The sequence below is a fragment of the Rosa rugosa genome, chromosome 6, assembly GCF_958449725.1.
Source record: "Rosa rugosa chromosome 6, drRosRugo1.1, whole genome shotgun sequence".
NCBI classification, from domain to species: Eukaryota; Viridiplantae; Streptophyta; class Magnoliopsida; order Rosales; family Rosaceae; genus Rosa; species Rosa rugosa.
In genome coordinates this window covers 52245892-52298933 of record NC_084825.1, presented here as the reverse complement: position 1 = coordinate 52298933, position 53042 = coordinate 52245892, and the positions used below count along the sequence as shown (strand labels likewise).

Sequence of the window (53042 nt, the reverse complement as noted above, 5' to 3'; positions counted from 1 at the left end):
CTGCCGCTCCACAGTGTCCCTTTCCTGATGCTTATGTTGGAAATGCACTTGAGACAGGCCTATTTGACTATGTTTGGGTTCAATTTTACAACAACCCTCCTTGTCAGTACACTTCTGGTGATGTCACCAATCTCGAAAACGCTTGGAAGCAATGGACTTCAGCCATTCCTGCACAAAAGATCTTTTTAGGACTCCCTGCTGCACCTCAAGCTGCTGGTAGTGGATTCATTCCTGCTGCTGCTCTCACTTCAAAAGTCCTTCCGGGTATCAAAAATTCGGCTAAATATGGTGGTGTCATGCTTTGGTCCAAGTATTATGATGATCTTGATGGATACAGCTCCTCCATCAAGAATCATGTCTAGACTCTAGGATGTAAATTGAAAAGGATCCTTGTGTATGTAATTAAAAATCCTATATGCACTATATATATATATATATATATATAAAGAATGAACTTTGATGAGCTCTATTTGTGGAAGATGTACATCTGTTTTGACTATCTAGGGGACATTGTGGAATAACTGCATGTAGCTTGAGATGAATGGTGGGTGTTGATGGTGAATGAGCTGAAGTGGTTGTTGAACTCTCTCCTCATGGCTCTGTACACATGATCTAAGCCTTCATCAATTAACTCCAAAACTGTCTGGGGCATTGGTGGCATGTTGATTTCGACCGATCCTTCCAGCATCCTCACCACTTCCCCCATTGTAGGTCTCATGAAAACCTCATCTTGTATGCACCAAAATGCGGTTTGCAAGGCTCTTATGAGTTCTTCTTCTTCCACTGCTCCTTCTAGTCTCCTATCTGCAACTTTCAGTGGCTCTCCACTTGTCATCTCCTACAAGCATGATCAAATTCATTAGACATAACTCTCAGATTTTTCATAAGATCATTTGAAAGTAAATAGAATTAATTTCTCTGTTACCTTAAAAGCCCATCCAGGATAGAAGAAGTCATCAACATCAAAAGACATGTCAAGGTTTCTTCGACCACCAACGATCTCTAGGAGAAGCATGCCATAGCTATAAACATCAGCCTTGACAGTTATAGGCCGGTTACTCACCCACTCTGGAGCCAAATAGCCTCTAGTTCCTCTGACCATGGTAACAACCTGTGAGTGCTCTCTTCTCATCAACTTAGCTAGTCCAAAGTCAGACACTTTAGGACAGAAATTTTCATCTATAAGAATATTTTCCGGCTTGATGTCACAGTGTATTACTCGATCTCGACATTGCTCATGAAAATATGCAATCCCTTGTGCAGTTCCCACTGCTATGTTAAAGCGAGTTTCCCAGTCCAGCAACCTATGTCCAGAATATTTTGAGGGAAATATCCATTTGTCCAATGACCCATTTTTCATGAATTCATAAACCAAAAGCCTGCCATGTCAGCACAAGAAATTATGCTCATGAGATTCTAATGATGCTATACATTATGCAATTCTTAATGTAGTTATAAATGAGAGCATAAAAATGAAATCCAAGAATTACTGCTTACCGTTGTGAAGCTTCGGAGCAGTAGCCACATAGCCGAACCAAGTTCATGTGATGCATAGAGCCAATGGTGTTGACTTCAGTTATAAACTCCTTCTCCCCATGGGGCAAAACCCTTTCAAGTTTTTTAACTGCAACCAAAGTACCATCTGCAAGGCTTCCCTTGTACACACTCCCAAAGCCCCCTGAAAAAGTAGCATATATACATCTTACTATATACCATATATATACAACCAAAATAACAATACACAAAAATTGAATTAGCATTGTAGTCCATACTTACCAGTTCCAAGAAGCTGTGAAAAATTCCAGGTACGAACTTGTAAATCACGGTAACTAAAATTCATTGGAGCACCAGACAAGATTAAAGACTTCTCCATGGCTCTCTTGAAGGATCTCCTCTTATGCACATTGTAATATAGTAAGAGACATAGGAGGGCTATAAGAACAGTCATGCTCAGAACAATAGGTATAACCAAAACCTTTTCTCTGTTACTACTAGACCCATCTGATGAATCCCCGGATCCTCTTGTATCTCCCTCTGGTACCACCGAGCCATTGGACCTAATTTTGACAAACAAGGTTGAGCCAGGGTCCTGAAAGCCACCAAACTCCATGCTCCTCAAAACCCAACAGTAAGCATTTTCATCATCAAGCCCGTAAACTGAAGCAACACATTCACAATCAGCTAAGCAAACATCTCCACATTTTGATACATTTTCAATGTCACTATAATTTGCTATGACTGAAAATTTTGGCAAATAGTAATTGGTTTGCTGCACCGTGGACATTCTAAACTGTGAAGGTTGATAATCCTGCTTCGAATCACATCTTCCAATCAATGATGAGTTCTCTGAACACTGACCTCCACTATTCACCTTATAAGTCCCTGGCAGACATGAGCAAGAAGCATTGGCCTTGGTCCTATCTAAAGTACAAATCCCATTACCACAAATTCCAGAAATGTCACATGGTGTTGAAACTGCAGCCCACTCTGACACCCATTGCCTTGACCCATTGACATCATCATCCCAACGATACAAACGCAAATTTCCATTAGTTTCGAGTGTCAATCTCCGAAGAACTGACAATCTGTTTGATTTGTTTGAGGCTGCTGATAGTCCTCCATCATCACCATCATTCTTGTACACATATACAGCTCCATCTGAAGACTCACCGTACACAATTCCAAAGCTTCCTGCTTCATCCAAAACCGCTATGACATCTCCTGTCACATTTGATATCTCCGGTCCAGTCCAGTAAGAGTTGTTATAGTAAGATTCTGGTGAGGTATTGTAAGTACTTTCTGGCATATTATAAGTCAATGCAAGGCTTAACGAAGTGCGCTGTTGAAGCATTTTGAGAGCATAATAGCCACCATGAGAGGGTGACTTAGCTGTTGTGAGCTCTAAAGAGACCGAAAGAGGCTGGTTTGGGAGGAGAGTATCAGATGGATGTGAGAAACTCTGCCACATAGGGCGGTTGGCTTCATTGTATAAGATGAAGTTTCCAGATTCTAATAGGGATGCAAATTCAACGCCGGTGCCTGAAGTGTTGGAGGTCCAAATAGTAGCATCACCATCCATGAGAACAAGGTTTCCGGTGGTCTCTAGCTCCAGGATTGCATTGTTGGTGACAGCAGAATTTCTAAAAAATGAAATTTGTTGGCTTAAGTGATGATGATCATATTTGACCTGCAAGAGGTGTTGTAAAGACTAGAGATGGAGAATTGATTGTGATATTTTTCTTTTAGAAAGTCAAAGACTCAAAAACCAGTAACCATCCAAGAGTTTGCTAATCAACTATGTAAAACAAACTATATATGAGTAATCAACTTTCATAAAGACTGAAAATAAATCTGATTTATGCAAGAGTCATCTGATAATCAATTCTGTAAGCAAACTACTAATTTTAGTTACCAATGATTTTCTTACTTAGATGCGAATAGTTTGCACTAAACGTGCTAAAGCTTGGAACGACTAAAGGTACTTACCAATGTTTTGCACTAATGGCACGTTTACTTACTTGGAATGAAAAATAATCATGAATCGGAGACAAGTGGAATGGGAGAAGAAATGAATCGGTATTGATTCCGGAGGAATGATTCCTAAACCCATCTCCCCCCTTCGTAATCGAATTCCTGAGTATTCAGGAATCGATTCCTGATAAATAGGTGGGACCTACACCGATTCCCATTCCTTCATGTGGTAGTAAACACAGGAATTCTTTTACCTGGAATCATTCCGATTCCTTTATGTGTTAGTAAACACAGGGATATTTACTCCGTAATCATTCCATTACATTCCATTCCATTCCAAGTAAGTAAACGTGCCCTAAAAGTATCTAATATATAGAACTCGTACATACGAACGTACATGATAAACTTATAGTCATTTGCCCCATCCACTAGGTGATGCATTTGTAGAACTTACCCAAATTTAGATATACCAAGAGAAACTGAAATCTGCTAGCTTAAGTAGTAAATAGTGATGATGATCACATTAACTTCAAAAAGCTAGCTTTGTAAATACTAAATACTAGAGATTGGGAGTTGGTTTGTGATCTTAAGTTAAGAGACTCAAAAACCAGTAACAATCCAACAGTACTGTTCTGATCAACTAACAAAGCAGACTGTGTATAATCAAATATCCAAGAGTGTGATACTCAACTATATAAAAGTAACTAAACGATATAGTTTTGTAAAATTACCTATTAGCAGACCATACTATGGTTCTGTCTCCAGGAAGCTCTGCAAACCAAATTGCCAGTTGATATCTGTTATCTTCATCCATTGGACTGAACCCAAGTGCAAACGTACCATTATCAGAAACCACCGTCTGGTTCTCTTTAGACATCAACCTCGAACCCAAACTAATCTGGCTAGCCATGCAGGCACCAAACCCAGCTAGAACCAAGAAGAAGAACAACACCAAGTAACTACTAGAGGCCATTGTTTGGAGCTATGAATTGCTAGCCAGTGTAGTAGTAGTTTTGCTAAAGAGCAAAGCCAGCGAAAGAAAAAGTTGGCTAGATGTGCCATATTTAAGAAAATTGAAGGAGCACAAAATTGAAAGAACATAGGGACAGGTGTATGGAGAGGTTGGTGAGCTAAATTTTGACAAAGAGTTGGATCAAATGGGTAGGCTGAGAGGTCCCAGTTGGATATTGGGCAACGTGTTTATTGCACTGTGGTCTTGGATTTGGACTGTGAGTTCGTGACCAACCGAAAGGCATAAGATCTACGCGCGTGTCCATATTGCAATTATTTGCATGAGAATTCTGGCTTTCACATTGTAGCTAGTAGTGATCATCTGGTTTCAGCATACTGAGGATTTGATGGTGACTTCTGAATATCCATCGGTTGAAAGTGGATTTGGTAAAAAAAATAAAAACGACTTACATTCCGTCGAGGTAGACTCCGTCTACATCTAGTTTACTTATTTAGTTTCTTTTCTATTAATTTTCTTTGAAGAAATTCGTCGAACACCTTATAACGTATTATATGTTTTGTAATGTCTAAATCTATTTCAATAATTTCAGCATGACCAAACAAAAACACATAAATCACTACTTATTGTAATAAACGCATAAAGATATTGGAGGGAAGGTGGTTACCTACATTAGCACTCTCTCTTGGATCCGTCCATAAGTCAATGCTTAGCTTGTTCATACAAGATCAATATCGGATGCTCAAGTCACATGTATTTGGCAATTTGAATGAAATCCGTTAAAGCGGTGCTAAAAGTCCGATGGGAAAGGCATCATCAATTTGACATTGAAGTCTAAAGTGCAACTGATCTCCCATTTCAGCACCTTATCCTCTTTGTGATCGAGCTGCAATTATTTGGACATTATATTCATGTTTCATGGACCAGGGAAGTAATTCTCCTGTTGAAATTATTTGAGGAATTATGATTTTTGGGGCTGGGGGACCTTGTACATTTAAGATAAGGGTTTATTAACTCCAGATTTTGACATATTATAGCAGAAAAATCCCACCTTCTAATTGTGTCCAACTGCCCCATACCCAAAGTCAAACAATAATCACAAAAAAAAAAACCAACAAAGAATTATGCAGTAGCATCCAAAAAAATAATAATAATGCATATCTCCCAATTATTATTTTTTCATATTCTTAAAATAAATAAAAAAAAATAAAAAACAAACTTTAGTGGGCCTCTTGGGCTCCCGCCAAAATAAGTTTGCAAGTAAACTTGGGCCGAAAGCCGAGATCGTTCAAGACATTCGCATAGAAAAATGGCCTGCCATTTTGGCGCTCTTTTCCGCGAACGATTTAAAGACGTGAACGACGTCGTTTCAATACTCACCACTGACCACCCCCAATTTCAAGGCTTTTCTGAAACCCTCTTTCATCCCCAAACAAAAGAGCAAAAAGGAACCTCCTTTCACCCAATTATCGATTCCATGTCATCTCTCTCCCCCCAGAAAATCAATCTTCTATTACAATACATATACATAATTAATACCCTGAATTATTTTTCTTCATTTTTTTTTGGTTTTTTTGTAGAGATGGAGAATTTGAATCTGAAATTGGTCACTCCAAAACCCTAAACCTGAAATATTGGGTTTTGGGTATTATGCTATGAGCAAAAGAGGTAGACTTTCTTACTCCATAGAATTGGAGCAAGTTGCTTTTTTTTTGTTTGTTAAATTGAAGCAAGCCATTTTGTTTATTGCTTATGGCATGGGTCCTCAAATTCAATGATAATGCATTTTATAATGAATTTTTGATTGATCAAGAACATTCTTTACGGAATTAAACTGCATTATGAATGTTTGGAATCTCTTTGCATTTGCTTATTGTCTCAGAGAGGGGACATTAGGGGGGACCAATTGGTTTCAAGTCACTCTCCTTTTCTGGGCTTTGTCACTAAAACCTCGGTTCATGTCAATCTCTTTCTCCGACACCTCCGGGACCAATGTCTGCTATTTTCTGCTGTTCTTTTTAATTTTTTATAGAATTAACGATGTTTATAATTTGCTCAATTTTGAATGAAAAGGATGTGACTCTTTCTAACATGTAACTTGAGATTGAGGAGATAGTGGATGAAAAAGCTTGAGATTTCCTTACCAAGAAAACTTTCGGATATTATTGTTATTCCTGGATTTGGATAGTTTTAACCGATGCGCAGACAGATATAGAGCTACCTATGACGATGAACAACACTTGAATTTATCCATTTGTGGTTTTGAACTGCTCGAATTTATGTTCATTGTCCTCTATTATGTTTGTTCTGATGTTGTATTGCATTGGAGGACCATGAGAATCATTGCCTGGAGGAAACTTCAGTTTCTGTTTCCTTCTGCAGGGTTAGAGTAATTTGGTTTTTTACGTGTCATGCATAAAATCCAAATGGTTAAACACTCGGGTTAAAAGTAGCAATAGAATATAGAAGGTGTTGTAAAAAGTATGAATCTGTAGAGAACAAAACCATATTGTTAAGTGTCAAGGCAATGATGATGTTTAAATTTTCATTTCCTTTTTCTTTTGTGTTCTTTACTTTTCCTTTATACTAGCTCGGTGTGGGATGTTGAACCTAACAAAGGAAACACACCAAGTTATGGTTTCTCTTTCTCCATGCTCATGGTCCAAGGTTCCTATCTATTCTTAGGCTTGCAGGACTATGAGTCTTTAACATGTTAGTAATAATCCAATACACTAGCTAATAGTCAAAAGCCATTTTAAGGCCTGCAATAGCTCTGTAACTTTTTTCCTTATTTCTGCTGATTTATGATTCATATAGCAACTAGGTAATTGTTTAGTTACATTCATAGTTTGATACTGATTTTTCTGAAAGAGGGTAAGGCCAGCTTAAAGCCCAAGTGACTCTAAAGCATAATGACATCCACCATTCCTAATCACTGGTTCAACCTCTAGAACTTGCAGCTTTGCAACATTCATTATTAATTATAGTGCAGAAATACTATTTTTGTAATTAGAACACCGCTAATTGCATACAGCATATGATGATTGTGACATAGTAGAAGAATATAATATGTGCATTTAGGTTGAGCATTGTGCTAAGATTGTTAGGAAGTGACCATCACATAGTGAAATCATCCTTTCAAACTGGTCTAACCTCTCCTAAATTTTTTGATAAATACAAAATAACATCAAAAGACAATGACAAAGAGTAGCCAAGCTAAGCAATATCAACTCCTTTTTCCAGAACATATATAATAAAGGTTATGACTTGTGAGAGAATATTTTGAAGTGTTAGGACTACACTTGCCCCTATTTACTTTGGCTGAGTTTGTTGGATACACAATGGAGAATGCATGAATCTGCTTTTCTTAGAACCAGTTTCTAAATGTTACCTTCTATTTATGGAATGTTCTTAAGAAGTTCAAATGCATATGACTCTTCTTTTATCCTCATTTTAATCAAGTTTCTAAAGCCTGGCTTGCAATTAAACTAATGGAACATGCATGAACCTGTTTATATTCTCTGTTTGTTATATTTAACAGAAATTGCTTATGTAAAAAGAAACCAATCTTATTTGTGAACTTTAAGAAGAAAAATGATTAAAACGAAATGTGGGGTTAGCTAGTGATGCAACAGTACATTATGGATGCTTGTGGGGGCTCACATTTCTCTGTTTCTTTTCTGCTTTTCTCTTTTCCAATTATCAAAATTCAGTGTCTCTTGCCAGACAACCACATACCCAATTGTTGGAGAGAGAGACTGAGAAGATATTAAGGTATATATATGTAGTAGAGATATGTTCCACATGCAAGAGGGCCTCTTCTGCTAGCAATTACCAATAGCAATTTCCCCACTTTGTATAATTGTATTCCTTTCTCAGTTTTCCTTGTTGTCTAAACACTAATTCATAACAAGGTGGAGGCCATGGAAACATCTCAGCAACCTCTCTCCATTGAAAGCTTTTCATACAGTTGGTTAGTGAATCTCAAGCCTCCTTCTTTTGAAAGCCTTGACAACTCCCTTAGGACTTCACTAGATGCATCCGATGAAGCCTCCTTCATCGAGATGGACCCAACAATGCCACCCTCTCAGAGATTCTTTAGGAATTCCCAGCAGGATTTCAAATTTGATTCACAATCTCCTCTCTCTACTCTTGTTCATGCTGATGAGCTCATTTCCAATGGTTATCTTTTGCCACTTTCGGTTGATGACCCATTGAAGAATATGGAGTCATATGATGATTATTATGATCAAGCCTCGAATTCCAGTACTGCAAACCTTCCAGTCTCTTCATCAAAAGAAGCTGCTCCAACAGAAAATTCTTCTTCAGATTGCTCTAATTCCTTGAGAAGGTGCAGAAGATTATCAAAAAGAATATTTGAGAAGTACTTGGATTTTCTCAGACCGTTGTACAAAAGGATTAGAGGAGGTCATAAAGCAAATCCTAAAGTAGCTGGGAATCATGTTGATAAAAGGTTCCATTCATCGAAGAACAGCAGGGTGTATTCATCAGAAACTGCATCGCCGCGAATAAGCGTAGCCTATTCTGCTCCCGATGATTGGCGAAGGTCCTGTGATTCCGAGAGCTCAATATATGAGGCAGTTCTTCATTGCAAAAGGTCCATAGGTATGTTCTTTAACACTTGCATGATCATTGATCATTGATTATAGTTACTTGAGCCTCATCTCATGTTTGTTGAAACTCTGTTGATTTCAGGAAACTAAGTCAGTTGAGGACCAAGTGGTACAAAATTAAGCAGTGAAAAACTGAAAGTAGAGAAAGAAAGAGACAGAGAAGAAAGGGAAAGAATAAAGGAATACACATGGGAAGATCATCAGCCACTTGTTCTCAAATTTGTCATCTTCTTATATAGCTCTGTCTATATAATTCTTGGATGATATCTAAGATTCTCAGAACTTGTGTGGATGGTCTTCATGAAAATTAATTGCTGACCTTGTAGGGAGGAGAAAGTAGAAACATACTCTAAGTTTTTCCTCTTGTCTTTTTCTCTGTGTGGGAGGGAGAATCTCCCTTCTCTTCCTTGCTTATATTCCTGTAATATTAAACTAAATCGGGATTATTTTGTTCATGGAAAGCACAGTTCCTCATCTGTATTGTATATTCAAATTAAAGCTTTGGAAATATAAAAAAAAATGGGTGTAGCTAATATACAATCTGGTATGGCAAATCCATCTACCTCATTTCGATTATATGGTTTTAAATTTCTGAGTGTTGGTGTTGCTCTTTCAGTGCCTAGTCAGTTTTCGTTCTTCATCTCTCCACGTGCTACAGTTCACATATTTTTTGGATTAATCTAAACCCAACAATCTGCAGAATATTATCTTTAACAACAAGCCTGTCAATTGTATGATACTATAGCAAGAGAGTTTGATGTGAGAATAATTGATTGGCTAGCTATGACAACTGGTCCCCTACAGATATATGATCATATTTAGATTTATCATCATGATAAAATTGATTAATTTCCACTGAAAATATAAAGAAGTATATCTATCGGTTGGAAAAGCTGATGATTTTCTATTAGAAACCCTTGCTACATATAGGTTCGGGGTGAGTGAGGGATCGATATAGATCATATGCTTTCATATCGATCTTGTTAGATAGAACAGACAAGTAAACAAGAAGAAGAGAGAAGCGAGAGGAAGAAGGAAAACAGAAAAAATTGCAATCTGCTATATTACTTGTACCAACAGTTTCATATGAAACATTACCATTGCGCGTTATAAATATATACTGATAGTGATTATAAAATAGAATAGAGACGATGTACACCAAATTCTTAGATAGACAACCGATGTGCCCTAAAAACTTGAGTTGTTAAGCAATGAGCGTGCATTATATGCCAAACATCATATCTCTTGCAGGCGGAGAGATGCACATAATACATATATCACATATACAGAGAGAATGGATGAAAGATTAAATTCTAACACATGATCTCAACGATGTTATATGGCAATTGAAAGAAATGTGGCTTGCATGCTTCACTGACTCTATGGTTTATATGGCAGTTAAGCAATAAGGTCAAGTTTGACGGTGAAAATGTTGATGTGGGGAAAGCATGTAGGCTGATTTCAGGTCATATATGTTTTTCTAGTCACATTGCCACTGGTCACATGCATAATACCGCTCATGACCTATGTATTTTGAAGAGGTTTAATGCCCCTTGTAGGCAGCGGAAGACTCCTCACATCATTGAAGTTAATTGGCGTCCTCCGTTATTTGGTTGGATCAAGATAAACACAGATGGAGCATGGAAAAGTGACTTGGGGAAAGCAGGTTATGGTGGCTTGTTTCGGGATTAACCTTTATGTTTTGAGTGCTTTTTGCTCCAATTTGGATATGCCTAGTTCTGTTGCAGCGGAGGTCATGGCAGTTATTAAAGCAAAAGAATTAGCATGGGTCGACCGAGAATCCGAGATTGAAAATTCATATGGTTGGAAGTGGACTCTACAATTGTTCTAAATTTTCTACAATCTCCTCATCTTGTACCTTGGCAACTTCATATGGAATTGGGTAATTGTTTGCATCGTATTTCTCAAATGCAATTTTGTTCTACTCATATAATTCGTGAAGGGAATCAAGCCGCAGACGCACTAGCAAATTTTGAAACTACTTCCTCAGGTTTAGTTTGGTGGGATTTGGCTCCGCCTATCATTCATAGTTTTGTAACCGGGACCGAATGGGTCTTCCTAATTTCCATTTCTGTTAATGTTGTCGAGAGGTTTGGTATAGTTCTCCCTCTCTGTATTTATTTTTTATTCAATAAATTATCCTCGTTTCGTCAAGATTCATAAAAAAATAAAATAAAATAAAATAAAATACTCATTTACCCAATTTTAGCTTAAAATTTGCCTACTTACCCAATTAACAGTTTTTTAACCTCATTTACCCAAAACACTCTAAGAGATTATTTCCCCTTTACCCAATTAATTCTTTTTATTTATTTTTGGGACTTTTTTGCCCTCTTCTTCTTTCTCACTTAGAAAGAAAAGTCATCCTCCACCTTGTTGTGCTCCGGTGACCAGTGGCCGGCCGCGGACTCCGGTGACCAGTGGCTGGCCGCGGACTCCGGCGACCGGTCACCGGAATACGGCTACCGGACTGGTGTCGGAATTCCAGCGTCTGAATTTATTGCCCCCCCAATAATCATATTATTGTCCCCCAATAATCATATTATTGTCCCCTAAAAAAAATTTCTGTTTATTAAATAGTAGTAGTGTGTGAATAGGGGGTAAAATTGAGGGCTGTTGGTTGGTATACTGGGGGGCAATAGACAGATTATTGCTCCCCAATAATCTATTGACTCTATGTTATTATTTGTGGGAATTATGTTTTTGATAGTTGATACGTTTATTTGTGTTTATAGAGTGGAAATGTAGTGTACTATGTTGGTCTATTGGGGAGCAATAGACATATTATTGCCCCCTGGTAATGTGATTTCAAGGCCGACTCGCTCATGAAGTTTCTTCTTCCAGACCAAAAAAAAAAAAAAAAAAAAAAAGAGAGAACGCTCTTCACCGCCTCGGTTGCCGCGACTCACTGAGTCCACAACTCGTCGCCCGAGTCATCGATCCTTTCCTCCTGAACCACCACTCTCTCGCTCTCGTCTTCTTCAACTGGGCTTCTCAACAGCCCTCCTTCTCACACACCTCCACCACCTACCAATCAGTCCTCAAGTCTCTTTCTTTTTTCAGCCAATTTTCCGCCATTGATGCTCTGCTCAAGCAAGTCAGAGCCCAGAGAATCGGCCTCGATGCATCGGTCTATCGCTCCGTGATTGCTTCACTCATCATAGGAAAGAAAACCCACAATGCCTTTTTGGTGTTCGGCGAGGTTGGGATTGAAGATATTGGGCATGAGATTTGCAACTCACTCTTGGCTACTCTGGCTTCTGATGGGTATTTGGAGCATGCCCAGAAGGTGTTTGATGAAATGACTCTGAGAGCTGTGCCTGTGAGCACCGCTGGATTTGGTGTGTTTGGAGTCGGATTTCCGACGTAATTCCAGCGACGGTGGAGAGAGAGAGAGAGAGAGAGAGAGAGTCTGGGAGGTGAGAGGCTGAGGGGAGTCAAGTGAGAGAGAGAGAAGGGGAATGAGGGCAATTTTGTCAAACACTGTTAGATTGGGTAAATGGGGTTAAAAAACTCTTGGTGGAGTAAGTGGGCAATTTTTGGCCAAAAATTGAGTAAGTGGTCACAGCCCCAAAATAAAAACTATGTTTTTTTTTTTTGATCGGGTTAGTTGTTAGTAACTCACACACCCATGCAGTGGTATCCCAGCGCCAGGACACCTGCACCGACATTGCGGCGAAAGCCTGGCAAAGCCAGACTAATCCACTGCACCGCAGACGCACGAACTCAAATGGTCTCTCAAATCTGCTGGCCACGGGATGGAGCTGGGATTCGAACGCTAGACCTGGGGGTTCCAGACTAGGCCATTCGACCAACACACCACACCACGTGGTTAAAATAAAAACTATGTTATTTCAATTAACTTATATACGTTGGTAATTCATTTTTTAATTAATTAAGTTTTAAAGACAATGTGGTTGTATTTATCTAACAACGTTCAATATTCATTCCCGAGGGTAAGTATGTAAGCTTTGAAGACATACCAAACATCAAAGCCATCATCTTTCTCGATCTTCCTCTGTTATTTGGTGGAATTGAGCTACGGTAAACTGTATATAGTAACTGAGAACCGGGTAGCAGTTGCAAAGAGTTATAAGCAGAAAGAGATGGAGGGTAACATACAGTCTATATATCAAGAGACATATCACATTGATCGATTTGTATATATGGAATGTTAGGTCTGGCTTCATTTCGAGTCATGAATGGAATAGTATGCATGGTAGACCCCTACTCCCCTAGCTAGCTCCTCGTGTTCACACCAAACCCCAAAGGATATACATGCATACATGCTACGTTGTAAAACTGAAACACAATCATACCTATGGGCTCCGTTGGGCTCCGTTTGTAGCAAAATTGTAGCTTACATTTGGGTATTCTGCTCATATATCATAGTGCATGATATGTTCATGTAGGCTCTTAAACAGACCAAACCGCCTACTTTCATGCTTTAGTTCGATTGATTACATATTATTGTCTCACATTGGAGATCGTCATTTATACGTAGTTACAGATAAATACTATTTACCTATCTACATATGGACCCGAAAGGATATTTTATAGGCATGATCTCAAAGCATTCAAAATCTTGTCTTACACACACTTCTAGCTGTAGTCCTCTAGTTTCCCAGATTCACTGCTTAATTTGCTGATGAATTATTTGCTACAAATTTGTCCGAGAAAAACATTAGTGATGGAAAAGAGTGATGATTTTGTCATAGGGTTTAGGGTTTCGGGTTTACGGAGTTAGCTATAGTACAACAATGAACAAACTTTTCATTCTAGCTGATGGTCCCCAAAACGAAACGAGCTAGCCTTAGGCAAAGCACATGCAGAGCAGCAGATGCATGAATGCCCATTTCTTTCAGTCTTTTGATGATCATGAAGCAAGATCTACCTGTCTAGCTCCATTTTGTGAAGCTTGAGATTGAAAACAAAGCTAGCTCCATTTCTTCGATGTGGGTGGCCTAATATCGGTCACTACGTACCCGTCTGACATGTGAAGCTGAGGAGGATAGGGAGACATGGACAAACTGTGCTAGCATGAAATGCCAAAGCTGGATATGACATTGGATATATGTGTGTTTCTTTAATTCTACTTCTCGTTTTGTCTTCGGCTTTGGATTTTCTGTTTCGTGGCCAAGGAAGCACAACATAGAGAGTAGCCTTATCATTTTGTTTTGCCATTCCAGGCTTGTAATGGACTACTAATAGCTATGTATATCAGATTAAGCTGTGGGGGACCAGCAACTCTCAGACATGCTACTTGTCCCTCTGCTGCAATTGGTCTCTTTAGCGCCTAGCTAGCTAGAGGAAGCAATTGATCGAGTGCGGGCTAATCAAGCCAAGTCGTAATTAACCACGCAACCTAGCTTATCATTAACATGTGTTCCTTCATACTATCATATAAACAAAGAACAGCTAATGTTGGTCACTAGCTAACACCTAACACCCTTGCTTCGTCAATTGCAACTACATCCTATATGTAGACACGCAGAGATATATATAGGGATAGAAAATTATGGACGGAATAATCCACTTTGACCAATTGCGGATTCATAACTATTTATCCACAAGCGGAAAGACTATGATTAAGATGTGCATTCTCGTATAGTTGTAGATTTCTCTACTCTTTCTTATTGTAATCTATGGAGACATTTTTTCAAACATTTTATCCTCAAAACTTTACAAAACACGTAAAATGTGAAACAGTTTCATGACTTAGGTACTATAGATTCGCCTAGAAGCACTTAAGTACGCTCGTGACTCTTGAACCCACTCTTTCCCTAGCTAGACTTCCTAACGACAAGATTTTTACTACATGTTAGACAATCATTATCCCACCCAAAACAAATGGTGTAAATTAGTCAAAATATGTAAATCAAGGATATATGTGTTAACATATAGAAAAACAAAACTTATTTAGAGATCAAAGGGTTGGGTCTTAGTTAGGGACAAGCAATGGCAGTAGTCATCAAAACTTGAATTATTTCATTTCATGTTGTATCACGTGAGTAGTACTCAACTAGCTAGTAGCGCTAGAAGTAGATAGTAGGAATAATTATTTGAAAGTTAGTTAGGCACGACTGTACCTGTTTTGGATACTTGATGATCGCTCATAATGAACATAAACTCGACACAAACCAGGGTACAATAAACAAATTACACATGCACTATTTATTCCATGAATGCTGGGCCTGAATACTCTATCACAAGTTAATCCAACTCAAAATCAAACCCATTGAGATCTGACAACTAAGCCCAAGTTTTAAGCCCAGGTCACTGATGTTGATGCTTTTTTCAGTTGTCTTCTAAGTCCTGAGGTAGATAGGAATCATAGGATCGATGAGTGACAAAAATAGATAACTTCTTGAGGTCCTGAGGAGGTCTTCAATCCTCCACTCCTCCAAGTATTCCAACTTCTTAGGAATGGAACACACTATAACTCTATAAGTATATCCTTATCAATCAGCTGGGGTTCACCTAGTTGGTTTAGCATGTTATTATTTGCGTATTGAGTAAGACAATGAATTAAGCAAAATCATTAACCAGTTTATTCTTTTTTTCTGAGCGGTTCTGAAAAGCTAAACTAGCATACATCATACACAAAACTTACAGCACCAAAAATGCGTATGTTAGCTACTCTTTAGTCTTTAGTATATAGTCGGACCAAAATTCTCAAGCCCCAACTCCCTAACATTCTTCACCCTGCTGTAAAACACATGGGCTAGGTCAGAGTGGTTAGGACCAGTCCAGTCTTTGGATGCCATTGTTAAAGTACATAGTTACATACTGTAGTGCACTGCACGTCTGTTCGGGTCAAAGACCGGGTCATCTGATCGGTCAAAGTCGGCAATTATCTCATCTTGCAATGCACGGTTCCGAAAGAACCCTAATGATACTCAATCTCGTCATCTTTATTAATCTCCAGAGAAAGCAGGGATTCTTTGAGGTAGAGAGAACGTCAGTAACTGTTGTGGATCCAACTGCTGTATGTTCATATTTCGGGAAATATGGCAAGTCATTTTATTTGGGCTTCAACTGATTGAATATCTAAATATTCACTACCGTCTGATCGAGCTCCAAGAAGCCCACTACATATATAGATGTCCATATCGTCTCAAGATAACAGAATACACAGATATAAAACAAACTCAGACGATGCTGCGAAAGAGCTATCTAGGGTTTTCTTTCCAAGGTCGATGATGGCTGATGAAGAAGACAACAGAGTTAGAAGCCTGAGTGATTTACCCGATAATGTTCTTGGCCGCGTCTTATCCTTTCTACCAACACAAGAAGCCTCTAGAACGAGCATATTATCAAAAAGTTGGCGATACTTATGGTCATTGACTCCCAACCTTGACTTGGATGATCAAAGAGCCTATAACCCTAACAATTACTTAACACACTCGACAAATCTCCTCTTTCTCAATTATGTGGAAAGGTCCATCTCTCTTCGAAAATTCACCAAGAGCTTCCATCTCAAATTCAGCATTTATGATGATCGATCGAATCGACATGATGTCTCTTCCTTGGAGTCTTGGATCACTGGTCTGGTTAAGCGTAACGTTGAAGCTGTATCACTATCTCTACATATACACCGGCGAGTAATATCGATTGATTTTCCTGATTGCTTTTTGTCTTGCAAAACACTTGTGGATTTTGAAATCGAATCCACCAAGGCTGGAGCCCTGGTAATTTACATCCCCGAACCTCTTCGTCCCTCGATGTGTTTCTCAAGTCTCAAAACCTTGAGTTTCATAAACGTAACATTTACAAATGAAGACTCTACCAATCAACTATTTTCTAGCTGCCCGGTCCTTGAAGAGTTGACTTTGAATCAATGTCGGTGGTGGGATATCAAGGCTCTCAATGTTCTTGCGCCGAAGCTCCTGAGGTTAACTATAATCGAACCTGCCTACAATGCAAATGAACCAGAAGAATTTCGGAATTGCCGGATCGCAGTTCTTGGAACTAATCTCATGCATTTCAAGTATGAAGGTATCTTCAGGCACGAGTATTACTTATGCAATTCACCATCACTGGATAAGGCATGCATTGAGGGGTTTCCAAAGGTTTTGGAACACGGCTACTATCGATTGTATAGGATTCTTCGGTGTATCTCTAATCTAAAAGATTTAGAGATTCGGCTGGTATGCTATAGCTCCTGCAGCTAGCGTAGATTTGAATATTTATGGCTAAATAGTATGTTGTGTACGTCTAGATTTATTATATTAATTTGAAATATGTTTATACTAATTTGTTTTTTTTGTTATCAACCTTTTCTTTCTAGGTTCCAAAAGTTGAAGAACAAGACCTATATAATATGCCCATGTTCAAGAACGTAACCCGTTTGCATATATTATCGAGGGTTAAAGGGAATGGATTGATGAAGATCCTGCAGAACTCTCCTTCTCTTTCTGAAATTCTCATATTCTATGAGGTAATTACATGATATAAATATTCTAATGTAATCTCATACTCACTTATCTGATATGAATCTTGCTTATCATGTGCGTCTAATCTGTTTTCTAATGATCCACTCAGGGAATTTATCTACCCTTTGATATAGAATCTCTGCCTTTGTGTCTGTCACATTTGAAGAACATAGAGTTTCGTGTGTATGGAAATGAAATAATAACTTCGGAAAATGCATTCAAGTATTTGCTAGAAAATGCATTTGTTTTGAAGAAGATGATTATTTCATTCTATTGGACCGGTTCATTGACTTCATTCTCTGGAGACGAAGAAAACTTCAGAAAGTACATTTTGGAACTTCCCCGAAGATCAAAAGATTGTGAAGTATATGTTTCATTCTTTATATCGTGGTGAAGTAGTCGTTACATTTTTTTAATTGGCTTAGTGAGTTTTCAAAGCAATAATCTCTATGACTAAAAGCGTTTAAGATTAATTTGTATACTTTACAATGCTTTCGAATAGTATTCTGGTTGGAATTTGTATGTAGTGAGATATATATTTAAACTCTAGAACAATATAAACGCGCGACTTATGTAATTTCAATATAAGATATTATAACTTTGAAGGCATATCTAATTTTGTTAGAATTTGCATGCTGTGAGTGACATTTTCATACTCTTGAACTGAAAGAATGAGAAACCAATAGGCTGAATAGATGATTTCATTGATACAGAAACGTGTCTTTTGTACAAGTGTGATCACAATTAGTTCCTACAAGTCAGGAACCAGTTTACTACCTATATTACATAGAAGGAAAGCTACAGATATTGTACAGCTAACATCTAGGACAATCAGCTTTAATATAGAAGATATGACAGAAGATATGACAGATTAGTTTCCTTACACTCCCCCTCAAGTTGGAGAGCGCAGGACATCCACTCCCAACTTGCGAATCAAAGGAACAAAGATATCTTTCCCCAAAGGTTTAGTAAGAACATCGGCAAGCTGATAAGCAGAATTCACATACCTCGTGGCCACAGAACCATCTAGAATTTTGTCTCTAATGTAGTGGCAATCCATCTCGATGTGCCTAGTTCTCTCATGAAATACGGGATTGGCCGCAATGTGTAGTGCACCCTTGTTATCACAAAACAGCAAGGCTGGTTCACGAAGAGATAGGCCTAGATCTCTAAGTAGATAACGTAACCACGTCAACTCGCAACATGTTCCAGTCATAGCACGATATTCCGCCTCTGCTGAAGACAAATATACTGTTTTTTGAAGTTTTGATTTCCAAGAAATCAAAGAAGGTCCAAGAAAGACAAAGTATCCGGTGGTAGACCTTCTAGTGACAGGACACCCCGCCCAATCAGAATCACAATAAGCTTTCAACTTCATATCATTAATGGAAGAAAAGAACAGACCTTGCCCGGGAGCACCTTTTAGATAACGCACCACTCTCAATGCTGCCTCCCAATGCATCTTTCTAGGTTGATTCATAAATCTGCTTAGGACATGGACTGCATAAGTGATCTCAGGTCGAGAAACAGTGAGATATATAAGCCTGCCAATTAATCTTCTGTACTTTCCAGGGTCTTTAAGCAAATCACTGTGATCAGACAATTTTAAACCCTTCTCCATGGGAGTATCTACAGGTGCAGCCCCTAGTAACCCTACGTCTTCAATAATCTCCAGAGCATATTTACGTTGGCATATAAAAATTCCACGTTGAGAAGCCGAAACTTCAATACCAAGAAAATACTTCAAGTCTCCAAGATCTTTGAGACGAAATTGACTGTGTAAGAAAGTTTTAAGTGCAGTAATAGACTTCAAATCATTCCCGGTAATCAATATGTCATCCACATAAATCAAAAGTGCAGTAAATGAATCCCCATGCTTTCTAGTGAACAATGAATAATCTGCTTTAGATTGGAGGTACCCGGCTGACCGTACAGCATCAGAAAATTTCTCAAACCACTGCCGGGAAGCCTGCTTCAAACCATATAAAGACTTATGTAATCGGCATACCAGATGCTCCTCCCCCTGTCGCTGAAGACCAGGCGGAGGAGACATGTAAATTTCTTCCGTCAAATCACCATGGAGGAATGCATTGTTCACATCCAATTGATACAATGGCCAACCACGAGCTGCAGCCAAAGCTAATAAACAACGAACAGTAATGATTTTGGCAGTAGGGGAAAAAGTCTCTTGATAATCAACCCCTTCTAACTGAGTAAAACCTTTAGCAACCAGACAGGCTTTATACCTTTCAACGGAACCGTCGGCTTTGTGTTTCACCTTATAAACCCAACGACAACCAATGGGAACCTTACCGGCCGGAAGTGGAGTCAGTGTCCAAGTTCTGTTGGCTTGAAGAGCCTGTAATTCGGAAAGCATAGCAGCCTGCCATCCAGGATGGGCGGCAGCCTCAAAATAAGTGCGCGGCTCGGTAACATGGCTGAGCTTGGCCGTGAAAGCTCGGTGCTGCGGCAAATACCGATGATAGGAGACATAGTTGGCCAAGGGGTAGCGGGTACCATTGGTCGGACCAGGCAGCAAAGAGGACGAGGGGTCTGAGCAAACATGATAGGTGAGGCGGTCCGGTGGGCGAGTCTGGCGACCGGAGCGACGGAGAGGAGCCGGATCGAGATGGGGAATAGGGTCGGGGTCAACAGCGGGGGCAGGATCGGGTATGGTAGGGAGAAGGGATGGGGAAGAAAGCGTGGAGGGCAGCGACGGTGAGGGCAGTGGCGGCACAGAAGCAGAGGTAGGCGCCGGAGAAGAAGGAGAAACAGGCAAAGGAGAGCCAGATGGACCGAGAACAACGGTGTCGTTGTCAGAAGGGTTCATCAAACAACGGCGAGAGTAGGTAAGGAGAGGGGGAGGTGGTGGAGGCGGTGGGGGTGGCGAAGAGGACGGCGGAGAGGAGATGGGGAAAAGGGAGGGATTGGGTTATGGAGAGGAAATTGTACTAGTAGGAAAAGGTAATCGACTCTGCTTAGCCAAAGGACATATGTGGCAAGCATTATTAGATGAAACAGAAACATGCACAAAATTCTTAGCAATGAAACCTAAACATGAGGATGATACATGTCCTAAGCGGTTGTGCCATAGGTCAGTGGAGGTGATGGTAAGATGACAAGTTGGGCGTCTAGTGGGAAAGGAAGGACTGGTCATGGACTTCTCCGTCACTAATGCCACCAAATAATATAATCTGTTGCGTTGTTTACTCAAACCAATCGTCCTCCTCGTAGCCAGATCCTGTAAAATACACCAATATGGGAAGAAGGTCACTGAACAGTTTAATCCTCTCGTCAATCGACTAACCGACAATAAATCGACTTTAAATTTAGGCACAGATAACACATCATGAAGATAAAACATGGTACTCAGAGGTAATGAACCCTTAGCAGCAATATTAATTTTGTCTCCACTAGGCAATAGAACAGATGGTAATGTGCAATTATTATTTTGTGTAATAATTGCGTAGATGAAGTAATGTGATCGGTTGCTCCGCTGTCAATGATCCAATTGCGGGAAACGACCTTGGACAAACCTGGTTTTGTTACGGCGTTTGCTTTGGAACTCGAGCTGGTATTCGGATTGGGCTTCAAAGTCTGATTACTAAGAGCAGTCAGAAACTATTTAAACTGGGCCTCAGTGAGTGTCACCGTTGGCCCACTATCATCTTCAACAGCCTCGCTGACTTGATTTGCCGAAGGAGCTGCTCTTGATTGCTTCGAAAAACCTGTGCCTTGTCTCGCTTTAGGGTGACCTGGGGGATATCCAATTAATTGATAACAAGTCTGCACCCAATGGCCTGGATCTCCACAATAGGTACAGTGAGGTCTCCCCCTGCCGGAGCCTTGTCGCCGCTCAGTATCAAAACGGCGTCCTTCCTGGGACGCAAAATTGCGTTCTGGGGGTTGGGTCTTCTCAAAGCGTCCTCCTCGTCCTAAATTGAAATTGGGTCTTCCAGGAGTGCGCACTGCCATTGCAGCGCTTGAAGATGATTCCGCAGCGGGATGAGAGGCACCAAGGGAGCGTTGTTTCTCGTCCTGAGAGACCGCTGCATAGGCCTTACAGACTGTTGGTAAAGGACTCATCAGAAGAATCTGTCCACGAACAGAACTGTAAGTATCATTCAACCCCATTAGAAATTGCATGAGTCTTTGTTGTTCTGCCTGTGCTCCACGAGATGTCTCTGAATAGGTAGCTAATTCATCCCATAAGCCTTTCAATTTTGTATAATAAGCTGAGACTGACAGTTGCTCCTGTCGAAAACAAGCGATTTCTCGCTGAATTTCGAAGATGCGTGGAGCGTTACCTTGAGAGAATCGCTCACGAAGGTTTTCCCATACTTCGTGAGCAGTAGGATAGTAGATGACACTATCAGTGATTTCTGAATCAACGATGTTGATGATCCATGAATGAACCATATCATTACAACGCGACCAAGTCGCATAGCCTTCTGGGTCTGTCTCTTCTGAGGGAGCCTTTATTGTGCCGTTCACAAAACCAAGCTTGTTCTTAGAATTCAGAGCTAGGGTCATAGCCCTTTTCCATCCCGCATAATTGTCTCCATTCAGGGGCTTAGAGACTAGGACTAGACCTGGATGATCTGAATGATGTGTGAAAAAGGGATTAGAGAGGTCAGATTTTGACATCTCAGATGTAGGAGAATTGGAGGAATCGGCTTTTGATTTGCCGTGATCCTTGAGTGGCAGTGAGATGACATCGTCGTTGCCCATGTTGGCTTGAACGATGAGGGAATGAAGGGTAGGCTACACGAGATGTTAGAGTGCAGTAGATGAGAAGAGTCAGGATCTAGTCCTGCTCTGATACCATGAAAGAATGAGAAACCAATAGGCTGAATAGATGATTTAATTGATACAGAAACGTGTCCTTTATACAAGTGTGATCACAATTAGTTCCTACAAGTCAGGAACCAGTTTACTACCTATATTACATAGAAGGAAAGCTACAGATATTGTACAGCTAACATCTAGGACAATCAGCTTTAATACAGAAGATATGACAGATTAGTTTCCTTACATGAACAAAGTACGAATTCAGTTAGTTCCCATTATCCTCAGAATTCATATGAAAGTTGCGTTATATAAAATGTCTGGTTGTGATATGTTACGTTATATAAAATGTCTGGCTGTGATAAGGTTTGAAAAAGTCGTAAGTTCAGCAACGTTCTGTGTGAACGAAGTAGAGTCGAAAGGCACAAAGCCGCGTAGACCTAGTTGATAATTTCCTGGTAATTACTATGAATCTGAATCGAAATGAACTAAATTTTAATCTATAAACTGTCTAGTTCTATATATTGAAAAACTTCAAACCTAAACCCATTAAGTGTCGGTCTAGTTTGCTTCTTGCTTCCTAAGCTGGTGATCACTAGCAATATCGCTCCGGCGATCGAGCAGCTCATCATGAACTTAGAAGAGCTCAAGGAAAGCTTCAAGGAACTGAGAATCATTAGCGAAACGCAAGAAAAACGTGTATGGTACCACGAGACAAGAGCTCAGAACTTAATAATCGCTTATGTTCTGCTGCAAGGCTTGTTTTTCATAGGGATTGTACAAGCACAAGGCTCATCCTCATCGTCACCACCTTCCAGTACTCCCAGAAATCAATGGTGGGTTCCCTTCTCCATGATACTAGTTTCATCTGTAGTCTTCTTCATGGCTTTCCTAGATGCTGTGACTATGTTTTATAGGACCCAGTACCATCTAGATATGAACTATATGGAGCAGGACCTCATATTCAAGAAGATACATGAAGCCAAACATCCACCTGCAGCTAGTTATAAGCTCAGTCATTCCATCAAGATAGAAAAGTGCAGTGGTCATGAACAAGAAGTGCCTACAGAGCATGAAACTGTAAGACCTAATGTCTTTCAGCTCTTCAAACGCAAGGTTTATATTTACTTTACAGCTCTGGGTTTGTTCGCTTTCACTGTAATTCAGTTATACGCTTGCCGCTTGTTCTATATAAGGTGAAGGTTGCACAACAGATTTGAAACAAATATATTTATCATATTTGTATCTGCAAAAGGTGTAAACCACACTTTCCATAAGCAGAGGCATGTATGTAACAAAAAGAGAAGGGCTTTGGAAAGGTGTAAATATCTTGTCTACCATAGATATGTAGATCTTGGTCAATCTAAAGTCAAGATCATCAAGTGTTTGTGGAACTAAACTTCTTGCAAGAACAAATGAACTAGGTAGCAAAGAAGGAAAGAGATACCAATATGCATCTATAAACAGTAAGAAAATTTAAGGAAAAACCATCACGATAGTTACATAAAGAACCAGGCCTGTACATAAAAGATTCCAAAACTCTCTCTGTCCTGAAATGCTAAGCAAACTTACAACAAAACTACCACCAATTCATAAGCCTTCAGCATCTTAGGGGACAGTTGCTCTGAACATGCCCTGGCTCATTGCAATGGTAACACTTGATGTGTTTCTTCTTCGCTGATTGTGGTGGTTGAAAATCGGAGACATAAGTGCTGTTATCACGTTTCCTCCATCTTTTCTTCTTAGCTTGTTGTTTAACTGGCTTGGCGTCAAGACATGCAGCTTCCCGATCCACTATTAGGCTCTCCAGCTTCTGAAGTTGCAATTCAATGTCCTTGGATGGGTATTCAGACTCTAGGTTGTAATCTTTGATGCATCCAATCACATCTTTCAGGTCCTTTACTGCCTTTGAGCCATTCCTTATGGCACCCTTTGCACATTCTTTTAACAGTGGCACAGGGGGAAACATGTCAGTTAACTTGAGGGTGCAACTAAACACAACGGCCTGAAGCAGTTGCTGTAAGATCAAATATGGACATAACACATATCATCATAAAGTAATTGATGATTAGCTTAATATCAATCCTAGTTTAACATGGATACAAACAGTAAATCAATACTAGTGACTTAATGAAGTAGTGTATCAATTCATTAAGGATAGTAATCCATTGCTTAGTCTACAAGAAAGGCTACAAGTTATGATACATTAGGAATCTAACAGTGAAACCTAAACCGACAAGGAATGCTTTAATGGGAAGCTTCTTGAGGTTTAAGTCTCATATATATATACAGATGAATTGGTCCCTGATTACTACCACGACTATTGCATAAGTTTTGTCCATTGAGAAGCAAGTTGGTAAGTAACAGAAGACCACATTCAGTGATCGAGTTAAGCAGTTGCATAAGATGGAATCCATGACAGTAATTGTAGAAGGTAAGCCTTGATCCTTTTATGATTGTTGTGCATATGTTGTGAGCATGTAATTATGGTTTTACAATTGGTATCAAAGCGAGGTTACCCATGTGTGCATGCCTAACGGCCACACGGGCTCCACGTCACCCAAAGTTGTCCACGTGTATGACTTGAAAATTCGTCACACGTGCGGGGGCGTGTTGAGAATATATATATCCCACATGGGAAAAATGGGACATTGCTAGTGGGTTTATAAGAGTTTGGGCCACTCCATCCATTGTCAATTGGTTTTGGATGTGAACCCCAGATTACTTTATCATGATTTTGCAAATGGCAATGTAGAGCATAGGCTCACAAATATGAAAAATCGTTTTAGGGTTTTGCAAAACAAACATAAATTTTTTTAAGGGTTTTTGCTTTACGGGTCAAGTAACTGATCAGGTTACTGACCAAGTCACTGGTCATGTAACTGATCAGGTACCTGACCAAGTAAGTAACTGACCAAGTAACTGGTCAGGTACCTGATCAAGGTAAGTTACTTAAGTCGACTGCTGCATCTGGTTAATTATAAAATTCACGCTTCCGCTATGATTTTTTAGCAGCAAATTGGAGAAAAAGCAAAAACAGGTTTTTCTGTGAGATTGATTTCGATTCAAAGCATGATAATTGAATTTTTGATTGTGCTCAAGAACCCTAGTTGCATTCCCGGCGTGCGTTAGGCTAGAGTAGATGGTGACCGGATGAAATTTACAATTTCTTGATTGTTCTGTGGTTTCTTGGAATCGAATCAATTTTGGTTATGCTTGAATATGCATGTTGAATTGATTGATGATATGGTATTGTATCTGTGATTGTGTAAAATTGTATGAAGAACAAAAATCTCCCAGATTTTGTTTACACGTTGTTAAAGTTGGCAGATACAAGAGCTTAATTTTCTTACAAGGATAAATCTGGATAGAATGTAAAGTAAAAGAGCTCATATGTTTTGTGGTTTTCTGTTGGCATAAGTGATTATGATGCACAAAGCATCCTTCATTGATGTTGGCAGAAAACATTGATCAGGTACGTGTAACTGGTCAAGTAACTGACCAAGTAACTGTACCTGATCGAGTAACAAAACTGAAATTGTGTTTTGTGTTTTAAAACTATGCTTCAGTTTTATCTTCCAAAGAAGTGGTTAAGTATGGTTTTAGAATACAAAACAGCAGTATGCATGCTTGATGAAAATAAATACGGATACTTAGAAATTTTTCTTCTGTCTAAAGATGTGGATAAATTTCTTTGGATAACTTGTTTTCATTGAACATGGCATATTGATAAAGAACTCCAGGATGTTATGCTTCTGCTCCAAAGTGTTGCTTAACATTGTTTTTTGTTATGGACTGATATGAATGCAAGTATGGATTGTTTAGGTTTTCTATATGTTTTTGTTTTGGTTGCTTAAAGCTAAATAAAACACAGAAAACTTAAAATTAATTTTCTTTACAAAATTGAGAACTCACATGAATTTTGTTTTGCTCCTTAGGTAACTCTTACATGAACTTGAACAGTGTCTTGATGTTAACTGGAACAAATTATAGAGCTTGGCTAGACTCTGTGAAAAATTATATGGAAATGCATGAGAACATAGACTATTGCTTTACTGAGGATAAGCCTGAAGAGTTGAATGAAAAGAGCACCAAGAAAGATACTGACCTTTACAAGAAGTGGCATAGATCAAATAGAATGGCTAAGAACCTCATCCGAACATCTATGTCTAAGACTGTCAGGGGAAGTATAGAAGAGCCTGAGCTAGCATCAGATTTTCTGGAACACATAGATGCTAAGTTTAAAGAAAGTGAAAAAGTAGAAGCAGGTAGACTGACTAAAGAGTTTCATGATTTGAAGTACATGGGTTCAGGGGGAGTTAGAGAGCATATTATGAAGATGATCAATATAAATGGAAGACTTAGGGAACTCTTGATGGGGGTTAGGGATGAGCAGGTAGTGCATTATGCACTATATTCCTTGCCGAACAGTTTTAGTCATCTTAGGACCAGTTACAACTCTCAAAAGGGAAACTGGACTCTAGATGAACTTATATCCATCTGTGTGGATGAGGAATCTAGGATCAAGGAAGAAAAGGAACCTGCTACGACCATTAACCTTATTGAGAAGCCTAAAAGGAAAAAGCCCCAGAATAAGCTCAAGCCTATCAAAGCCATAACTAAGAGTTCAACAGCTGCAGTGGCCAAGGAAAACAGGTCATTCAGGTTCAAGTGCTACTTTTGCAAAAGAGTAGGACATATGAAAAAGGACTGCACTGGCTATAAAAATTGGTTAGCCAAAAAGGGTAAGATTTTTTCTAATACAGTTTTTTCCTTAGAAATTAATCTTATAAATGTTGAACCACAGTCTTGGTGGATAGATTCAGGCTCACCTATTCATATTACTAATTCTTTGCAGGGATTCATAAGGAGGAGAATCCCAAAAAGTGATGAAGTGAACCTGTGTGTAGGCAATGGCATGAGAGTGGCAGTCAAGGCTATTGGAACCTTAAAGCTCGATTTAGGATTAGGAAAATTGTTAGTTCTGGACAATGTTTTTTATGTACCTTCCATGGGAAACCTTCAGTTTCTCTTTTAGTAAAATCTGGTTGTAGACTTGTTATGGATAGTAATGGAATTCTTATTTCTAAAAATTCTGTTCAAATTGGTTCTGGTGTTATTATGAATGATTATTTACAGTTAAATTGTTCAATGGCTCAACAAGAAATTTTACTTGTTGAAAATAACACATTGAAAATAACACAAACAGTACTAGCACTTTAATAGGTGTTAAAAGAACCAAACTAAATGAAAAGTCTGCATTTTTATGGCATAGAAGACTCGGCCATGTTTCAAAAGAGAGACTGAAAATTTTGGTGAAAAACAACATCCTAAATGAACTTGATTTTTCTGATCTAACAGACTGTGTTGAATGCTTTAAGGGAAAAATAACTAATACTAGAAAGAAGACTGCATATAGAAGCCAAAATTTATTAGAACTCATACACACTGATATATGTGGACCATTTAGGCATCAGACTATCTGTGGGAATGTGTATTTTATCACATTCATTGATGACTTTTCTAGATACAGTTATATTTATCTACTTTCAGAAAAGGCACAAGCATTGAAAGCCTTTAAAATCTTTAAGTCTGAGGTAGAAAATCAACTAGAAAAGAAAATCAAAACAGTGAGATCAGATAGATGGGGTGAGTTCTATGGCAAGTACACTGAATCCGGCCAACAAAAGGGTCCATTTGCCTTGTTTTTGCAAGACAATGGAATTAAAGCTCAATATACAACACCCTATAACCCACAACAGAATGGTGTTGCAGAGAGAAAGAACAGGACTCTTTTGAACATGGTTAGATGTATGATGTGTACAACAGGTTTGCCTAAATTTCTGTGGGATGAGGCTTTAAAAACTGCAAATTATATTTGCAACAGAACACCTAGCAAAGCCATAGAAAAGACTGCTTTTGAGGTTTGGTGTGGCAGGAAACCTAGTCTTCATCACTGCCATGTTTGGGGATGTCATGCAGAAGCTAGGATTTATAATCCAAGCTTGAATAAACTTGATCCTAAGACAGTTAGTTGCTATTTTATAGGTTATCCAGATAAATCTAAAGGCTATAAATTATATTCTGCTTATCATTCACCTAGAATTTTTGAAACACATCAAGTAAAGTTTCTAAGTGAAAAAGTTCACAATACAAACCTTGAGGATTTATCCTCAGATTTTGAGGAAATTGTGTCGGATGAGAATATAAGTGTAGCATTGCCTTTAGAACAAGAAGTAACTGATCAAGTCACTGGTCGAGTAACTAACCAAGTAACTGATCACATACCTATAACTAGTCAAGCAACTGACCATGTCACTGACCAAGTAACTGGTCAAGTACCTGTCACTGGTCATGTCACTGACCAAGTAACTGTCACTGGTCAAGTAACCGACCACGTAACTGACAATCCTCAGCCTAGAAGATCACAGAGAGCAAGAAAACCAACTTATGGGGGGAAGATAGTGACTACATTGTTTATCTGCAAGAAGCAGAAATTGAAATGGACTGTGCAGAGGACAATGATCCAACCACATTTAACCAGGCTATTGAAAGTAATGAATCTCACCAATGGCAGCTAACAATGGAAGCAGAAATTGATTCCATGAGCCAAAATGCAGTTTGGGAATTAGTTGAACCTGACCCTAATCAGAAACCTATAGGTTGTAAATGAGTTTTCAAAACCAAAAGAGATGCAAATGGCAATGTAGAGAGACATAAAGCAAGATTAGTTGCCAAGGGTTTTACATAGAAAGAGGGCATTGATTTTACTAAGACTTTTTCTCCTGTTTCTACAAAAGACTCGTTTAGGATAATCATGGCTTTAGTGGCTCATTTTGATATGGAGTTTAATTACACGCATTTCCATGAGTGTAATTGTATCTTTAAACACTAGAATTATGCTAATCCTCAAACTAATTTTATGTAATTAATCCATTGTTATTTATTTGTAGGAAATAAGTGGAGTCACGGAAATCAAAAGCAAAATGGTGCGAAAATGGAGCAATTCAGAGTTTTTAGCAAAAAAACGAAATTGTGGAAAGCTTAATTAAACAGTTCAATTGATTAATTATGTAATTAAGCTTAATTGGTTAATTAAGCTTAATTGGTCAATTAAGCTCAAAGGAAACGTGCAGCTATTTTATTTAATTGCTTAATTGTTTAATTGCTTGTCACTTTGTGGTCTGTTGGCTTTGCTTTAATTGCAAAGACTAGGTCATAAGATGATAGCAACATGGCCTGCACGTGTCACCTTACCTCACCAGCTCTCTATCCCTTCATTTTCTTTTGGATTAAAGTCTGTTTAGTCCCTGTACTATGCCTCTCTCATCGTTTCAGTCCCTGACATTCCAATTTAATCTGAAAAGTCACTGAGGTCTCAATTTCCGTCTAATAGATCAATTCCGCGGGAAATTAGGAATTGGCCTTGGGTGAAATGTCTAATATACCCCTCAGTTATTTCTTTTTCTTTTTTTTTCCTTTTTAATTTATTCTTTTTTCTTTTTTCTTTTTAATTTGCATTTTTCCTTCTTTTTTTTTTTTTTTCCTTTTTCCATTTTTATTTCTTTTTCTTTCTTTTTTCTTTTTCCTTTTTAAATTTTTTTTTTCTTTTTTCTTTTTCCTTTTTAATTTCTTTTTTCCTTTTTAATTTTTTTTTTCTTTTTAATTTTTTTTTTTCCTTTTTAATTTCTTTTTTTCCTTTTTTCTTTTTTCTTTTTCATTTTTTTTTTCCTTTTTAATTTCTTTTTTTCCTTTTATCTTTTTTCTTTTTCATTTCTTTTTTGCTTTTTAATTTCTTTTTTTCCTTTTTAAGTTCTTTTTTCTTTTTCATTTTGCCTACTTTATACTTCCTCAACCCACCAATCTCATTCTGATCAAACTCATCTGTTTCCCAATCAGCTCGGAAATTCGCCGCTAAACCACTCCCCTCTTGTTTTCACAGCCTACTTCTCTCTCTCCCACTCAAATCCCACTTTCTCTCTCCACATCAAGCCTCAATTTGGAAAATTTTCACTGAAAATTACCATTTTTTAACTTTTCACTGAAAACTACCATTTTTTCAAACTCTGAGGTTTTGGGTTTGGTTGAAATGGTGGTTTTTGATGGCCAAGTTGACAAAAACCAGAAGTGAAGAAGAAGAATAGTGATGGAAAAGAAAAATGGTCGCTGGCGTGGAGAACAAGAATTGGAGTTTCGGGTCTATCTGGATTGGTTCGCCTACGTAGCGCTACTGATGCAGCAGAATACGATGGTCATTAAAAATGAAAAAAAAAAAAAAAAAAAAAAAAAGGAAAAAAGAAATTAAAAAGAAAAAAAAATTAAAATGGAAAAAGGAAAAAAAGAAAAATAAAAGGAAAAAGAAAAAAAAGAAATTAAAAAGGAAAAAGAAAAAAAAATTAAAATGGAAAAACGAAAAAAATAAAAATAAAAGGAAAAAGAAAAAAAAAGAAATTAAAAAGGAAAAAGAAAAAAGAAACAAGAAAAAAAAGAAATTAAAAATGAAAAAGAAAAAAGAAAAAAATAATAAATTAAAATGGAAAAAGGAAAAAAATAAAAATAAAAAAAGGAAAAATGAAATTAAAAAAGAAAAAGGAAAAAGAAAAAAGAAATTAAAAAGGAAAAAGGAAAAAAGAAAAAAGGAAAAAAATAAATTAAAAAGGAAAAAAAAGAAAAAAGAAATAACTGAGGGGTATATTGGACATTTCACCGAAGGCCAATTCCTAATTTCCCGCATAAAGGACCTATTAGACGGAAATTGAGACCTCAGAGACTTTTCAGATTAAATTGGAATGTCAGGGACTGAAACGATGAGAGAGACATAGTACAGGGACTAAACAGACTTTAGCCCTTTTCTTTTGTTTTCTTAGCCATAGATCTTCCTAGGATCCCTCGCACCCATTATAATTCAAGCGTCCATTTCTTAGCAGGAGGGAGATATATATACAACCATCTCTACAACGAGAACACACAACCTGCAGTAGCCGCACCAGCACAAACAGGGCAGCCCTTTGGGCTGCTCTCTTCTCCACCTTCCTCCTCCATTTTTCCTCTTTTCTTTATAATTTCTTTTGAGATTTAAAGAACTACTCACACAAACCTTCAAGGATCTATCAAGGAACTCAATCTCTACAAGATTCAATATTTGGGTATTTTGTGGAGTTGTAATTCAAGGCTAGTCATGCTAGCTCCATAGCTATTTGTGACTATCCTTGTTTTCTCCTACACTTCTCTACTCTTTGCTATTTGAACTTTGTAATTTTGATGTTCATGAATATGGGTTGTGAGTAGTTACTTTTGGGAGCTAGGGTTTCTAACTTTAGCTCAATTTTGATGTAATGAACATATTTTTTAAGTGATAAATAATGTATTTTCATATGGGTGCACTCTAATTACTATGTTAATTGATTCTTGATGCATAAATTTTAGGGAATTGACCATTCTCTTTGTTATGTTTTGAGATTTGTGATGTGTGATACAATTGGTGGTTCTTTTCACTACTAGAAAAAGGGCTTAAGGGGACTAATAATATGTGTGCCTTTTGATACCTATAGGGACAAATATGTGTCCCCATTGAGCTATAGAGACATATATCATATGTGTGCCTATTGCTAAATGGCACACATATCTCAAGCTCAAGTGTCCCCAAATAAAAGAGTAGCTCCCATGGGTCTCTACACTACAAATCTGGATTCTGTATCAAGTATTGTACGACACTTGTACAAATACATGGAAAATATACTCACTCTTGGGGACACTTAATCTGTGCCAATGACCTTTTTTTTTTTTTTTATCCCCGGTTCCCTGACCATAATAGATTCAAATCAATCCTAGACAATTCCAACAGTAAAGTACTCCAATATGCAGTAGAAACCATATCAAAGAATAAAAACAGTAATCGCAATCCGATTAATGAATAAGTATTTCAATGTTACAATAGAATAAGTTACCATATCCAACTAGGAAACTTCAATTCAGTGGATCATTAATACATGAAAAAGCTAAGTACTTCAGCAGCACTTGGTCCAACAGTCCGACCCGCTCCAATATGAAATCAACTACCTTTATACACATACTTCCTGAATAGAGATTGTAGCAGACCAGCAACCAGCAAACTGCACAAGTATGTGAATTATATGATCAAAGCAGCACATACTACTACTATTAACCCTACCATACTACTACACAATTCAGTCAAGGCATGTTTGGAATCATCGCTGCATCCTGAATGAAGCTAATTTGTACATGAATGTTTGATGATCAATATAACTCGTCTTTCACCAGACACAAGTGTACAAGCGTGCAACTTCTAAACAGGTCTAGCATAAATCATAGCATTGAACTAAACTAGCAGGACAAGAGTATGTGGCTTTTCAAGATCACAGATTAATAAAGAAGCATCAATTTTTATGCATGTTTCCATTAGCCATCTTAGTAACATGTGAAACCTCAAAAACAATATATATATATATATAATCAGAGGTCTCAATAGTGAAATGAAACTTACATTTGACAAAAACTAGAAAAAGCACCCGCGCTTTGCTGCGGGATTTGTTATTGTTAACCATTTTGTATGCAAGGTTTATTGATAAAATGTAATAAATTACGATATAAGTTTGGGAAAGAACAATTATAAATTCCAGCTTAACCAGACTAGCTATGACCGATTACTAAACAGAGAAAAAAAGGATTTCCGGTTATAAATGTTCAAATGTTGCTAAAGATTTCCAATTTGTGAACATTTTAGGTGTAAAAAGGAATCACAATCGTCAACAACATAACCCAAAAGGAGGTGATATTTGACCAAACTGATAAAACACTATGTATCACACATCAAACTAATAATATTTTATCACAAATAAAGAAATAAAACTAAATCTTCTAAAGTTCAAACACAGTAGCTAAATATGTGCAACTTTTTTAGCAAACTACCTTTAGTGCCAGCTCCATGCAGCCTGGGAAGATATTGAAGTCATGGATCTTTTGACTCTGAAATTTCTTAGTTTCTTCATCTTTTGTTTGCTCTAGTTTATCTATCTCTCCTTTTGATCTGCATGTTGCTTCATTTTGGTTAGTCATGGAAACATGCAGAGATAATCAAAATACATGAAATGAAATTTTTTTGTATAGGAGGTTGAGTTTACCTTGGTGAAATAACGCTCAGTATTGTCAAGGAGCGGACGTAGGGGAGCCTCTACTTTCCAATTGTGTAGTTCTAAGATCATTGGATTTAATTTCAAGTGGAGTGCTGCTGCTGTCCTCATTGTTTCTAACTTCTTTGTAGGGAATCCTTCAAACCTTGATAAAACCTGCACTTTGGAAAATGGCATATATGTAATGATAACGAAAATGAAGATTAACAAACAATAATTAACAAAAGTGGAAGATGATTTATACCAACCCTGTGTCTCATCAGTCAAGTGTTCAAGAATGGATTCTAATTTCTTGTGGAACTCTAACAACTCATTCATGTCTTTTGTTTGGAAAAAACTCATGGTAGTTCTCATATCCGTTAAAGACTTTGAATATTTCTGAACATCTTCAATTTGTTGAGAGTACGCTAATCTGAGACACAGAGCAAATGGTTTAAAAAAAATTCTTTCTACTTAGATTACTATAATTTTCAATGAAAGGGTCTATGGAAAACATAAATACCTTTTTCATATCTGCTAGAGCATCAACCATGCCCTTTCGACTTGCTGTGCTGCTCCCAGCTCCACCTACAGCAGCACAGAAGTGAGCTTTATTTTTTAGGTGAGAACTGAAAAGGCCAAACAAAACAACGATGAAATTCACCCATCATTAAGCTAGCTACGGATAGGTGTTCAATAATCAAAAACCAAGATATGAAAGCTCTTTTGGGCAAAAAATCTAATGAACCATAAAACTTACCCTTCCATAGACATTAATATTTACATGTCAATGATAATTAATATGACCTTGAAGCAAAGAAATTTTCAAATACAACATATATACATGGGTAAACTATACAGCACTGAAGGGAATCAAAGTCCAAGAATAGAAACACCGAATGAGTAGAGTTCAGTACACTTTTCTTGCTTGTTGGAACAAAACAAACAACTAAACCCACTATCAATATTCAACCAAACAAACAATAAGCTATTGAAAACAAACATAGAACGAAAATCAGATCAAGACCCAGATTCTGAAATGCAAAGAAGAATGAGAAAGGCACCTTCTTTTCCATAATATAAGCTTCGTTTAGTTTACTTCCTAGTTCTTAATATAAGCTTAAAAAGTAAGAGCTCCCCATTTGAAATTTGAAATTTGAAATTGAAAATGAATTTGACTACAATACCTCATCATAAGGAGAGCAGTGCTAGCCTTCTTGACAGCAGCTGGCTTCAATGGTAAGATGAAACCAACCACCACCGCCCAAGAACCCAACTGAAAAATCGAATCGAAGAACCGGACTGAAGAACACAAAAGAAAAATGGGTGAAGAAACTAATGGAACAACACAACCAAAGAACCCAGATTGAACAACCCTTAAACCCAGGCCAGATCCCCTTCAGTTTTCCCAAACCAACCCAGATCTTCAAGTTTCCCACCCCTAACTCATAAGCTACAAATCGAATAACCTAGCTAGAGGCAGAGATGGTTTTGGTCAGGGTTCATTTTTTAGAGATGGCTTCGATCGGGGTTTGTCAAAGAGAGATGTGGCACTGGGAACAGAAGTGGAGTCGCAATACACACCTCGTGAAAACAAACAAGAAGAAACGGGAGAGAGAGAGAGAGAGAATGGGAGATAAAATACGTATTTAAGTGTATAAGTGTTAGTTTTTATCAAATAGGGACACTTCGTCCGTCCCTTCTCCCCATTTTGGAGATAAAAATACATATTGGTAGTGTGTATGTGGTATTTTTATCAAATGGGGACACATATCTTCTCCTGTGCCTATTGATCACTTAAAGGCACACATGCTTCATCTGTCCCTATTCTATGTGTCCCCTTAGGCCCTTTTTCTAGTAGTGTTTGTTCACTAGCTTCATGTAATTAGTGTGGTGTGTCAAGTAGTTGCTTAATCGAGAATGAATGATTGCCTAATTTTCTATTTTCTTGTGCCCTTCGCCTTTAATCCTAGACGTTGTGGCCCTAACAAGGCATAATGATTAGGGTTAGAGAGTTCATTCTTGCCTTAACCGGAAGAATGGATACCAAATAAAAGAAATTGACTTAGTGGCGCGCCTTAACCGGCATTAGGTAGAGAACTAAGCAATCGTTAAATTTTAGGTTGTAACTATTGCATGCTTAAATCCCTAATTTCTAGAGCTCTAGGCCTTTAGTTCATGTTTTGGTAGCCCTACTAAGGTACTAACTCATGAATTAGAGAGTTCATATTTGTCCTAACCGAAAATGTGAATACCCTTAAGGAAATTCAGCTTAGTGACCTTGACCGGCATTAAGTACGGGATTTGGTTCTCATGAAGATATGTTTGTTTGCTTGAAATGTGTTCGTTGCATTGAAATTGCTAGAGAGTGATCCCTAGTACCCAAAAATCTATCTCTTTTTTATTTTTCGTCATTTTTAATTGTTGTTGTTAATTTAGTTTTCGACTTAGTCTTTTAGAAAATTACAATCATAATTTCTACCTCATTGTAAATAGCCATCACTAGGCTCTTAGTTTTGATTAGGCTTTGGTGCAAACCAAAGCCGAGCATTGCTAAGGCTTGGTGCCTTAGAATAGTATTTTTATTTTTTTTCTTTTTCTTTTGTTTGCTTAGTGACTTTAGTTCCGACTACCCAAGGATTGTGGGTTAGCCACTAATCCCCGTGGTACGATAAACTTTGGGCATAATATTTCCCTATCTTGACAATGATACGTACGCTTGCGTAATTGTGTATCAAGTCAGAGTTACACCAAATGGATGTTAAGACAGCTTTTTTGAATGGTGAACTAGATGAAGTGATCTATATGAAGCAGCCAGAAGGTTTTGTGCAAGCTGGAAGTGAAAACTTAGTATGCAGGTTAAGAAAATCAATTTATGGCCTTAAACAAGCTTCTAGACAGTGGTACAAGAAATTTGATTATGTGATTTCTACTTTTGGATTTACAGAAAATCTTGTTGATGAGTGTGTTTACTTGAAGACAGTTGAGAACAATTTTATTTTCCTAGTACTCTATGTCGATGATATACTTTTGGCTAGCAGTAACATTAAACTGCTTAAAGACACTAAGAGCTTTCTGTCAAATAATTTTGACATGAAAGACTTAGGAGAAGCATCCTATGTACTAGGTATTAAGGTTAAAAAAGATAGAGCACAGAGACTACTTGGTTTGTCTCAACATAATTATATTACCAAAGTTTTGAAGAGATTTGGTATGGAGAAGTGTGCAGCTGGAGAAGTCCCCATGTCCAAAGGAGATAAACTAACCAAGAAGCAAAGTTCCAAAAGTGATGTTGAGAAAGAAAATATGGAGTCAAAGCCTTATGCTAGACTTGTAGGAAGTCTCATGTATGCACTAGTCTGCACTAGGCCAGACTTGTCTTTTGCAGTAGGGATTTTATCGAGATTCCAATCTAATCCAGGCCATGAACATTGGGTAGCTGGGAAGAAAGTGTTGAGATACCTGCAGAAAACTAAAAGTCACATGCTAGTTTATAGGCAAGTGGAGGATCTGAAACTCGTTGGATTTTCAGATTCTGATTTCGCAGGGAACTATCCAGACTCCAAGAAGTCAACTTGTGGATATGTGTACATGCTAGCAGGAGGTGCAGTTGCTTGGAAAACCATGAAGCAAACTCTAGTTTCAACCTCCACCATGCAAGCTGAATTTATTGCAGTATATGAAACTGTGTGTGAAGGACTTTGGATCAGGAATTTCTTGATGCAGACCAAAGTGTTAAGTCACATTGTGGCAGGCACACTTGTGATTTATTGTGATAATGAAGCAGCTGTTTTCTTCAGTAAGAACAGTAAAAGGTCAAATAATTCTAAACACATTGATCTAAAGTATTACAGTGTTAGAGAAAGGGTTAAGCATGGTGAGATAGCTGTTTTGAGCATTGACACGAATTCACAGCTAGCAGACCCCTTCACCAAGGCCTTGTTGATTACACGCATTTCTATGCATGTAATTGTATCTAAAACACTATAAATAAGTTAATCCTCAAGTCAATTAATATGTAATTAATCCATTTTATTTATTTTGTAGGAAATAAACGGAGTCACGGATATCAAAAGAATATGGCGCGAAATCGGAGCAAATAATGAAGAAATGATGAAAAGAAGAATTTCTATTAATTAATTATTCTTTTCATTAATTAATCATTGGATAATGATTAATTAATAGAGGTTTAATTATGAGAGCATCATCACGTGAAGAGCCATGCAGCAATTAAACAATTATTTGTTTAATTACGTTTAGCCACTCAGATCATGACACGTGGCAGTCCATAATCATCCTACTCTCTCACGCGCCAGCATGCCAGCCCGTTGTCTTCTTTTCTTTTCTTTGAAACCAATCTGCTGCGGACACGGCAGCATGACCTATCGCTTCTTCTTTTCACGACGAAGCAGACCACACATTTCCATATTCCCAGCCATATATATATACCTCACCCTATTCTCTCTCACCCTACCAGCGCCGCAGACCCCGAAATCCATGTTCTCCATCCTCTCTTCTGCTACAGTAACCGCAGATCCATAACTCTCTCACCCACTCTCCCATTTCACTCACTCTTCCACATTAAATTATTGGGCTCTTCTCAAATTTCATCAAGGAAGATCATCAAGACCTCAATTTCATCTTGGGTAGTTAGGAGGATTCAAGCTAGCTTAGTTTTCTTTGCTTTCTAGCATTGTTGAAATTAAGCAAAGCTTATCCTCTCTCTTCTCCTATATTTTAATTGTACATGGTTTTGATGTTAAATCTTGTTTTAATTATGAGTGAGTAGTTTAATTTTGGGAGTTAGGGTTGTGAAGCCCTAACTCATCTTGTATAAATATTGATGCTTTAATTTTAATAAATGCAATTTCCATTGTGTATGCTTTAAATCCGAATTTATTGGTCCTTAAAAGCATGTTTCTAGGCTTTGTCACCCTTTGAAATTATGTTGTGGGCAATTGTGATGAATAGATTGATAAATTGACAACTTATTAGTCTTGTGGCATCTAGGATTTAAGTGTGGTGACCATTAGCTAGCTTAATTGTAGCTAAGCTTGCTTGGGTCTCTATTATCTTGCTCTCTAGGCCTCGAATTTTGGATATTGCGGCCTTAACCGGCGTAATGCCCAAATTAGAGAGTTGATTGTGGCCTTAACCGGCATAATCAATACACCGAAAGGATAATTGGTTTAGTAGCCTTAACCGGTACTAGATACGGGACTCGACACATATAGGAAATGCATGCATTTGTGAAATTAGCATCGATGTTTACAAGATAGTTAGTGTGAATCACCCGACACTCCCATGTTCCCATTAATTTGAAAAATCCAAATTTAATTTCTTGCTTGATAATTAGTTGTTTGCTTTTACTTTAGTTTGCATTTAATTTAGTTAATTCCCAATTCAAAACTCCCAAACAAAATTCTACCTTCCATTGTGGATAACTCATTTGGGCTACAAGTTAGTGGCTTTGATTAGGCTTAGCGTAAGCTAAGCCGAGCATTACCGAGGCTTGGTGCCTTGTGAATATTTTATTTTACTTTATTTTATTTTTACTTTTACTTTTTCATTGTATGCTTTTAAGTTATTCTAGCGCCAATTACCTCGGTTAGGTCCAACACCTAATCCCCGAGGTACGATAATCAAGGTTCTAATACTTTCCTTACTTGACAACGATTCGTACGCTTGCGAGAGTTTATGAGTCAAGGTGGAGTGGACCCTATGAAGTAGTGGAAGTGTTCCCTCATGGTGCTATTGAAGTAACAAATTTGAATGATGGGAGAACTTTCAAGGTTAATGGGCACCGGCTTAAACCATATCATGACTCCACTTTCAATTCTCATCATGAGGTGACTTACCTCGATGATGCTTCTTAAATAATGAAACACTCTATGGACCGGCAATGAAGTCCTTAAACAAAGCGCTCGCTAGGGAGGCAACCCTAGCATTACCTGTGATGTTCTTTCTTGTTCATTTTGCATCAATAAGGCTATTTAGCCATCTTTTTGGGAGGTTGGGAGGTGCTTGGAGTGTGGATAATAAAGAGATATTTTGAGCTACAATTCTTGTGTGGAGGTCATTGAGGATGATTTTGGGTTTTGAGTTGATGGGATTAAGACCACGAGCTTAATGGAGGACCCTTGTCCTTATTCCTTGATGGGCTATTTGTGATGCATTGCTCTTGGACACTACACATTTCTCAATGGAGTTGATCTTTTCATGAGCACCTAGAGCTATTTTGGAGCATACGTAAAGGAAGTCAAGGCCTTGTGCCTTGAGGTTGGTGTCTCATATTAGTCTTCTCCAAGGGTCGTGAGCAATGGAGGGTCGACAAAGGGGGTTTTCGCATCTTTTCTCCGCATTTAGATTTTCATAATTAATTTTTGTGCCTTCGCCCGGACTTCACTCTCATGCCTAACTCCGACACGGATTTAGCTTTCGAGCTCACTTTACAACATTGAGGACAATGTTGGTTTTAAGTGTGGGGGTGAGGGCTCGGCGCCAAAAAAAATTAGATTAGCTTTATGTAATTATATTTTAGTGGTTAATGCCTTTTCCAACCCCAATGACGAGCCATGGACTTAACTTGTTATGATTGTGGATAGATTGAGCATGATCTAGGACTTTGAATTTGTTTTGTGATTGAGTGTATATGTGATCTATGCTTGACTATATGTGTGCACATAGCCTATGGTTAGGTTGGTTCATCATAATTAGAGAAGCATATAGATGATTTGATTGACTTGCATGCCCTTATTTGTGAGCTTTTGTGCCTATATCTATAGTGTACGCATTGTTCATTCACTTATTCTTTCATGTGTGTACAATTTCATGACATTGCGTATCTAGAACTTGCTTGAGACCTCTCGAGGCTACTTTTAGCTTGCGACGGGATAGAAAGGATTGAGGCAATTAGGTTAATACCACCATGGCCAAAGAAGCATATGCCCAAAGATATTTACCACTAGATTGCCACTTTGAGCCTATTTATATCTTTAGCCTTTTTATTCATTTGCACCACAAATTCCTACCTAGCCTATACACTTTTATCCTACCCTTCCATGGTAGTTGGTGAAGCGATTCGAGAGAATGACTTTATGTTCGAGTGCTTCAAAAGAAAGAAAAAGTCAAAAGTGTGAGGTTACAAAAGAATAAGTGTGGGGGTGAGTGATTTGTATAAAAAAGAAAGTTCTCAAAAAAAAAAAAAAAAAAAAAAAAAAAGTTTGTGAAAATAGAAAGAAAGTTCAAGGAAAAGAAAAGTAGAAGAAAGAAAGAAAAAAAAAAAAAAAAAAAAAAAGAGTATTACGTAGTATAATGTGGGTTGTACATTGGGATTAGAGTAAGTGACTTAGCATTTGAAAGCAAAAGTCTTAAATCTCTACAAGAGAGAGTTGCTTCACCGATTTCTATGGACTTTGTATTTTCTTATCCTTCATTTCTATTAGCCACTTGCCTTTAGCCCCATTACAACCAAATAAAAGACCTCTTAATCTTGAATGTTGTGAGCTACCTAGCGGAGATGAGATCGAAGAGCAAGCATATGGCAGCGCGTGTTGTGAAATTGCTTTTGAGTGAAACACATACAACCCCTAAACACTTGAGCGGTAATATTTAGTGAACCTATGTGAGTTTAGTGGGTTATGTCGGGTCTTCTATATGCCTATTTGATTGTGGTGGATTGATTTGACACATGGTCAACACATGCATATACTTGAGCATTTCTTACATGTGCATCTTAATTGCCTTACAAATTTATAATTTCTATGTCATGCTTTGTCGACCTCATGATCATGTACATAATTAGTTCTCCGAGGGTTATGGTTGGAAAGGCTAATACTACACTATCTTTACGTTTGTTAGTTAGTAGATTTTCGGATTAGATTTCATTTTTGTTTGCTTGAGGACAAGCAAAGTTCAAGTGTGGGGGTGTGATTACACGCATTTCTATGCATGTAATTGTATCTAAAACACTATAAATAAGTTAATCCTCAAGTCAATTAATATGTAATTAATCCATTTTATTTATTTTGTAGGAAATAAACGGAGTCACGGATATCAAAAGAATATGGCGCGAAATCGGAGCAAATAATGAAGAAATGATGAAAAGAAGAATTTCTATTAATTAATTATTCTTTTCATTAATTAATCATTGGATAATGATTAATTAATAGAGGTTTAATTATGAGAGCATCATCACGTGAAGAGCCATGCAGCAATTAAACAATTATTTGTTTAATTACGTTTAGCCACTCAGATCATGACACGTGGCAGTCCATAATCATCCTACTCTCTCACGCGCCAGCATGCCAGCCCGTTGTCTTCTTTTCTTTTCTTTGAAACCAATCTGCTGCGGACACGGCAGCATGACCTATCGCTTCTTCTTTTCACGACGAAGCAGACCACACATTTCCATATTCCCAGCCATATATATATACCTCACCCTATTCTCTCTCACCCTACCAGCGCCGCAGACCCCGAAATCCATGTTCTCCATCCTCTCTTCTGCTACAGTAACCGCAGATCCATAACTCTCTCACCCACTCTCCCATTTCACTCACTCTTCCACATTAAATTATTGGGCTCTTCTCAAATTTCATCAAGGAAGATCATCAAGACCTCAATTTCATCTTGGGTAGTTAGGAGGATTCAAGCTAGCTTAGTTTTCTTTGCTTTCTAGCATTGTTGAAATTAAGCAAAGCTTATCCTCTCTCTTCTCCTATATTTTAATTGTACATGGTTTTGATGTTAAATCTTGTTTTAATTATGAGTGAGTAGTTTAATTTTGGGAGTTAGGGTTGTGAAGCCCTAACTCATCTTGTATAAATATTGATGCTTTAATTTTAATAAATGCAATTTCCATTGTGTATGCTTTAAATCCGAATTTATTGGTCCTTAAAAGCATGTTTCTAGGCTTTGTCACCCTTTGAAATTATGTTGTGGGCAATTGTGATGAATAGATTGATAAATTGACAACTTATTAGTCTTGTGGCATCTAGGATTTAAGTGTGGTGACCATTAGCTAGCTTAATTGTAGCTAAGCTTGCTTGGGTCTCTATTATCTTGCTCTCTAGGCCTCGAATTTTGGATATTGCGGCCTTAACCGGCGTAATGCCCAAATTAGAGAGTTGATTGTGGCCTTAACCGGCATAATCAATACACCGAAAGGATAATTGGTTTAGTAGCCTTAACCGGTACTAGATACGGGACTCGACACATATAGGAAATGCATGCATTTGTGAAATTAGCATCGATGTTTACAAGATAGTTAGTGTGAATCACCCGACACTCCCATGTTCCCATTAATTTGAAAAATCCAAATTTAATTTCTTGCTTGATAATTAGTTGTTTGCTTTTACTTTAGTTTGCATTTAATTTAGTTAATTCCCAATTCAAAACTCCCAAACAAAATTCTACCTTCCATTGTGGATAACTCATTTGGGCTACAAGTTAGTGGCTTTGATTAGGCTTAGCGTAAGCTAAGCCGAGCATTACCGAGGCTTGGTGCCTTGTGAATATTTTATTTTACTTTATTTTATTTTTACTTTTACTTTTTCATTGTATGCTTTTAAGTTATTCTAGCGCCAATTACCTCGGTTAGGTCCAACACCTAATCCCCGAGGTACGATAATCAAGGTTCTAATACTTTCCTTACTTGACAACGATTCGTACGCTTGCGAGAGTTTATGAGTCAAGTCACTTGTCAGTAGCAGCATTCCAGAAGCATACAGCCAGCATTGGAGTTTTAGCTAATCTAGATGCTTAGGTTCAGTAGAGAGTTAATCCAGTTGGAGCAATTTAAATTTCTAAGGTTTTTGAGTTCTTGTTTTTTCAGTTGTGATCCTTTGACTTTATTTATCACAACTTATTTGTAATGACAGATTTTATTATTAATAAATTTTGAGGTATTTTCAGATTTTGGTTATTGCTGCAGTTTTTGTTGAATGTTCTGAAAATTATCGATTTTGTGTTTAAAATTATACTTGCTATCAGATGGCTTAAATCATGTGAAGCATGATGTTAAGGTTCAAGCAATATTTTTAAGCCATCAGTGTTCAGTGAATTTGCTTGAGTTTCTGGTTTTAGAAACATAAAGTAGGACCTAATATATGTTTACTTGTTGATACACATTAACATATATTGTATCACTTCTGGTTGAACATATGTGGATTGCAGATGACAGGACCCGCCCCGAACTTCACCTTGAAATCTGGAGTGGCCCTGCGGGGCCCACCTTAGAAGAAATTCTACCAAAAATTTGGCGGAACTCCCTCTAAAAGTAGACTACCCAAAACCTGTAGAAAGACACTTGCACTTCTAAAATAATCCACCCTTATTATCTTCTGGAGCCACCCTGCTCTCTGCATCACAACATCTCTCATTTCACAGTACAATTCTGAACTTGATAATATTAATCTCATAGGTTATCAGAGCAATCTAATGTACAGGCGTACAAGATGATAAAATATAAGATAAAGGACCGATACTTTTGTAATGCGGAAGCTATGACAGCTATGCCTCAACCCCATGTACGCTCGACCTCAAGCTAAACTGGCCTGCAACTGGGCATTTGAAACCGAAGGGCCCAGGGGAAAACATTTAAAAAACCGTTAGAGTGAGTGGACAAAAAAATAAGTAATTTCGAATGAATAAGTAAAACTTAATGCTTTCCCAAGTTATTCTCTAAAATCTCGCATGCCGTAACAATCTTGAAAAATACTTTTAATCATCATCTTTACTGCAATCTTAATCGCGTAGAAATAAAATATCTTGAAATCTCTTAAAATCTCATCCTCAATCCTTATAAAAACATCCTGTTCAAGAGGCTTGCTTGATAACTCGAAAGGACTGCTGTCTAGTCATCTCATGCCATCTGGGAGGGACTGCCACCCAGATGACGCATCGGAAGGGACTGCCAACCGGAATAGGAGGCGGTGGATAGAAGGGACTGCCAACTAACCACAGGTAATAGACGGGACTGCCGACTAACTACCTCATGTCATCTAGAAGGGACTGCCACCCAGATAACGCATCGAAAGGGACTACTAACCGGAATAGGAGGCGGTGGATAGAAGGGACTGCCAACTAACCATCTCATGCCATTTGGGAGGGACTGCCACCCAAATGACGCATCGGAAGGGACTGCCAACCGGAATATAGTCTGGAAGGGACTGCCAACCAGATTATTACCTAGAAGGGACTGCCAACTAGGTAATATGCGCATGCGCCGTAAATAGCCTCCCCAATAAACTGAATAGCCTCCTCAATAAACTGGAAACAACCTCTTTCAGTTACTTGCTTTCGGAAAGAAACTCCCTGTTACTTCAATAAAACATTAATAATCCACTGAAAGCATAACTCAGGATTATCCCGCTAACTCAAACCTCAATATCTCAATAAGTCCTTGAAAGCATAAATCAAATACTCTGTAAATCAACAAATGCTTTCGGAAAGAAATCTCAATCTAACTTCAAGGCTGAAAAGCTCAGAACTCAATAAATCTCGATAATTCAACTATGCTCAAATATTTGCTAAATCCTTCGTACTCGTATATCATCGTATCAACTGATATTCGAAATCAATAATTCTCATAATATTTTCTTAATCAATCACTTCCCGAAAATCGTTTCCCAACTCAATAACCCATAAATAAATAGCTTGAAAAATCTATTGAAAGCCCTTGGGAAGGAAATCCACTAAAATCTCGTAACTCATAGAGCGTAATAAATCTCAAGAAAACAAGCTCATAAAATCATAATACCCAATCATTCAAATGATAAATTAAACCTCAATCGGAAAATAATAATATACTGCATGCACATTTAATTTAAAATAAATGTCCACTCACAGTACTATTTAGGCGACCACGCTACCGGTTTCCTACGTCGAGCAGTAGCTCGGCACATCGCCCTGTATACAATTATAATTCATGAATAACAATCCGGAATTTAAATACGATTCCAATGTTCTATTCTCAAAAATCAACATTTTCAATTCTTCTCCAATTTAATCCAAACTTCACCATTAACACCAATTCCTCGATTTACATATTCCACAACGAAAACGAGGGAAATCCGACGGCCGGATTTCCCACAATTCAATCACAAAACTCCAAACTTCGGAAAATCACAAACAATTCCAAATTCCTCCAAAATTCACCAAACTTCACATACAAGCTCTACAACATTTATAGGATTTAATGGGCTAAAAAATAGAATCAAAACACTGCCCTACACGCTGCAGCCGCCGCCGCTACCGCCACCAACTCTGATGGCCACCAAACTTTGGTAGCAGCACCTACTCAACAGACCCAACAACTTTCTCAACTGAGACAAAGTCAGAAAATGAGTAGAAGTACCTCAACAATTAAGGAGAATGTTGAACCTGACCGGTGAATAGTAACCCAGAAATTCATCTCTTCGATTCTTCCTCCACGCTGCAAATCGTGGCTTAAGGCTAGGGGCAAAATGATCATTGGCAAAAACCGAACCTTCGACACCGGTTTGGTGGCCGGAGACGGCCGGAATCGGAAGAAAACGCCGGAAATGCCGAACTGCTACAGTAATCTTCTTCGCTTCTATTCGTCGTCTATGGTGAATGATAAGGTGCAAGGCATATATGGATAGAAACCTTGTTTCAAGACGAAGAGATGGACACCAATTTCATGGCCATAGGTGGCCGGACGAGGCGGTGGTAACGCCGGGAAGTTACATCGGCGAGAGAGGAAGAAAGCTGGAAATTTTCGGGGCTTTCCCGAAATGGAAAGTCCAAATTTCTATTTATAGACATAAATTCCATAAAATTACAAAACTGCCACTGTTACAACTCCGATTTTTACGTACCACATATGCACGTGCTCGGTTTAACGTCCTCTACAACTTTCATGAAGGAAATTTTCTCAAATTTTGACCCGAACAAAAAGTCAACTTTTAGGGCCACTAAAAGTATCGAAACAAGGTAAAAAGTGAGAGTAAGTGTCGTTTACCGTCCGAATGACTAGTAAACGGGTAAATTGAGATACGGGACGTTACAGCAGAAGCTTGTGTTAGTGGTTTTGAAACTCTGCATTTTTGTTAAAATGTATACTGTTTCTTGCTCTACATAAGTAACTGTGATCTGACCATGTTGGAATGGATTTTCGATTTGAGTTTGTTATCTGGCGCGCACTTCAGTAAGTTAAGTAGGTTTTGATTTTCTCTGGTGCAAATCATCGAGCATGATATGTGCGAGTCCAAGGGGGAGATTGTAAGATCAAATATGGACATAACACATATCATCATAAAGTAATTGATGATTAGCTTAATATCAATCCTAGTTTAACATGGATACAAACAGTAAATCAATACTAGTGACTTAATGAAATAGTGTATCAATTCATTAAGGATAGTAATCCATTGCTTAGTCTACAAGAAAGGCTACAAGTTATGATACATTAGGAATCTAACAGTGAAACCTAAACCGACAAGGAATGCTTTAATGGGAAGCTTCTTGAGGTTTAAGTCTCATATATATATACAGATGAATTGGTCCCTGATTACTACCACGACTATTGCATTAGTTCTGTCCATTGAGAAGCAAGTTGGTAAGTAACAGAAGACCACATTCAGTGATCGAGTTAAGCAGTTGCATAAGATGGAATCCATGACAGTAATTGCAGAAGGTAAGCCTTGATCCTTTTATGATTGTTGTGCATATGTTGTGAGCATGTAATTATGGTTTTACAGTTGCTTGTTTGCAATAAGCTCCTGAACCACACCTGCTGCAACCATGTTCAAGCAGCTAGCTAGAGCTTGGCAGTTTCAAGTAACGTTTTAATTTCCAAATCCTTTCTTTCTGAGCTTGTTGCTGACTTCAAGAAATTCTCAATATCTTTTGAATCCGAAGAGGTTCCATTTTTTAGATGGAACCACTTTCTGCGTGGTACATTTGGGCTTCTGTCGCTGATGGCAATTGCAATGTCATTGGGGAAGAGATCTTGGAGCACAAAGGCATGCAAGACGGTTGTTATGAAGAGAGCAGTGACCGTGAGCGTGGCAATGATGGAGAGCATGACAGCCAAAGCTTGAGTTGCTACAGTCGTTACTTCATTCGAGTACCTGATGGTTGCAATGGCAGCACCAGTCATTGGGAAAGTGTATGCCCACCATGCCAATGAGAACCTATTTCAATTGATGTTAAAAGCTAATTTGATGTACAAACTAATGATGGAAAATTCCTTTCAGTACTCTAGAAATAATGAGATTGATGATATCTTACTTGAATCCTCGGAAGAAATTGATTCGGACTGCCTGTACAAGCAGAGAAAAAGGATAGAAAAGAAAGTTAGTACCGGAATACTAGTCATGAGACTTGACAAAGTGAAGGAAGAAATTTCTATGAAAATCTTATCATGCCACATAGTCAGGCATGTTTGATGACATTGATAGGTGCAACTTGATTGATGAAGGTTATATGTACTTGCCAGTGAGAGATAAAGGAACATGGCGATGAAGTAAGCAATCCGCGAGCCATAATCAAAGGAGCCTTGGATTCTTGCCCAAGCCATGGAAGCTACGCTAGGTGCAGCAACAAACAGAAAGAACACAGGATGGAGCTCCTTTGGGATTACTGTCTCATTTGTTGGAAGTCTCTGGTAAAGAGTTACAAATAAGACCATATAGTGAGCCATCCCAACTGCGAAAAAGAATATTGGTCCTTCTCTTAGTCCCATTGAAGCACCTAGCAGAGCCCCCACAAAGTTGCCAACAATGGAGAGATGGTTAACAGGATTGGCTACTTTTGAAAGCCGGCGTTGCCCTCCTGACATCCACTGTCCATAGATTTTAAGCTCAAGACATAAAAGTGGGGTCATGAGGATGTACCAGAGAGCTGGATGGAGGTTGCTAGAAATGGAAGGTGGCACTCCTAGAGCTAAGAATAAGATGGCTATAAATGGGGAAAAGAAGAAGTTGATTCGAATTGGGTGGAAATACTCGCGACGAACTGCTTCAAAGTAAAAGATGATTTTAAGAAGGTAGATGCAAGCAACACCAACTAATGTAGCAACGGCAATGCACCACAGAACCAAATTTGTTTTAAGGTTCAAGTGGAGAAATTTCGTGGAGGCCGAGGTAGGTAGGGTTTTCCACAAAATAGCTTGGCTGCTGACACCAAGGCAGATGCTAAATGAAGAAATGGGATACCGGAGAAGAAATGGCCACTGCTTGTCCTCTGGAAGCATTATTTCCTCTGAAGCCTGTTTAGTTTAATACCAAATCATCTTATCATTTCTTAGAAAATATACAAACAACTGAGAATACTGAATAAAGAGAGCATGAATTACCCTAAGAGTGTCCAACTCAGGCCCTTCCAATGCATCAAAGTAACGGTCTGCAGGTAAACTGTCAACTTGATCTGTACTTTGAGCAAAAGCATTCTCTGGTTGATCACTTTTTCGCGGTGTCTTTCCCCGTAGTAGTGTTATCTGCCTTTCAAATTTCCCGGACCATGTCTTGAAATTATCAAACCTGTTATCTCTCAGCGTTTTAATACTTGGATGATAGGGGAAATGCCCAGCGTGCGTTGCCTGATCTTCAAATGCAGAGCCTTTTGGCAAGGGTTGAGAGTGACACTTTGCTGCTTCCGGAAGTTTGCTGCTACTAGCACTCTTAATTGCAGCAGAAGAAGAATCTGGAATTCCACCGTTGAAAATTGTTTCAGGACTGAAGAGAAATCCTTTTATTTTCTCTAAATGAACTTCCACGGGTGATGGCGGCATACTAATAGAAACAGAGTGCATCCTTTGATGAATTGGTGGTTCATATTCATCAACTCTGCTTTCTAAAGCAGCTATCTCAATTTCCTGTTATAACAGTGCAAACAGAAGTTACTATATGCACAACCATAGGAACTTTTCTTTTGCTTCTCACTGAATTCCTATCAATGACAAGACAAACATGATACAATATTCCTTTCTGTAGACCTCAATATATCTTTAAGACAAACTTACCTCAGCTGATGGTTGAGGCTTATCATTGAGAATGGTATGCTCCTCAACATTATCGAAACCAACCACTTCATTAGAGGATATGTATTTGATGAGAGATGGAATTTGAAGGGAAACCTGTTCTTCAGAATCCATAGTTTTCCCAAAGAGTTTGCAGCTGAAAAGTGATAAGGGACAGTTCAACCAATCAAATAAATGACTTTTATGATAGATGGTGAATCACTGGAATTTATAAGAAAACTTTCCGACTTTAAACTAACCGTCTCGTATTATCCAGCAAGAAATCTGACTTTTTAATTTTATAGCTAAACTGATGAAGCTGATTATACAGAGTTATATATTTTTTGTTCTTTTTCGTTTAAAGCTACTGAGACTAGCATCAAGAGATTTTACATTTCTTAAGAACTTCAATATATATTTGATCATTTGGGATACCTGCCTCACAAGTTCACAACTAAAGATAATATGTAAGTGATGCCTATAATCTACCGCAGGATCAGATCCATGGTACTACTATATTTAAGAATTATTGATCACTGATAAGTAATGCATATATATTAAACAAAAACAACACATATCGATTGTACAGAAATCTATGTATGCAGAACTCACAATATATAAACAGATAGATAATGTTGAATCAAAGGAAAAAAAGAAGACTAACCGATGGACAATACTGGAAGCAAATTAATCTAGGCAATCACCTCTCACGCAGACAAGCCTAATTAACCAGGTTCAACTAATTAGTGTATTAGTGTGTTAGCTTCGTTCTCGAGCAGATGATCGAGTATCAAAGAAAATGAAGAATAAAGACCATATTTATAGATATTGAAGACGACCAAAGAGCACAAGTAGCACACGTCTTCATGCAAGAAAGCCGATAGCATCTGTAGTCTAATGCAGACTACTAACTACTAGCTCGCAGTCATTATCAGCTGTACTTCATCTTTGATAGCGACACGGCGACTTAAATTACTTGAGAATTAATTAATACTCTTTTTGAATAAGACAACCATATATTGGCAGTTGCAATCAGAGACGGGCTTGAAATGAACTGTCATGCTTTGATCGCAAACTCAAGGTTTGACCACATAGGCAATTGCAAGATCTACCCTTCAGCTAGCTAGCAAGTAGCATTAAACACGGAAACAAGACAAAGCTACGGGACAATAATTATTCGGAAACTAAAACTAAGGACACGGCACTTTGTCAAAATTTGTCGCTCTGATGTGGAACGGATGGCAATGAGAATTGAAGAGCAACTTGATTGTAAATTATTCAGAAATTAAAACTAACTAAGAGCACTTTGCCGGAGTCTGACGATATGATGATGAACAAATAAAAGAAACTAGCTAGCCATACCTAAATTTTGTCTTAAATAATGAAATATCTCTTTCAAGCATTTCGTCAAACATATATAGGTGAGCACAATTAATTTACATGTTTAGGTATTTCTGTTCTAATCAAAACAAGACAGATAAGTGCATGTGCTTTGAATGCTACATGCGGGTTTTAATATCAGTGCCTCCCAACCCAAATTGAATACTACATGAATGGTAACGTGGATTGATAATCTACTCAAATATATTAAAATGGCCATGTGGCCCCAGAATCCCAGGTATATTGGTAATCTACCGCAAATTATGCATAATTTAACACAAAGAAATTAATTTAAGAAGTTCGTACCTCATTGGACTTGGAGATCTTCAATTTCATTGAGTAAACACCGTCACTTGTTCAACTGAAAGCAAAATGACAAAATGTGAGGAGACAGCATATACAAGTCATACATGGAGTGTAAAGGTCTGCAAAAAATAAGGATCATACACATGGATATGCTGCTACTGCTACAAGGTCAACTATATATGCTATAATATGGGAACTATGAGTCTATAATTTACATAAAACCCCATAAACTATAGCTGATCAGGATCGGTCAATGGTTGCAAATGAAAATCATAAACAATTGTCATCTAAAACTTGGAGAGATACATTAAGAAACAATTTGTTGTCACTCTATGCTAAATGCTTAGAAGTTGAATGTGCATGCTACATGCCTGTACTGTCAGGGATGCTCTTTGATTATTTCATATATAAACGCCATGATGAGGTACTTGAATTGTTCCTTTCCGGGCAGTGCTCGAATGGCAGAATGAAGTTACACTCTCAACTACTGTTCTTGTGTCATGCTCCATTCTGGGAGAGTTTGATCAGAGGACTCGCTATGTAAATAGCTAGGCTTGGATTTGAGTCAAGTCAACTTCTTGGCATGTAAGGAATATCTTTTGTAACTGTACTGAAGAGGCTTGCAAGATGTTTACCCAAAGTAAATAATGTAAGGAGTTCAAATTTTCCCTAACCAACCTCTGATACATGTACCAGACCATGACTTTAACATGACCATAACTTGCATATGTGGGTGCCAGATTCCCCAATGGATTAACCAATCTGTGTTCTAAGCAGATTATTATAACCTAAGCATAATTAATGATCCAGATCTAGAGAATGACTGTAGTTCATGTATCGATCCAAAAAAAAGTTACAAAGCAAAATCACTGGGAATGTAAATCACATGACAAGATTCTGACCACTTAATGCTTCTAAAATGAAAATATGAAGACAAGGCCCTACTACTTAAGAATTTGATGCGCCATTACATAAACTATGACAATGTCAACCTCATTAGATAAGCACATACTGAAATTTGCAACTACCGAGTTGCTTTATAGGATATCAGCTTGGTACCCATAACATAGGGATTAGACTAGGGCCAAAGTCTTCGTATAATAACAAGTCTTAGTATATCTATCCATTTGTTCATGACAGTCTTAGAGCAAGTTCACCCGTTGGGTCACCGGGTCACCTACTATTCACTGCTTTTTAGTGTATATTTTCATTCTCTGGGTCACGAAATACACTGTGCTCGTGACCCAGGGCACAAAATTAACACTAAAAAGTAGTGAATAGTGGGTGACCTGGTGACCCAACGGGTGAACTTGCCCTTAGAGGTCCCAGCTCTGATATTATAAGAGATCAGCTTATCAGAAATGCGCAGAAACATGCATGAATCATCCTCAGCAGTTTCATTTTCCACTCTAGCAAGAAATGCAATGGCAAATCTCGAACACGCCAAGTTCTCATGATTCACCTTGTACTACTATGGATTTTAGCAAAGACGTAATACCAAAGTCTGAACTTTAAGGCTTCTAATGACGTCAACTTTTTTGGCAAACTACATCAAACTTTGACCAAAAAAAAAAAACTACATCAAACTATTAATGTTTTGTACAACAATTGCTTGTCTTGACGAGTGTTATTTGAGTAAATGAGTCGGTGATGTAGGATTTGGTGGTCAGTTAATAATAATATTCTTTTTTTTTCCAGAGAGGTTTTGGTCTTCTAGAAAGCTAATAGCAGACTGTCATTAACAGCACACCCATCTGCATTAAGTTTATCACGATAATGTTTATGCTGTATTAGGCTATTAGCTATTAGCTAGTCTCACTTTAATACTTTATATATATATATGAAATTGATAAAGAATAAAAGATGCACGTTAATTGTTATTTTTAATTTTATACGTCTCAATAAGATGTTATTTTTATTTGGGCT

General features: G+C 38.0%; 5 protein-coding genes, 1 long non-coding RNA gene and 1 pseudogene across 8 annotated transcripts; 3 read left to right on the top strand and 4 right to left on the bottom strand.

Annotated features, from left to right (window-relative positions):
* LOC133718189 (hevamine-A-like) overlaps positions 1 to 362 on the top strand; it is an 897-nt pseudogene extending 535 nt beyond the window's left edge.
* Positions 363 to 476: 114 nt separating this feature from the next.
* LOC133718188 (G-type lectin S-receptor-like serine/threonine-protein kinase At5g24080) lies at positions 477 to 4546 on the bottom strand. 2 transcript variants are annotated; one of them, XM_062144999.1, is made up of 5 exons: positions 4203 to 4546; positions 1777 to 3140; positions 1498 to 1678; positions 926 to 1379; positions 477 to 838 (listed from the first exon to the last, which is right to left on the bottom strand). In XM_062144999.1, exons 1-5 carry the CDS (start codon positions 4442 to 4444, stop codon positions 497 to 499), a joined length of 2583 nt encoding a protein of 860 aa, XP_062000983.1. In that variant the 5' UTR covers positions 4445 to 4546; the 3' UTR covers positions 477 to 496. The 2 variants fall into 2 exon arrangements, with proteins under 2 accessions (XP_062000983.1, XP_062000984.1); XM_062145000.1 differs by having other exon boundaries at positions 1777 to 3187; positions 4203 to 4336.
* Positions 4547 to 8231: 3685 nt separating this feature from the next.
* On the top strand, positions 8232 to 9651 carry LOC133718892 (probable membrane-associated kinase regulator 6). The gene is made up of 2 exons (XM_062145770.1): positions 8232 to 9067; positions 9158 to 9651. Exons 1-2 carry the CDS (start codon positions 8365 to 8367, stop codon positions 9163 to 9165), a joined length of 711 nt encoding a protein of 236 aa, XP_062001754.1. The 5' UTR covers positions 8232 to 8364; the 3' UTR covers positions 9166 to 9651.
* A 6647-nt stretch (positions 9652 to 16298) lies between these two features.
* LOC133716999 (F-box/LRR-repeat protein At3g26922-like) lies at positions 16299 to 17925 on the top strand. The gene is made up of 3 exons (XM_062143622.1): positions 16299 to 17246; positions 17387 to 17536; positions 17641 to 17925. Exons 1-3 carry the CDS (start codon positions 16299 to 16301, stop codon positions 17923 to 17925), a joined length of 1383 nt encoding a protein of 460 aa, XP_061999606.1.
* Positions 17926 to 23919: 5994 nt separating this feature from the next.
* Positions 23920 to 24288, bottom strand: LOC133716998 (FRIGIDA-like protein 4a). Its single transcript, XM_062143620.1, has one exon. The coding sequence runs from the start codon at positions 24286 to 24288 to the stop codon at positions 23920 to 23922; it is 369 nt and encodes a 122-aa protein (XP_061999604.1).
* An 8734-nt stretch (positions 24289 to 33022) lies between these two features.
* On the bottom strand, positions 33023 to 34224 carry LOC133714262 (uncharacterized). 2 transcript variants are annotated; one of them, XR_009848523.1, is made up of 4 exons: positions 33972 to 34224; positions 33714 to 33881; positions 33461 to 33625; positions 33023 to 33366 (listed from the first exon to the last, which is right to left on the bottom strand). It is a non-coding gene; the product is annotated as an uncharacterized LOC133714262 (long non-coding RNA). The 2 variants fall into 2 exon arrangements; XR_009848522.1 differs by having other exon boundaries at positions 33718 to 33881.
* A 12574-nt stretch (positions 34225 to 46798) lies between these two features.
* On the bottom strand, positions 46799 to 50269 carry LOC133714259 (S-type anion channel SLAH2-like). The gene is made up of 6 exons (XM_062140342.1): positions 50095 to 50269; positions 49434 to 49587; positions 48768 to 49286; positions 47903 to 48680; positions 47702 to 47729; positions 46799 to 47604 (listed from the first exon to the last, which is right to left on the bottom strand). The coding sequence occupies exons 2-6, from the start codon at positions 49563 to 49565 to the stop codon at positions 47229 to 47231; spliced, it is 1833 nt and encodes a 610-aa protein (XP_061996326.1). The 5' UTR covers positions 49566 to 49587; positions 50095 to 50269; the 3' UTR covers positions 46799 to 47228.
* Between the last annotated feature and the right edge of the window lie 2773 nt (positions 50270 to 53042).

What these genes read in the sequence shown, in the direction of transcription:
- LOC133718892 (XM_062145770.1), top strand. Translation starts at nt 8,365, where the DNA reads ATGGAAACATCTCAGCAACCTCTCTCCATTGAAAGCTTTTCATACAGT.
- LOC133716998 (XM_062143620.1), bottom strand. Translation starts at nt 24,288, where the DNA reads ATGTTTCCCCCTGTGCCACTGTTAAAAGAATGTGCAAAGGGTGCCATA.
- LOC133718188 (XM_062144999.1), bottom strand. Translation starts at nt 4,444, where the DNA reads ATGGCCTCTAGTAGTTACTTGGTGTTGTTCTTCTTCTTGGTTCTAGCT. An exon ending in ATAGTATGGTCTGCTAATAG is followed by an intron (nt 3,141 to 4,202) that starts GTAATTTTACAA and finishes TTCATTTTTTAG; the next exon opens with AAATTCTGCTGTCACCAACA. An exon ending in TGCTCCGAAGCTTCACAACG is followed by an intron (nt 1,380 to 1,497) that starts GTAAGCAGTAAT and finishes CTGACATGGCAG; the next exon opens with GCTTTTGGTTTATGAATTCA.
- LOC133714259 (XM_062140342.1), bottom strand. Translation starts at nt 49,565, where the DNA reads ATGGATTCTGAAGAACAGGTTTCCCTTCAAATTCCATCTCTCATCAAA. An exon ending in AGCCTCAACCATCAGCTGAG is followed by an intron (nt 49,287 to 49,433) that starts GTAAGTTTGTCT and finishes CTGTTATAACAG; the next exon opens with GAAATTGAGATAGCTGCTTT. An exon ending in CCTTTATCTCTCACTGGCAA is followed by an intron (nt 47,730 to 47,902) that starts GTACATATAACC and finishes TTGTACAGGCAG; the next exon opens with TCCGAATCAATTTCTTCCGA.
- LOC133716999 (XM_062143622.1), top strand. Translation starts at nt 16,299, where the DNA reads ATGGCTGATGAAGAAGACAACAGAGTTAGAAGCCTGAGTGATTTACCC. An exon ending in AAGATTTAGAGATTCGGCTG is followed by an intron (nt 17,247 to 17,386) that starts GTATGCTATAGC and finishes TTTTCTTTCTAG; the next exon opens with GTTCCAAAAGTTGAAGAACA. An exon ending in AAATTCTCATATTCTATGAG is followed by an intron (nt 17,537 to 17,640) that starts GTAATTACATGA and finishes TGATCCACTCAG; the next exon opens with GGAATTTATCTACCCTTTGA.